Source organism: Eimeria mitis, genomic scaffold (assembly GCF_000499745.2).
Source record: "Eimeria mitis Houghton genomic scaffold, Emh_scaff32, whole genome shotgun sequence".
Taxonomy (NCBI): domain Eukaryota; phylum Apicomplexa; class Conoidasida; order Eucoccidiorida; family Eimeriidae; genus Eimeria; species Eimeria mitis.
Window position 1 is genome coordinate 1 of NW_024015222.1, and position 62425 is coordinate 62425.

Consider the following 62425-nt stretch of genomic DNA (forward strand, 5'->3'; position numbering starts at 1 on the left):
ACTCTTGTTCGCGAGAAGGCAGAATTCGAGGAAAAGCAGCGAAGGGAAGCAGCGGGCGAAGGCCAACAGACGGAGACAGAACGCTTTTTCGACGATGAGGACATTGCAGCGGAGTCTATAGAGCATCTCAATGCCCAAAAAGCAGCTTCTGTATGTGTTCAAATGTGTCGAACGTTCATATTCCAGCGGGAAATTGGTGGGGGAACTACCGGATGTGACGGGACGCCGACCCAGCCGGTAGACTACTCCGTAGATGAATGTTCCCCGTTTGCATGCCTATGGGTTTGCGGATGCGTGTTGAATGCAGCAAGCAGAGGCTGCTAGAGGCAAGAGGAAGGCTCAGACGCAGACCAATAGCGCAGGAACAGACGACGAAGATGAGGGCCGTTGCCGTTCTCTCCCTGTAGTACATCACGACGAGTAGGCCTACGTAACCTCTAGGCTCTTTGCTGCTTGAGTGTATGAGCTATGACGCTTAAAGTCGTTAGAATAATTCGCAGTTGCAGTTCTTCTTCCATTGGGCGCATTTTATTCCTCCTTGCTTCGAAGGCTGCTGCGAACTGTACAGGATTATATATCCCCCATACACAGCGGACATATACAAAGAACACCCAGACGTCACCGCCCTTACCTTGGAGGCCGTTGCGAAGGTTCGCGATTCCTTGCAGCTCCACACTACGGGCAAACAGGCGCCCCGTCCAATTGCATCCTTCATCCACTTGAAGGATTCCGTTCCGAAGGTCAGAAGCGCACACGCTGAGCAGCAGCAGCAGCGGTAGCAATGCAGCCGTACAAGCTACCGTTCCACGAATTTCGTGGGGCATTCACCTGGGGTTCCACGGGAGTCACCGCAGCAAGGCAGGGACTTACCGGGGGCCCTTATTAGCCGTGCGATGCCTCCCCTTCAGTCAAGCCGCTGCCCCCCCTCTACTGGCTGACGCCGAAGGCGGCGCAGCAACCATATTTCCGCTTCTGCCGTGCCTTGTATTGGGGTCCATTTGTGCGTTGGCGCTGGAGGGTCGTGGTATTGCTGCTGCGATGGCTGGCGTGGGGCTTGTCGTCTTGGCGCGTGTGCTGTGCTTTTAGGGTCTGTGGACGGCTCTGCAACGACGCGACTATCGCCTTCCCACTGCTGTGCAGGCGGCGGCCATCCCGGCTCTCTTAAAGGGCAGAGACTGTTTAGCTGTGGCACAGACAGGCAGCGGAAAGACCGCCGCCTACCTCATTCCGGTCTTGACGCGCGTCGTCAGTCTAAAGGAAAAGGACCAATGGACCACTTGCCAAGCATCGTTTAAAGACCCGTCGAAGCAATCCCCAGCGAAGGAGCAACGGGCAGGGCCCTCAGCTATCATAATATGCCCCACCCGGTGCGTTTTTGTGGGGTGTATGTGCTCCAGCATGGCCAGGGCCACTTACCAAAGACTCGATCGTGAGGATTTGCTGGCCGTCTGCCTGCTACCATAAATTTTGCTCCTCTTCACGCAATATGACAAACAGACGGTTGTTTTGTGGGTTTTGGGCCTTTGGCGATCTGGCGTGTGTTCGTTGGGGGATTTGGTTTTTAGGGAGCTGGCGGTACAAGTGGACGGGGAGATCCACAGCTTTTCTCGAGGGGGAGCGGAGTTGGATGTGAGTCGGCTGTTGATGGCCGGAGGCTTCGACAAGACTGAACAGTTTCGAGCGCTAAGACGAGGTCCCGATGTTGTGGTCTGCAACCCAGGACGCATGATCGACGTGTGCAGCCTCAAAGGTCTCGGCGGTATTTTCCACAAAGTTGTCATGGCGGTCGTTGATGAGGCTGATAAGATGGTTCAAATGGGCTTCGAGAGCCAGCTGAGAGATGTCCTCTCTTCCCTCAGGCCGGACAGGGTCACATGCATGTTCAGCGCTACCATGCCCCGCAAGTGCGAGGCCCTTGCCAAGTAAGCAGCAGTAGTAGTAGCAGGAGCAGTAACAGCAGAAGCGACTTACTTGTCCCCTCCGGCCTCTCGCGTTCATGCGGTTGGGGCCGCGCGGCAAGCTCCTCCCGGACTTCTTAGTGGGTAGCTGCGCGTAGCCCTCCAAAACGAACCAACGCTGTGCACGTTAGCTTGTATGAGTCTCCGGTCTGCAGCAAATTTCTTCGTAACCCGATTCGAATTGTCGTCGGTGAGGGAGGACAGGTGCGTCTCCCGGTTGTGGCGGCTGTGTCATTGGGATGTAATCACACCACACTGCCTGCACACGCCATTGCTTAGACCGGGTTGCAACTTGCACGCCCTACCTGAGTGTTGCCGTTGCTGCTCCTCACTGTTCTGTGAGGCGCTGCGTACCTGTGACTTGTTCAGGCGGCGCAAACGGTTCACCAAAGGGTCCAGATACTTGAGGGGGAGCAGGCGAAATTCGACTGGCTCTCTAAGAACTTGCTAGGGCTGCTGGCGTTGTCACAGCAGCCGGAGAAGCAGCAGCAGCAGTGCGGCCCACGGCCGCCGCCTACAACTGTGGCGGAAGCAGCTGCAGCAGGAGGCGTCGTCTTTTGTAACTCGCAGCAGAGAGTGGAAGACTTAGCCTTCCTGCTNCAGCACAGAGCACAGCAACAACAGAGGCCGCCGCAGCGCCAGCCGAGGACGCCGCGTCGCGAGCAGCAGCTGCGCGTCTTCTAGGAGGCGAAAGTTCACAAGACCTTCGAAAGAACGCCAACCAAACGTTCAAGTGTACGTATGCCATGTAGCAAGGAGAGGGGAGTGACTGTTTCTTCTGCCATTTTCTGCCAACCTTGTACTCCAACGCTCTGCTTGCCAAGCTGGGGTCTTTAACCTCACTGGTCACCAGAGGCGCACTTCAGTTGTGCTCGTGTTTCGCTAAGCGGGCGACGCTCGCCTTGTTGGTGCTGTCCGTTCGCTGTCGTTATATCCAGCGTGCTTCTTTATGACGCCTCCTCTTCAGTTGTTCGACTTCGCTGTCGCGCCGCTTCATACGAGAGGGCAGTTGTGGCCCCATGTATGGACTGCGTCTTCTGCCTGTTCACGTTTGTTGGTATATTTTGCTTTTGCGGGGGATTCTGCCACATGCGGACGTGGCGGTTGTACGTGTCATACTTTTTGGATGTATACACTGTTGGAGCCTGTAGAAAAGATGTTCCTGGCTCCAAAGGTTCCCTTTTGGCTTGCCTGGTGTTGCGACACTGCTGCTGTTACCTCTGGTTTTGCTGTCCAGACGTGGCAATACTACACGGCGGGATGCAGCAGGGCGATCGCCTTGCCGTGATGCGCCGCATGCAACACCACTTTTTGGGCGACTCGGATTCCTCTCGGACCCCGTTGGTGCTGGTGGCGACGGACGTCGCTGCTCGAGGACTCGATTTTCCTCCTGCGCTCTCTCTAGTTGTTTGTTACGACGCCCCACATGACCCTGAGGTTTATGTACATCGTGTAGGCCGCGCTGGCAGAGCTGGCCGCTCGGGCCTCGCATGGTCGCTTTTGACAAAACAGGAGAAGCGCCAAGCAGCCTTTGTCGTGGAGAAAATGGAGGTCAGTTGATGCCGTGCTCAGCTGTCCCTCCCGTTGATGCTTCTCTTGTTGCAGTTACTTCTTCTGGGGGATTTGAAAACTCAAGCATGTTTTCTTCTAAAAACGGCGGTGATGTTGTGGATTTGGTTCGTACGTTGTAGTGGTTGACCCCGTCTTCTGCTGTGTGGATGCCTCAGACGTCCGGACAAACTGTCCCACGGTCCTTGTTAGAGTTTGCCATGCAGTTCCGTAAGCACTTTTACAGCCTGTACATGACTCCTTTCAAGTCAGGCCGAGATGATGGGACATTATGGCTCATTGCTTATGGCTCTCCCCCACCCCATCGTTGCTGCTCAGCGTTCCGCATGGGTAATGTTGCATGCGGAGGGTCCCCTGGTGGTCTGGTTGCTCTGCACCCGGGCCTTCTTGAATGGGGCGGACGTTAGGGCGAGGTGTTTTACGACGGGGTGGGTAACCCAATACATTCTCGAGCTTGATGTTGTTCCTGCAGCACCCTTTAGGGAGGCACGGCTCTCTGGCCTGAGGGTAGTCTGGCAGGGAGGCAAGGCTGGCCGCGAGCTGAGGAAACAACAAAATACTTCGTTCGGAGGCTTGGGGTGCGGAAGATGGTATTCTTGATTCCAGTTTCTGTTGCTGGCACCTTGTTGTAGTGTCCCTACAAGTGAACGGGAAGCATGGGTTTGGGGCCTCATATATTTTATTTGCTTCTACCTTGTCATCGCAGATTTGATACGGGCTGCCGGGTTGACGATGCGGAAACTTCACTAGTGTCTAATGCTCCATCCATAGCAAAAGCTGCAGCGGCGGCAGCTGCTGCGGCTGCTGCTGCAGCGGCGGCTGCCACACGGCCGGCCACAGCGGATACCCCGTCTTCNGCGGGTCGACCAACAAGAGAGGCCGGTGGGACAGCAAAGAGCAAAGCAGCAGCAGCAATAACTCGGCAAACGATGAATCAGGAACTGCCTCTGGGGGATCAGAGGGACGGAGGGGTGCATTGAACTTCGCAAAGCGCGAGCAGAGGCGGCAGCAGTGGCTTTCGACGCTTGAAGCCCGAAGGGACCAGCGGCAGCAGCTGGAGCAGCAACAGCGGAACCGACATCGCCGAGATAGGAGTCCCTCCCCCCGTCGCTCCTTCAGAGAACGTCCCCAGCAGACCCCCCCCGTGGGCCAGGAAGAACGGCAACGTGGGACGTAGCTGCCAGCTGAAACGGCGATTTGGCACAGCATCAGTGCCCTCCATAGCCCTTAAGTGTGCAGCAGAAGGGCCCATTTAGTTGCATCGGAAGAGTTTTGCCTCTGTAGATGGGAGGGAGGTTTGTACAAAGTAGAAGCTCCTGCTATTGGTAAAGGGGTTATTCATCCTCAGTCCCACTTGCAAAGAAACCTTGCTTGCATTGTCCGTCTGTGGTAAACGAGACGGGCGTTGGGATTGGCCGATCTTCATCCTTTAATGTTTCCCAGGCGTCTGTTGGCAAGCTGTGAGGAAACTCTTCGCCGAGTGTCTTCACGGGGAGTATGAAAGTTGATTTATATGCAAGAGCAGTAAGTTTCAACATCTATGCAGCGGGAAGTTACGCATCGAAGAGGATGTGGCGTCTGCCGTACTGCTGCCCTGGTTGCTGGCGGCTCACCCACTGTTTCCAACAGTTTGTTTTTGGGGCACTTGGTAGAGCGTAAACAACACCGCTTTTCCGTTGAGCAACACTAACTTAACAGTTTCCCTGGCAGCGGGGCACCTAACGCCTACGTTCCGTAGGCATAGGGGAAGTAAGTCGATCTGCTCACTACGGGGGCACTAACTAAGCGCATTACACCGCTGGGAACCAGTCACCTCGTAGGCGAAGTAATTCCTTTCTACTGAACAGCCCAGAGCTACAAGGGGGGGGAGGTTTAGTTGTGAATGCGCAGATAACTAGCAGTAACTGCAATGTGAGGGGAGGGGCCGGCGGACAGGTGTGGCGGCTCCACAGCCCCCCAGTCACTATCGTGATGTGACAGGCTCTAGGGAATGCAGAAGAAGCGAAAAAAGGACTGTAAAGCGTCCTGGACACGGCAGTGACTATATGCAAAGTCGTAACAGGTCAAGTAACCGGCGACGTGTGGGAGCAGTCTGCTAAACTGTCTCCCACCAATGGGAGGGACACATAGACCGTGTGTTTTATGGCGACGTTTGCAAACTCTGTAGGCAATTACATTTAAACGCTTTTTTACATGTCTTAAGGGTTGGATCGCATTGTCATTCGTCCCCTGGACGCAGATCAAGACCGGCCCGGCGGAGGTTGCCGCCCAGCCCCGCGAACGCGATGTAAATGCGAAATAGAAGAACCCCGACCGGATAATACAGTTTTTCGATATTAAGTTGCGTATATTAAGAGCCACAAGATATCACGCCAACTCACGCTTGTTGTGCCGTTGCTACCATTGAATTATGCAACGGAACCGGTAGGGGCTGTCGCGAGCGTCTCAGCGGCTGGCGACCGGCTGAGATGGCCTGTTTTCCGTTAATAATGGGATTTCGAAGAATTACGCTTAGGAACGCCTCGCTTTGGAGCAGGCTTGTGAATGCTACTCGGGAGCAATCCGATCTCCCCATCGTCGTGCGTCGTTTTTCGGCGTCAGCTGACCATGACAGTACTGGTGTGCTGCTATATGCGGCCGCATCTTCGTTAAATCTTGTTGGAACGGTCAGCTGAATTTTCGGTGGCCTGGTGAGGAACTTCAAGGCCAGACGCGCGGCATAAGGCCGTTGCTGTGGGCGAGACACGACGGACAGATTTTCGGGGCATATATTCGAGCTTCCATTTACGGGACTTCCGGCTCGATGCGAATTCGGTTTAGTTGCGTGGCCTTTGTGCCTCCAGGTTCCCAGTTGGGAGTGTCCGGGAGCCCTGAGTTCCTAGGATGCTGGGACCCCTCTCGGTGTCTTCCCTTGCTACCTTATACCACACCAACTGAAGGCGGAATGGAACCGAGCCTCTGGTTTGCAGATGTAGAAGTAGACGAGCAACGGCTGGGAGCTTGTAGGGCGTCAGCAACAGCGGGAAGTGAATGCAACAGTGCTCAACGGGACAGCCCCAAAAGTCCTCGCGACTCCTTTTCAGATCGACTCATCGCCGCCGTCGCGAGGAAATATTCACCTCTTGCGGGAAGCATGTGCTCAGGAAGTCTTCCTGATATGCGCCGCACAACAAACGATGAAACGTCAAGTGTCACGGCGGCCGCTACCTGCCGCATTGACCACCGGTCACCGGAGATTATTGCCATACTGGATAGCCACCCCCTCAAAAGTGTGCAGTTCGAATTCAAATTTATTTTGTGGACTCCGGAAAGTCCCGTCGCGCCCTACGTTCCGAACACGCCGGGGGAGCCTTTTCAGTGCGTCGCCTACGGCAGCCCGTTCTGTACTTGGCGCACGTGGTTGTTTCCTCCCCCTCCTGCTCAGCGCGCAGTGCCCCCTTCAAAGGCCATGCATGTGGTGTGGGAAGGCAGTGGCCCCAGCAGCAATAGGAAGTTCTGCTTTGACCCGATGGACGTGGTTGTGGATGAGTGCGAAAGCGGGAACCTCGAAGTGCTCTACCTTTGCAAGATCGCACGGTTCGAGGACCCACGAGGTACGTTGGCTGCACTTGCCAAATTCATACGCTTTTGTATCGGGGCTAGCATCAGTTGACGTGGCAAGAGTCGACTCACGCCAGTGAGCGGCGCTCGTAGTGGGGATGGCTGCACCTATGCATTTGTTCTGATGCAAAATGTGGATCCCATCCTTACTCCTCCAGCTGCATGCGGTCGTCTCAGCTGATAGCGCCAACGAGTACGGCCACACGACGCGTTTCTACAATACCGTCAAGGCTGAAGGGCGTATGGACTACTCGCGCATTCTGCCCAACCTATATGTGGGGTCATGCCCCCGTCAGCTCAAACACATCCGCCAGCTCAAGCAGGACTTGAAAGTGACCGCAGTTTTCAACCTCCAAACTACAGAAGATATCAAGTCAGCGAATTATCAGTAGGGGCATCGCATCTGCCTGTGAACCGCAGGGAAAGGGAGGCACAAGGGAGGATAGGTTCTATCCGTTTGCCCACTGGCTTACCTGTGTTCGTGTTATTTCCACCTCTTCATTACAGGTGTGNGGTGTGCCTTGGTTGTTGCTGCTGTGCCTGCTGCTGCTTAGAAACAATTTTCCTGACCCCATTGCGAGCACGCGGACACCAGAAGCAGTGGGCCAGCTATATGAATCCGCTGGCATGCGATACGTTTGGATGCCTACAGAGGATATGAGCGACGCCTGCCGCAAGCTTGCAGTGGCACAGTGTGCACTAGTTTTGGATGCCTTAATCCGGGTAATGCGATTCTGCATCGCCCTGGTCTCCCCATGGCAGGCTGAGACTTCAGGGCTAAAGTGTATGCACTCTCAGCAACCGTCGGTTAGAGTATCTACTCTGCGCCCGTGCGGATGTGTGGGTGGTCCTCTGCAGAACGGCCACACGGTATACGTTCATTGCAACGCAGGAGTGGGGAGAAGTGTTGCTGCAGTCAGCGCGTATCTGTGCTTTTGCGTCGGCATCGACCAGCGGAAGGTAAATTTTTTGGTCAGCACCCGGCGCCCCGTCGCCTACTGGGACGAGAAAGCGATCAAGGCTGGTCTTTTAGACTACCAAGCTAAATTCGGCAAAGCAGGCTAAATTCAGCAAAGCGCGCAGTTGGCGCGTGCGAGGACTGTCCGAAGGGATGGCGACCAGAGCCACCAGAAGGCCTCTGTGCCCTGTTGCCGCCTGCTCAAGACATGCTACTGAGACTCAGTGTTTCCAAGCATCTCTCCACTCCAGAAATGTGCTTTCCCTCCCATTCTACGTTGCGCAGGGCCAGCTACACAGCTTGGCGCGCACCGTGGGAACAGGCCAATTTGCTGTAGTCATTTGCTTTTTCATCGCCTGCAGTGCTGATGGAGCCACGATGGCTACCTACGATCTCAGCTGCCCGCAGACTGCTTGAACTTTTCAAAACAATAGAGTTACTTCAAAATTCATTTGAAAACACTGTGCTATGTGCTACACTAGAGAGCAGCCCGATATTGCCGTGTGACAGACACTGCAGCCAACGGCGTCGCCGAGGATACGCGACCCCAATCGAAAACCGCGTCATCACGCTAACCGTCGCAATCTGCATGAAACTTTTGGACTCTTTCATCCAAGGCGATGCACTCGTTGAGATATATTCGCTCATCTTACGGAGACAATTGCCGGGAAGTATTTCATCTCGTTTGTAGGTGAATCTTCACGAACTTGAGTAAAGCGCCAATGAGATGGGCCATATAACAGGCAGTGAGAAAAAGAGAATGTGTCGACGTCCTGGCATTCCTTGGGTTTGCTGCTTTGCTGGTGAGCAAAGTGTCCCTGCAGCGATATGGGCAAGTAGGCGAGTGGGCCTGCCACACGGTCTGTATGCTGCATTTGTTAATTTTGCTGTCCAAATAATTTCTACTTATGGCGTCAGAAAAAACTTCGTACCGCGGCAGCGCTGATTGCAGCAGCTGCAGACTTCAGTACTTCGCTGGTGGTCTTGCTCCCTTCAGACTGGTAGAGGTGAAGGACTCTACTTCCGGTGTTCTGCTGTCTGAGGCCGCTCCGGATCATTTTTGCGAACGAAACTGCACCATCGGGACTGCGCGTCAAGGTATATCTGCCGTCAAGGTTGAAAGGTTCTTGCCCAAGGTAGTGCTGTGAGCACCGAAGGGAGGAGAGGCACGAAAGCTCGAATCCGTGCGCCGTTAACGAGCTGGGAACATCTGTGCAGAAGCATCGGGATTTTGGCGCGCACAGTCGCGTCTCAGTTACAGACTACCTTGGATGGTGGCGGTCGCTGCGCAATTGTCAGTTCTTGCTGGAACTTCAATTGCAAAGCTCCTGCAGTTGGACGAATACTCCAGTGGCGCAGTCATTGAGCATCCTTCTCTCTCTCGTCCGCTGTACAATAAGCTCAAAAGGATGTTGCGGTGATGTTCATGTAGCTGCCTGCAAGGGTGCTGTCCTCATTGTTGCATCCCGGGGGTACTTGTGTATGTATGCAACCGTACGTATCCACTGCAATCAGTGGTTTGGGACCCTTAGTGAGACGAATGAAGCTTCTCAAAAGAGCCACTGCAGTCCCTACAAGGGAGAAAGAGAATTGTACAGCTTGCGCAGTCTGCAAGGGAGGCTTCGGTGGAGGTTTCGGAGCCTCTGGTGATCTTGGGTCAATGGGCCAACCTAGGGGCCGAAGAGCACTGGTAATTGCCCCCTGTTCGCAAGTTAGTATCGATTCAAGTTTGACTTTTATTTTCGAATTACCTCCACTGCGCTGAGCGATGCTGAGATCTGTCTAAACATGGATGCCGTCGGAGATGTCCTCAGCGCCACTGATATTGCCGTCTCCAACGCATGTTGTTCGCTGCAGTTCAAGTTGTTTGCTGTGCAGTAGTCTACTGCAGCTCTCTGCATTTGAGCAGTGAATTGACGGACAGCCAAGTTGATCGGCTTCCTTGCCTGCGGCGGTAATAGCGAAATATTCTGCATTGTAAATAAAGGGGGCTCCTCCAATGTGGCGTGATTTGCTGGCTGGAAATCTGGGCCACTATATTCCTCCCCAACTATATAACCATCTCTTCTTTGCATATCTTCATCCCCAACTGGAGTTCGAGCCTGCGCGCCGTTGGAAAGTGCCCCGCCCGATGTCCGTTGACTATTTTTCCCTCCAAGACTAGGTACCAGTGGCAGTTGTATTGTGTCTACTAAGAATGACAAAGGTGATGATCTGTTGTCAAGACTGGTGGGCGAAGTCTCGACAGCTTCTGTCACTGGTTTGGACTGCATGTTTGAAGACAACACGCCCAATGCATTAGTGCCCAATATGCCATATGGGAACCTCAAAGACCATGTAGTCTTCCCGCCAACGTCAGCGGATGAGCCTACTGGTCCATTCAACGGCCTCTTTGCCACATCGAATTGTAACGCTTGATGTTGGGCGACACCAGCTGTATTGGTGGGGCGTGCATCCCGCAAGTGCATGCCGTGGACCTCCACTGCCGATCTGTCATCAGAATATTTCAATTCACCTCGACGATCCTCTTGTTTGTTCAACTGCGGCCTCCACAACGGATTACGAAGGTCCCAAGTGTTCGAGGCCTCGCCAGGAAGCCATGTCCAGAGAATAAAGATGTGTTCTGGCTCACGATCCGAGTATATAAGGGTACACTGGATAATTAATTATGATCAAAATCATGTCCTTACGGAGAAGACGGGTGAAGCTCGCCATTCTCCTCATGGATGGGCGAATTGATTCTGATGTGTCCGCTGGCATGGTTCCCTGTACACGCGGTCTATCCTGGCCGAAAACAATGCCGTCAACTAAACTCAGTTTGAATATCTAAAAACTATTACGAAGCAACCAAACAACCGCTCGGTCAGTAGCAGTTTCTGCTCTACTCACGACGGTGTTCTTCTGCCTCCGCCTGTGCTGGTGAGGCGTCTGGACACGACGCGCACACACGCTTCCTGCCATATCTTCATGGGAATTACACTTTGCGGAGTGAAAGACGACTCCTTTTCACGAACTTTCATTACTTTCGGGAAAGTCTATTTGCATGCATGCACGGTGCAAAGGGCGTAGAGCCTGTCGTTTCAACCGTCGATTTCTGCCTAGCCTTGCCATAACTCATCCCCAGTCAACCGCTTAACAAACGCAGTGCTCTTTTATTCGTAGAGCGTTCCTGCTAAATTGCTTTTCCACTTTGGAGACATTTCGTGTCATTCACGTGCTGTTTAGAGCGAGGCTACTCGACAAGGCAACGAGCGCTGTCGACAAGCCGCATACAGCGGTGCAAGATGTCAAGCTCCTACAGAGGACAGCTGAACGATCGGCCCGCAATGACTCACGGGGGGGACCCGATGTTGGCCGCTCATCCACCGCAATGTGTGCAACTCCCGAACGTTCCACCCTGCCCCTTGATGTTAGGAGGGGAGACTTTGCGTTCAATGAGGCCGTGGAAGCAGGAGACCTTTGACAAACGGGAGGAAGGCCGTATCATTGCTGTGAACACCGAGAGGTCATGGGCTGCACTCACAGTCCTTTCAGAATGGCGTCCAGAAATTCCCCGGACCGGGGAGTCAAGGGTATGCAAAATGGAGGGTCTTTCCTGCGGCTGTTTCGTGCGCTGCAGACCTTGTAATGGGCCATACGTAGATCGCAAAGTTGAGGGGTGAAAGAACTACATAAACAGTTGGCACTAGTTAGGGTCACTGCAAATTCAATTAAGCAGACAGCTCTTGGGCACTTGATCCTCTCTGACTTCCTATTTCCTGTCGCGCAAACTGTGTCGCTATGGCGTTCTCTCTAATTAATATTCACTACGGAAGTGGACCCTTTCGAAGCAACACCAAGCCGATTCATCTCAACATCCGAATGCCCGTTCAAGTTGGCAGCATACGTAAATTCTTGCCGTGTTCATGAACAAAATGACAGTTCTTAAATGGGAGAGATAGACTTGGTCTATGCTGTCTCCTCGTCCTCTTGAGGCATTTGGAAATACCTCAACTCGTAAGACGTTTTGTTGTTCGCAACCACACGCAGGAAGTCTCGCAACATCTGCTTCTTCAGGTACTTCTTCACCAGGTACTGCACACAGACACATTACAGACTGGCAAGATACCAGCTAATGTCGCACAGAACAAAACACCACGAATACTCCCCTTAACAAACGACAGACAGCGTTGCCAGCTGGGGGCAATGAGCATAGCAGGAGACCGTGTGTTACGCAATTCCAGCATTTTGGCGCGTTTGAAGAAGCCCCACACGCCAAATGGCTGCGTTGCACGAGCCGACGCCTGCTGCACACGACAGCCTCCACTACCGTCTACTGATAGTCTTACTTTGAGGTAACGCTTTGAGAAGGGCAGCTCTGCGGTGACGCAAACCTTCGCCTTCTCCCGAGAAACCTCCACCTTCTCGCCCAAGTTGTTCAACTTCCCCGCCACCTTGATGCGGCTCTGCAAGAATCTCTCCTGCAGCACAGCACTGCAACCATATACTACCATCAACTTACCATATGCTACAGGACAGTGAGGGCAGCGCGTTCGCCCAGTGGCACTTCACGGCCACAGTTCCTAACAGCTAGGTCAATGAAACTATAGAAGTTGGATACGCAGTGAACTGGTGCTCATATGCATATACAGTCTGCCTGATGGCACTATGCATTCGATCACTTCGGAGCATGGGGCCCCGGTACATGTAACGAGACATGTGGGGTGAAGAACTCATTCGCGCACAGCTCCATGAAAACTTCTGACGAAACAACAGGGTATGAGTGCGTGGATACAAATGAGACGTTGGAAAATAGATGTCGGACACGCCGAAGACGAACACCGTGAAAACCTGCGTTCCCACGGAGTAGTCCGGGCGTAGTGGTCGGTACCGTAGCACTGCACAGCCTAACTTACCAAGCCCTTGGCCTCAAGAATGTTGTCGTCAACAGGCTTCTGGCAATCGATAACGAACTTGATTTTGGTGGTCTTGCCTGTTGGGGAGGCCTTCTTCCCACGCCCCATCTGGCTGCGGGCTTTAGCAGTAGCGGATGCTGACGCCATTGTGGCCACACGAAAATCAGCCAACGAGGCACCCGCACAATTAACTTCAACAGAGAAGTGCTTTTAACTTTGTTGGTCGTAGATACCAAAGACGAACACAGCAGAACAGCATGCACAGAAGAGCTGCCAGTGCGGGGCGCGCCCCTCTGGCGTACAGGCAGCCCCAAAGAGGCATGTAATACTACTTAATGATAGCTACTCGAAGTGAAGGATTAGCGAAAGGGAAGTGGAAAAAACTATCCCATACGGACGAGGTTTCTGGTACGTAGCTGGTCTGAGCAGATACCATATCCAGAGCGGTTTCTCTTCCTCTAACGTTCTCCCGGTAGTCCGAAGTTCTGTTACCCAGGGTTCCGACACGGTTTTGACAACTAGCCATTCTCATAGCAAGTACATCCGCGTGTTTTCTACTTTTACTTAGTATGGCAATCGTGTGGCACACATCCGCCGTACATCGAGTATGCACATCGCTCGGATTGTTGGAATTCCGGGATTCTTAGCTGTCTCAGTCAAGCCACCGCTTCTCCTGCATCGTACGAGTTCCACGTGTGGAAACTGCTTGAGCCCGTCAGTGAAAATGGCATCACAAGATTCATCAGACAGCAAAACTGTTTCTGGAAGGGCAATTTCCCTTGGCTTGGGTGAGTTCAGCTGCACGAATTGAGCACGTGCTGATATATCATCAGAGCGACATAGCCTTGGCGGGTTTCTGAGGGTCGCACATCTTCTGGAAGTGTCTTCCCAAACAATGTGTGCACTTGTTGCAGAGCCATTTTGCTTCAGGCAGTTCGATGACCCCAAGTACCCGGGGACAAGAATTCCGTTGGATAAAGATGCTTTTATGAAGGAGGTGAGCATGCGGCGAGTTTAAAGGTGGACAGATGACATATTGCTCCGTTTTGGGGGCGTATAAGTGCCCAAAGTGTGCGCGTTCCCTGTTGCGTTTCCCACAGCTACACGAGATCCTGCGACAGAAATGCCTCCCCCTGAGAGACGGCTATGCCCCGTTCTGCAAGCATATTTTTATAGAAAACTTTACAGGAGCTAGAGTATCTACGCTCCCCATTACTGAAGAGAACATACCTCACATCCGGTAGGCGGAAAACGACAAAATATAATCAGCGGCCAGAACGGTCGCACAGCCAGCTACCGCGCATGGGTTGCAAACGCAGTTGTAATAGGGACTTCTCATGGTTTCCACCCATGCATTGTGGTAGTTGCTTGGCGATGTAGCACGGGATACTTATCGCGGCGTCCAGAGGAACTTCCGGTTTTGTCACGGTGGTTACCAGCAAGCTGTGTTCAGCGCCAGCTTGTTCCTGCTAAGTATCTGGGTACGGCTAATTGTAGCAATTACCAGTTGCGTCTGTGGCCACTGTTGTTTGCCTGCCTTACGTCGTTGCTTGGTGGGTTCTTGCAAGGTGGGATCGCGACGTTGTAGATGCAACTTGCTACTTTTGGTGGTGCCCTCAGACCTGATTCTGTACTCCCGTGAGCAAGTTGCCAAGGAGAATGCCGCCATGACCAAGAGTGTGGAAATTGTTGGTAAGCGCTACAAATTATATCAGGTGACCAGCTCCCCGGTTTGCATGCATTCCGTGCACCCGATTTCGGGGCAATTTCAAACTGTTTCCCTGTTCGGTTTGATTATTCATTTATTACACAGATACAACTCAACCTGAGTGGTTCATAGTGGCGATTAAGGCGCAAGATGAGCCGTTTGAGCTACCGATGAACCCCATAACGTAAGTGCACTGCTAACGGGAAATACCGGTATATGGAAGCCATGCAAACTTGCCAACGGAGTCTGTCAGGAGATTGTAGAGTTATCAAGAAGCCAGCACAGCGCGCTACCTTAGTGAACGAAAGACCCTTTAAACTTGTTTTCCTTTTAGTTTCTGAGGAATTATCATTAATTGTCAAGAAGAAAATTTTGTACACTCCCGCATGTATGCGGATACGGGGGTTGTTTCAGGATCATGCGAAACGCGCTTCTAGAGGAGGGGGGCAGTGGTGTGCCCCTAAACCGCGAAGCCTATGCCCGCGCGGTAGAATACTGGAGCAAACACGTGGTGGTTCAAGATGACAGTGAATGATGCCAGATTGCGTTTTCCACCAGTTATGCTTTTGTGGGCAAAGGGTTACCACACGGCGAGCGTACTGCTGTCGACCGTGCTCTACATTCAACATCTGTAACTCACAGGAATCGTCCGTGTTGCATTTGTGCTGGGCCTGGTGCGGGGTGAAGCTTTTGAAATGCCCTCTGTTCACTACTTAGTTTGGCGCCAACATTCGTACTGCCGCACTTGCGCATTTGCTTCGTGGAGCAGTTATGGTGAATGCAGCTGCATGAAGCGTGCCAGTGTCAACTGTGGAGAACATCTGATGCAACTGAAAATGTTTACAGTGGACCCTGCGTGCTTTGGCGCTGGGCCGTATACAACCGCTAATCAAGTCTTGCGTCCTCCGCGGATTACTTCGAACAGCATCAGGAATATACGGGTTTAAAATATGTAGCGATAAATATCACCCGCCAAGATATGGGACTTTGTCGGCTGGCTGCAGACACTCAATGCAGCCGAATGCCTCCAGTTCCGAGTCGTGCTCAGGCTTCAGTATGCTCCCCATGACTCCGTAGGCACTTGGGGGCATGTTTGCGATGAGCTGCTTGCTTCCGCCGAAGCGGAGCTGAGACAGCCTTGCTGCTGTGCTCATGCTCTTCCACGCAGTCTTCCCCGATATGTTCCCTTTTCCCACAACCGGTGGCTCTAAGTAGTTCTTTTCAACGGCAGCAATATCGGCTTGGAGGAGCGCTACGTTTGCCCTCGACGACGAATCATCATCAGCCCCTCCTCCTTCCACTATCTCACTGTTGCCTTGAAAGAGCCGCATGCACATCTTTTGAGCAGCGGTGTTCTACTAGCCCTGCAGCAGTAGCCTGGGCTGACGTCACAAGGCACTAGTTCAATCCCCGCCCCACATGTCGCTACTAGGGAAGCGCTGAATGGTTTTCTTTATGACCCCTGTAATGCCGCCTCAAGGTGGCATGTGTTGTTGGACGGCGCTGCCAAACTCACCAGCTGACTGTTGCCAAGCCCGTGTTGGGCCCCCTCTTGTCAGTAACTGCTTAGAAAGAGTGAAGTCGAGTTGTGACCGCATGCGTTGGAGAGCTGACCCTGAGTCGCAAAATGTCATCGAGTGATTAATTGGCGTAATTACATGGAGGGATTTACAGCGGCTTGCTCACTAGACATATAGCTCACCGGTCCAGGTAGTAGAGTTCAAGAATTCCTCGCACCGGGTGATTCCGATCTTTAGGTCAAACGGTCTAGGCGAATTGAAATCATACTCAAGGTAATCTGAATATGACACAGAAACATACATGCCTGCACAAGGCAAAAATACACTGCCAAAGCTTGCCGTGATTTTGTTTTGCTGATGTGCCAGCCAAACTAGATATCCTCCGTAGTATGGCGCATCACCGTCGCTGGTCTCAGGCATCTGCTCTCGACTTCTGTTGACCATCCTCTTAAGAGCCAATTTTCGTGAGACTGCACAGAGACGGCACAAAAACGGCAGAGACAGGGTTTCAAAGGGTAGGTCCATGCTCTTGGAAGGTGGTTTGCAGTGCAAGCCAGCTAGCGCTTTCCATTTCATGAGCTACCGGTACGACCACGGTAGTGGCAACAAATTGGTGGATCCCTACCCTCTCCCTCAGTCTCTTGCGCGCGCATCGTTTGAATGAACATTTGGGCATGACGTTTCCTGTTGAAGTCGCCTAATGCGAGGGCAATGAAAAGCGACTTCTGCGACAACGTAAAGAAACGGCGTAACATGCAAATGAGGAACCGCAAGTGCTGCAAGCTCCCGCGTTCTCCAAGCACGTCTGAGATGAGGTCGTCGAACCTGTACACAAAAAGTGATAGCTGATCCAAAATGCGGTACAGCCCCACAATTGACGCGCAACTACGCCTCACCAAGTGCAGAGGATGCAACGAAGAAATGTAATCTACGATGTCGAAAGCTCCGGCGTCAAGGATTGTGCCAGATATTTCTAATTTATGTCTGACAGTGCATTTACATACCAAGTTGCCGGGTTCCTCGCTCGGTCTTCCAAGCAGCTCATGTAACAAGTCTTAAGTATTCCATTCAGAGATGTGGGGCCCTTGCCAAACAAGAGTAGTTGCAGCATTATATCGTCGTGTTCCCTGCAGCACACATCCGTCACCGCTCCACATCTCCATGCTGCACAGCTCGCAGCCCACAGGTTCATAACGAACAATTTTGCTCGTATCACCAGGTTTATTATTATTGGGGAAGCCTCACTGTGCAGGCCGCAATCCAGATGATCCGTCCACGCGGGCGTACAAGATGTCTTCTCCATGGGAATGCCGACGTTCTGTCCCTGACACTTTCTCCTGGGAGAAGAATAAAAACGGATAAGCTCGTTCCTCTTTGGAAGCCGACTTCACGTTCTGTTTGCAATCGAAGGCCGTAGTCGAACGGGCCGATGACGCATCCGACGTCCCTCTGCACCCCCCGTGCAGGCGAGGATACCGCGTAAAGACCACCCGTGTCCCATTCCGTAAGAGGTGCTGCAACACCGCCATTAGGAAAATTCTGCTCCTTAGTACATCCAACCCGGGAAGAGTCTGCATCTTTCCAGGTGGCGCCGTACGAGATTGGAAGGTGTGCAGATACCTGCTAAGTGAGTAAATATAAGGCCCGGAAAAGGAAGAAAGCTTACCGCGTATCCAGGGCTAGTGCTATCTCCCTTGGAGTCATTTACAACAGAATCTTCTACCTGCTCTTGCTCCATTAGGCCAAAAGAACGGAGACCTTCTGAGCAACCCTGGGCGACGCAGGCTATGTATATGCGATGCGCCAAAAGCTGCGGCAACAATGTATGGGCGCTACACAGTTGTAAACTTTTCTCCAGGCAACACAGCTGAATTACCAATGCCCAGAACAAACGCTACCTTATTCCCAGCGTTTTAATACAGATTCATCTGCGCAACTTACGCGGAGAACGGATATCGGAATGGAGCACAGCTTGAGCTTCAAGATCTGTCTAAGTGTGGAGAAGATTTGTCGTTGACGTTGCTTGCGGTCAAGGCCCGGCGGCTTGTATACTTCGACGAGAACATTGTCTTCCCGAAAGAGAAGGCGCCGGAAAAGGGCAAGAAAGAGCTGTTCAGCATCCTGTAAGCTCACGCAAGGACCCCCAAAATGTATGAGGAATATATGCTACAAGGGTTAGTATGGGGAAAAAGTAAGGACAGTGCATTCTGCATTCCACTGGCCTCTATGTGCACAACCCTGAGTGATCAATGAATCAACGTTGCTTGTCGTACTGCCCTAGCCTGGCTCATGCCTTGGTCGCGAAATAATTCCTCATATATTTCAAAGTCTTCAGCACCCAGGGGTTTCCAGAGCAAGGGCTCCTGAAGTTCAGTAGGCGCACCGGTAATGCCAGCTTCATCCGCTAGCTCAGTCGGCCCACCAATTTTAAGCGGTGGGTTTTGGAGTGACAAGCACCCTAACCGCATCTTCACTTCAGCTGCGGCACAGCTACTCATACACAAAAGAACATGCCAGGGTTTAGCGCAGGCTGCATGGCCAGATCGAGGTACTCTTTCATCGATAACACACGTGAGTTCGTGGATAGTTGTGCGTTCCACCGCTTCCATTTCCGCTGTGAGGCGTGCTCCTTCTAGCGTTTAGTGCAGGCAAAGGGTTCTTTTGGCCAACCTGCAAGGTAGAGGGCTGACATTGTGGCTTCGTGATTCGTTCCGAGCTCAGATTCGAGTCCCGCTAACATGCTTTGAGCCTCCACAGATGCGTTCTCCAAACGACCCATTCTGAGATGAACTCAAGGCCAAGGTCCTCACAAGAGTAGACGCCGTGAACGAGAAGCACGTAAACGACTTCGCCACAAGTCTAGCTTTGGTGCCCCCGTCGTACCTTGCAAAAGCTGCAGCTAGCCAGAACCGGTTCATGTGCGTTACGAGGGATGGAAGCTCGGGATTTGTACTCGCCACTCTGACGGTGTGCTGCAAAATTATGATGGCTTCAGAGCACCGCTGGACTTCCAGCATGGATCGTGCTGCGTCCCACACCAACGCACGCCACTGCCTCCAGAATTTGAGAGGGAAATGACGTGAATAAACTTAGAAACAACTAATGTCCAGCGGCTGGTCAAACTGACAGCTTCTACAGTATTCACGTGTCTCTCGACTGCACATCTTTCAAGTAGCTGCTCACCGATGAGTCGTAGCGCTGCGACAGCAGCCCAGTGAGCTCCCCCAGTATCGAAACACTAAGATCCCGCGCAACACACGCATGAACAGAGGAGACCCTCAGTGAAAAACCGTGATTCTTCTGCAGCTACCGACCACTGGAATAAATATTTTAGTACACATTACTAACAGGAACGCTCAAACCATGCAATGCCTAAAACAACAGGGGGGTTCTTCCGGAAAACTGCTTGCAACCGTCTGACCAACTGCGCCAACTGACCACTGTCGATATTCTATGGACACGGAAGGCGTGCAGAATGGAGGAGTTGAAGCGCTTGTTCTTGAAGGCAAAAGAAGCGAGCAGCAGGTCGGCGAGCAACAGTCGAAGCGACATCTTCCCCTCCATAGCAACTAAAAGTGGTTTCAGATTCCGATAGCACAGCAGGGCGTCTTGGGGCTCGTCTGCAGGAAACCAATCAAACCCATTCTCACTATTTGCACGTTTTCTCACATCGCGAATAAGCATAAAAGAAATATATGGCACGTTGGAGGCGCTCCAGCAGCCCGGCATTCGGATGCTTCTCACTTCCTTTTGTGGTGCACTGCATGTCGATGAGCAACGCTTCTGACTGGAGAGACAGCCCATCTGGGATTTTGGAGTAAATGAAATCCGCAATACTTCCAGCCGCCTTGATCTCATTGTGTTGTAGCATAATGTACGCAGTCTGTTGCAAGATTTTCCCCAGCAAGAAAATATCGCATCCTGGTAACACAACGAACTCAAGTAACACCATTCGATAAGTTCCGCCAAACGTGTCTGGCCTGTCTCAGGCTTTCTGGCATATGCTGAAGCTACATGTGCCAGGGAGAGAAGGTACCGATGGCTGCCTTCGACAGAAGAGCCAAAGTTAAGGCGAGTTTCTTTCTCCTGTATCGAAGGCACTGCTTTAGGGGTGATAGCGGCTTGCTCTCGTCAGCTGCCTTTAGAATGACTTCTTGCAGCGCCTCGTCTTCGTCCACTGCAAGGCAGTATGGATGGCAGGGGTATCCTGTTCCTGAAGAGTAGACACGCAAAGGCGCGAGGTACACAAGCTCAGTTGAGCCCCTACGCCCACACCCCCTTTGGTGTGCGTAGACAGAGGAGAGATATGGGCCACTCCTACAACTGCAGGGTAGACTAATACAAATTAAGCAAAAGCTAGTCGAAACATTTCCAGCGGATTCTTGAAGAAACAAATAACATAGTAGTGACCTGTGTGTCCTGCAGACAGAACTAAAGTTGGCAGGCAAGAGACTTGCCAATAAGAGCGGCTCTCGTTGCTCCACAAGCGCCGTGCATTGCGAAGTTGCCGCTGCCCCATACTTCTTCTTGGTACGTGGGAACTACAACGCCTAATGGAAAAGACGTAATGTCCACAGTTGCCGCTTGGAGTTGACAGCCACGCGGAAGATCGTTCCGTTCTGTATGGAGGAGATAAATTTAAAATAGATGCAAAGACGGAGATGCCTAGCGGTTTCTGGATATCTGAGCGCTCACCAGCCTTCATGTTGTCCAGAAGTACATCTAAAGAAGTGCTGCTCGCCCCAGCTACAGTTGCAGCAGTAGCTGCCTGCATAAGCGCGACAGTTTCTGGGGCAACGACGTGGACTCTTGGATAAAACCCTCGAACTTCCCGCAGCTCCGCAAACTTTTGCAATATCTCTGCTGTTCCGGGAGCCCTTGGCTTGCTTGGCTCGTCTTTATCCGTAGACATATCTGGGAGCATGTATTGTACAGTCATAACAGGGAAAAGGAAAGCTTAACCGTTCCACAACGACAGCCGATGCGCCTACACCGAGGAAGCAAAACCAATTACTGGCAGCCGTCTTAGAAAGTGGGCGTTATTATCTAAAGCATGAAAGCAGTTTGACGAACTCGTTAGTGATGAGCCTAACCGGCGTTTTCGAAGTGTCGCATGCGGCGCATAGTTGACCGTATTTGGGTTCCCCAGTCTTCGCCGTCATTTTCATCGTCGACTAATGGATGGCAACCGCCAACGAGCGCCGCTCTCACCTGTGAAATGTGAGGAAAGAGCAGAGCGTCTCGACGGGTAGAGAACGTTGACAAGTCAGCTACAGTTAATGGCAGTCGCAGTTCGAGAGATGCCTCGCCGGATGGACTTGTTGAACGCGTAGCCACATTGTTATCAAATTGGACGCCTGAAGCATTTAAATGCAGCAAATTGCCAGTTTCGGAGCTGTCAGCCTTCGGGCGTCCTTGTTTCTCTAGCAACGGTCGAACAACCGGTTTCTACCCATGCGTCATGCTCAAAATGCTTCGCCGTTGTAGGGCTGTTCTTGGAAAAACTAAGATAATGAATAGGAACGGCCCGGTAGTACGGTGAAACTGTTTTTCCGCATCAGCAATATTGTCGTGCAACGAGTAGGCGAGCATAGGTGGTCTCCAGCAAGTTGCGTATTTCCGGTCTACCATGCCAGCCATCAGCGTGTGGATATCCTCAGCCGCAATCAGTTCACAGTAGTTTAGAAGACAAACATTCTTCCAAGAGCAGCGACTCAGCAAAGCAAGAGACGTACCCAGGTTGTATTCCATGGCCTTGAAGAGGGAATAAGTGCAAACGCTCTCCGGCGACGCCATCTCAGTTAGATCTACTTTGTACCTGGAGACAAAGAGGCAGATGTACATATTGTCCGGTCACTAAAAATCACGATGATACCTGTGTTTCACGCCTGCCAATATGTCGAAACCAAATTGGGACTCCATTTATCTTGCATGCGACCGGACCTCCCTAGGGCTAGCGGAAGTATTTGGTGACGCCAAAAAATTCTTGATTCCTCGTTGGTAGAGAGAACCAAGTTGAAAAGCTTCACGACCAAACTGAACGAAGGCATTCACAAAAACAAGCCCAGCACCACAGGGCAGGCAAAGGCAACGGCCGTAGCAGTTAACCTAGTAGCCCTTGAGCTCAGGTTGTCTATCCTATTCGTCCAATCCTTCGTACACGAAATGTGCTGCTACTTCACAAATGGTGCACGTTAACAGGGAGAAGTGGCATTGTTTAATTGCTACGTACTACCCCAGTACTCAAGCGCTGACCGTTGAATTTCTTCCATGTGGCTGGAATCAATCATTCCGCCTTCAGCAAGTTTCTCAACTTGCAGCCGGAATAAGTGTTTGGCTGATCTGGCCACCACCTCGCGGATGATAGCATCTTTAAATGGAGAAGCTGGTCCGTGCTTCAACAACTGAGCCATATCTCTGCAACCAGGTAACACCATAAGGCGCGGTTTTAAGAACGCAGACGGTTAACGGAACTCGGTTCAGGCAACAGCGTTTGAAATATCTCACCTGATGTTGATTCCATGACTATGGAGAGCGTGCGCAACGTCATATGAATCTAAAAAATTTTTTTGCAGCGCGTTAATGGTAGGCACAACGTCCTGCTTGATAGCGAGCTCCAATGAGCGCGCAGCCACGGAAAGCGCCTCCAGTGTTCCCCGCAGTGTCGTGCGCTGCTGGACAAACTTCGAGGCACGTACTGAGAAGGAAACCCAAAACAGCTATGTACGGGCATCGGCACATATGGATTGCCGCGAACGTCTAGCATATATCTCAAAAACATTTATGGACTCAAATGGTAAACAGGGTCTTACTCTCTGTAGCCCTGTGCTGCTCTCTGCTGGTACAAGGCAAAGCAACGTCAAAAACACGAGAAAGAAACGTCTGTCGGAACCTCTGCTCCTGTGCACATGAAATTGGGTTCACACAGGAAACGCCCGAGACACAGCAAGAGCATCTCAGCCGCCGATTGGGTTGCTGTTCAACAAGGTCGCCCTTGAATTTCGTGTGCGTGACTGGTTGGGAGCTATGCCGGATAGCAAGAGACGATGACATACCGGGACCACTCGCCCGTTAGCACACTTTGGGGGGAGCGTTTCATGAAGGTTGCGAAATATGCAAAAGTGGTCCACCTGAGACCTCCAGAGCGCCGCTGGAGGCAAACCCACGTCGAAATCTGAAGCGCCGCGAGGAAATGGGTAGTCCTGAGGACTCATGCGCACTAAGGAGGGGAATGCACATCTATCTTCGCCTCCGAGGATACGCCGATTAGCCACCGCTAGGTCCCTCAAGCGTGCCCTAATGCGTCGGGCAGCAGCCGTGCACTGAACTGGCCATCCCACAGCGACAGCAGCAACATCCACACAAGGATGAGTGGCCCACGCTTGAACTGGTGAGACAGAGTCACAGGGGAAAGCGTAGAAGCATACCGCCAGGTTCAGAAAGCCGGCAATGTTCTTAAACTTGTGATAAGTAGCGCGGTCTACTTTGTCTAAGGCATCAAAACAGCCGAGGGGATTACCAATGTTCCCACACTGCTGTACAAAATCGGGTAGGCGCCGGCGGATGTCCGCAACCAGTTCTTCTAAGACGTTGACGGGTGCCGGGCTGCCAAAACAAGAAAGGAGCATAAACAGATGCATACGGTCTTCTGGGTGGTGCATTATGAGACTTAGGGGCCAAAAGCAGCACTTCCCACATCCAATTTAACGTGTACGTGTGTGTTTGCAGTTTCGCAACAGAATGCACCTTTACCTTAGGGGCAAAAGCGGCTCAACTAGGACAGCGAAGCCGGCATAATCAACAAGGCAAGCGATTGGAAGCCCAAGCTTGGCACGCTCAAATTTAGTTGGGTCGTGCAGGTTCCACGCAGTATCTACTTGTTGCCGGTCACGCTCATGGCTGCGTTGAAGCTGAAAGCGACTGCGGAGACGCAAATCTGTCTCTGTCTTCCTCGCAAAAGCGGTCGCATACACAGCATCAGCCACTGCCTGCCGGCCCTTCACATCATTTTGGTAGACTTCCTTTGCGAAATGCGGCTTGATGCTTGCTTGAGTGTCGCCCACAATGACCGTCAGGACCAGGCTGTCAAAGACGTAAAGTTCGTCTGTCGAGGCGCAGGAGTTGAAGGGGTGGCTAAGATTTGATATTTGTAACTTGAAACACTAATCGGCTGTATTCCTAACACCTTGGTGGACGGCCAAGGCCTTGACTGAAATGAGCGGCGGCAGGATTTCTGATGTGTCGTAGGCTTACCGTCTGGAAATTTTGGTTGGTAGACACGCCACAACGTCGGGTACTCTTCCGGTCTGATGCGTATAAAGCACTGGGCTGGTCCTTTTCGCGGTTGTACCTCCTGGTTCTCACACTTAAACTTTTCCCTTTGCTTATATCGTTCTTCCAACGTCAGAGAGTGCACCAATACAACTGCTGCTGCACGGGCAGCTGCCGCAAATGATCCAATCTCGCTGTAGTACAGCACGCCACAAGACTATTTTACATGTGTGGCCTCGTCAAATGTGGAAAAGTTGTAGCCTCCCCACATGGTGTGCTAGAACTTCTCGCATAAGTTGCACTGCAAGGGTATCACACTAGTTCTGACGCACAGCCCTTACGAGAAGGATAGGCTATTTGAACCGACGCCTTACTGATTGAGGGCGAGCTCGCGTTCGAACAGTCGTCTTCTGAGCTGGCTGGCCGACCTCGAGTCCTGAGACTCACGGAGAGTGAGCACTCGCTGAAATGCCCACTGCAGGCGATCGTGCCAATTACTGCTGAAAACAGAGTTCTCATTTGGTCCCTGCGTTAAAGCACATGGCCGCAGGGTCAAAAAAACTGAAACGAATGCCCACCGATTCGGCATATTCCTGGGGATGGGCAACGGCCAGCTAAACATTTGGCCATTTTGCTAATAAATAAGGTCAAGCATTAGGTTCTCTGTGGAATTCTGTAGCATGGCAGCATATTTTTCATCGACAGGTGACCAAAACTCGAACGTGGTGAACCCTACGTAGCCCTGTCCCAAACAGCTGTTATATATCGCCGGGATGCGATGCATACTGGAACAAGCTCATCTTGGATCTCATGGGTGCTTTCGAAAACTTCAGCTGGAGACGTTTCGTATGAAGCGAGCAGAGGCCTCCTCGCCACCTTCGCCATTGAAGCCCTCCACCAGCTCCCTGCCTGCTCGCTGATGCTCTCCTTAAGACGGAATATCAGTTCGCTGACAACGCTTTCCGAATCATCCTGTCCTTGTAAGTGTTGCCCAGGCGGATTCCCGTGGTCCTGAGTGATTTCCGTTGTTGTCTTGCTACCACCTTCATGTGCATCATGCGTGAACCGCGGGCTTCCATACCCACCCAGGTGTCCTGAGGGACTAACTTGCATTTTTACTAAATTATCCGACACGTGTTGCATCATCCGTATCTCCGGCTCATCGTCATTCAAAACAGCAAGACAACCAGCCAAGGCAGGGGAGGGCTCCTTAGCTTGAGAACGACGACCCCCAGCACGTCAAGCAAAGCTAGACACTGTTCATATTAAACTCAAGCATTAATTCTTAGGGGCTGGTAAAGCACTGCTTGTTGTTAATATGAAGTTCCTGCTGTGGCGAGCTCCACGGAGCTCCGTCTGCCACATGACCCCAGTAATGGCCGAGGTGTAGTAGGTTCACATCCCAATAAGACCTCCCATGTCCGTTAAAACACAAAAAAGTCAATGCAAATTCATTAAGAGGACCGGATGTACTCAGGATGAGTTGGACTCGGCGATTTTGCGAGCGTGAAGCCGTTGTATCCGCTGCCGCTCTCCATCAGGTCTGTTCAGTCGGCAGTGGGGTAAGGGCAATCCAAGACAACAATTAAGGTAAGTTTCGTCTCCATTTGTCTCTGTCCGGTACTTTGTGAACCTGCTTTCGAAATTCCATGCACCATGATGAGCCAAAAAACTACACCTGGCGCAAAACAGACACCATACGATGCGAGCAGCTTTTGCAGTGAACAGCCGAACGGCTGTTATTGTATAGGGATCCTATGTATACGTAATGAGATGCACAGTCTGCACGTATACTATAAAATCAGCGTATATCCAGTAATTTTACCTAAATAATCAAATAATAGTCTCTAAAACGGATTGGAGTCCAGTCGTCTTGCACGGGATGTCCCAGACTAGTAAATCTCCCTGTGACTCTGCTGTGAGTCAGTGGCTCAAACACAGCATCAGCGTCATGGCCACCCCCAAGCTTGTATAGTTGCGCTGTAGTGCAGGTTCATACCCAACTCTGGAGGAGAGACGGCTAGTGGAAAACTTCGAGCACGGAGACGAGGGAAGTTCTCAACGCAGCTGTTGCAGCTGTTGCAGCGTAAGTTAGCGCAGACGCTTTCACCTGGTTTTAGCACGTTGCGTGTAAACGCTTGCAAACGTTCGACAAGTACGTTCAGAGGTAAAGCATGCATCAGAGGAAGATTCGGTGAAGCTTCCTTGCGCGCACGCGTGGGGCTGGCTGTACTACCAGCCGCAGCGGGGTGCGTTGCAACCCCACTTCTGGCTGCCTCCTCCCCGCAACACCCAGGCCCTGATCTCAACGCCCAGGATGCCTAGGGACCCAGGAAGGAGGTCAGCTGCTTTTGGGAAACTTTTGCTTAAGTCTTTGCCTACATTGCGGCTCGCCTCTGCCCTGGATAAAGGCCAGAGAACTAGCGTTATAGCAGCGCTATACGCGAAACGCTAATGCTTTGCGAGGAATCCCCACAGCGGAATCAGTGCTCGGAGACGAATGATTCATAATAGGACTGTCTCTGAACGGGGGTGAGTCATTGTCTGTTAGGCCAAGGAGGGGGGCGAAATGGTGGAACTCGCCGAGATGATGGACTCCTTACGCATCAGAAGGGGGAGAAGCATTATTTCCACCGCGGTAGAGGAGAGGGAAAAAAAGGGACTGGCAATGGACCTCGCGTAAGACCTCTAGAGATTGGCACAGTGAACGTCGCCCCCGCGCAGTAGAAGAAGCGTTGCGAGGGCAGACGCGTGTAAGCGAATTCGGCACCGCGAAAGCCGGGGAAAGATTATGAGCAGAGCACCTGCTTCTTCTGTAGCGCGCAAAGCCACGCAACTCGAGACTGCATGTGTAGGAAGCGCGCTAAGGAACTGAATAAGCAGGACTTCGAGCAGCGTTGCCAAGGGAGCAAACAACTCAATCAGAGAAACGCCATGGCCCCCACAAAGCTGCCTTGAAATGGTGGGGCCGAAGGAAGTGACAGCCGCACCTGCAGAACCGTCTTGAGTCAACTTTGTGCGGATGCAGGCCGTACTAAAGCTCAGGGTTTGCTAGCGCTACTTAAGACGGGCTGCAAATGGAACTCATATCTGAGCTTACGAAGAAACGATGCTACATGCCTGTGTTCGTGGATGGCAGGAAACGACGGTCAGTATAACTATATGCTTAAGATGCGAGGTCAATCCACAAATGTGCCATATTACCATGACACGTAACTTCTAGGTTAGACCCGCTCACCACAGCATAACGCTAGGCCTGCCGTGGGCGACTCAGGGAAGGGCGCGGATGCAGCCTCAAGACGACACAACACCATGGATGTAGTGTATACTCACTACGATCATGGTAACATTGCCGAGCTTGTTCCGCAGGAGTGAGAATTGGTTGAACAGTGGAAATGGACATGAGTTCAGATTGCTATTTATTGGGTAAGTATTGAATGAGTATATTTGATACTGTTAACAAAAGTGGTGTATTGTTTTGACTAAACGAGATGCCTGTATGCAAGCGGGTGTTGGAACATGCCATGCCGCCTCCTCTCCGAACCCCTAACGCCGCAGCGCCGGGCCAAGTACGAGTGAGAGTAGAACTATTTTGGAGAAGAAAACAAGAGAAAACCTTCTTTAAGTTTTGTTTGCTCTTGTTTGCTTCTCGAAACGGATGAAATACTTGAGTTTCGCTAGCTGAGTCAGTTTACGCCCGCCGGCCCACCATACTCGGCAGTGGGAATTGACGAGTGTGCCCAGCACAGGACTTTCAGAGGAACAGCCTATTATTCATGCATGCTGGTTGAAATGTTACACTAAAGTGTAATATTGTTTATTAACGTGAACGAAATCCCGCACACCAGGGGAGGGACTGAGAGTTCAGCCCACACACCCACACATATTCAGGTTCCTTCTCCCCCAGTATCTTCATTGTTACTGTTGCAGAACACCCAACCGAGTGAGGAGACTCGGATCCCTACTGGAATTCAGAGTTATGTTTTTGTCTGCGTCTGTGTCGTCGTTGGCGGCACAAGACGCAGAAACGAACAATTGTTTGATGCGCCCACTGATGAGGGTCGAGTCCAGTTCCGATGGCCTTATGTTCCGTAAGGCCCCAAATTCCCTTTAGGTGGCTTGCTATACGGGAGTTTCTCACAATGGAGGTCCACGCGCCCGAAACCAATTATAGAGCGCGGGTCCTTCAGCTCCCAATAGCGTCTGCATCCCGTACAATAAGAAAAGTGGCATCCATGACTCAGACAAAATGTACGAGACTCAAACGCTCAAATGCAGTGCAACGGCGCTTCAGGTAATGCCTGAGAAATCCATTCACTCCCTGATGGTGGTTTTATGAGGACAGGGATTTGAAGGGATTCAATGTAGTCAAAAACCGAAAAGAATCAGAAGCGGGTACAGTTGTAGGAAGAATTCCTAGATCCATTAAATAATAATTAGCTTCGATCAGGCTGACCACCAGCTGGACGCCCACTGCCCCGCGCCGACGACACTCCCGCTCCAAGCTCTGTTCCGAGGGACAGGCGGTCCCTGTAGGATAAAGAGGGAATCAAGAAGCAGGCTGATGAACTGCTAAAAAAAAGGAGATACCCTCAACTAACGCTTTTGGTCACAACTCGATGCTGCCTAAAGAGCAGGATACGAGGGCCCCGACGCGCGTCGGCATCAACTCCTTAAAATATCGGTGAAGCGAAAACCTCCACTGCTCTAGCTACTGCTTACAGGGTTCAGCAGTGCACTTCTCATTTAACTTCGCTTACGCGCCTCTGTATTTGGATGACGTGCATTCACTCCGAACCTGCAGGAGTATTTGCAACGGTGACACAGTGTGCTGCGACTGCTGCCTGTTGCAGCGTTGTTTTTTCGAAGCTAGGATATGTACTCATAGTTGTGCGCAGGCCGGCCACTCAGGGCTAAGTAAGTGCCCGATAATCGTCTTCAGTTGTAGAGCATCCAGCAATATGGCTTGGTTGTGCGTGCATATGGAGTTGCGCTGCAGCAGCAGTTGCAGCAAAATGCGCTGCAATGCATGGGGGCCGCTTCCTCTTCGTCAACCTCAGGCGCTCTTGCCGCCACACCCAGGCCGCCTGGTGACTGCAGGGGAGTTCAGCAGCACTTGTGAAGTTGATAGGTCCTTTGACTCTCTCGCAGCTCGGGACTATCCTCGGTAACACCGAGAACTCTCGTTACAGATCTTCTCATGTGTTACAGCGGACCTTGCCCCAACTCGTGCTGCAAGGCAAGTCCATATGCAGATATAACCAAGCAACATTTTGATACATGCGGTGACGCTGTTTGCAGCTGTTCAAAACTTGCCTGCAGCAATACATTTACCAGTTTCACACACTCCATCCTAAGCTCACGTTGCGACACCTATAACGGTCGCTCTCTGGCCTTAGTCAAGGACAGAAGCCAGCTGAAATGCAGGTAAAGAGTTAAAGTAAGACTTCGCCAACAGCAGCTGACCCCCTTCTTTCCTCAGGCATCCTGGGCGTTGAGCTCAGGCCTGGGTCTTGCGGGGAGGGGATGGCCTGAAGTGCGATTGCAGCGCACCTCGCTGCGGCTGGTAATACAAGCCAGCCTCGAGCGAGAACATAGGGATGCTTCAACGAAGCTTCTGTTATTGCATGCTTTACCTCTGAATACACTTATAGAACGTTTGCGTTTTCATACACGCAGCCTACTAAGGTCAAGGCTCCTGTGCTAACTGTAGGCAGACCATGCAACACCTCGCAACACCCGGGCCTGAGATCAACGCCCAGGACGCCTGTGGACAGGGGAATGAGGTCTGCTGTTGTTGGGAAACTTTTACTTTAAGTCTTTACCTACATTGCAGCTCGCTTCTGTCCTTGAATAAGGCCATAGAACGACTGGTAAAAAGGCGGGTTAGACCCAAAATCCCCTTCGGAGTCACAAATCGTCCAAATTTGTACACCCAATATGGTCAGGCGGGAGAAAATAATGAAATCCCAGAGGATCGGCTAGCCCCCGGCTCTTCAGCAGGGCGACACTCGAAGAATTTCTCTTGCCCTCAAGCGGACAGTGTGAATTATGGCGTGCTTTAACCCACCGGGAATTCTGTTGAACGGTCCTATTGCAATGTTACTGTATCAGACTAATTAAGTTCTTATTCACGCGAATACACATTAACTCATATGGTCTTAGTGCTAGTTAGTCTGACGCCTTCACCTGAAGGTGCTCCTCCTCTTGCTACCGTTGAACTGCACCGCACTAGAAAGACAGCGTGATTCTAGGCAACGGGGCCCCCTCCTGCTAATGCATGCAGAGCAAGTTGTTGCATCAAAGCTTAACTAACTCTTGTCGCTGATCGTAGTTGTTATACTGGAAAATATATATTTATTTTCTCAAATTCCAAAGCGTTTGAGTTTCTCACGCTCGTTGGGGTCTCTGGTGCCTGACGGTCTGCGCGGCCCGACAGACGTCGGCAATCCTTTTCCTCCAGTGGCTTGAAGCATAGCCCTTTTCACTGTTCCCTTGGCACAATTTTCCATAATATCCATATCTGTATGGAGCGGGAGTTTCGTGTATGCTTGACGGCTTCAACTGCGGAGGTTCTACTGAGCCGGAAGCATGCATAGCAAGCGAACATCGCCATATCCTACGGTATATGCCGAAGGAAGCCTGTTTTTGCTAGAACTTCGCTATCGCCTATACATTTCTGGGATCTAGGTGACATCGGGGGCACTTGGATCCCGCTTCCCTGTTGACGCTTGAGAGCATCCCGTCGCGGGGAGTTCTTGGCGGGCGATACTTCGTGAGGTATTACCGAAAGATATTGCCCAGCGGCAACACTATTTGAAGCCTGGCTGGCACGTCGGGGCCTCATATAACCCGTTAGGTACCTGTAGTGGCTTTCGCTGACTTAGAAATGTCGGGGAATTTCTACAAAGGGACTTCTACGGACCAGACTCCGTTCTTTAGGGACAAGGACAGCCAGCTCATTGCGCAGAGAAAAGTGAGCGATATCACTTTTCCCCATGCAGCACTGCTTCTTGTTCTTGACGTCTGACTCGATAGAACGGACATGCTCATGAATGTGAACGCTTGGTATCCAGTCCTTACAGAAGAAATAAAATCAACTGTGTACTTGGCTGTACTTTGTTTCTTTGTAGTGGCCCGCAATATTCGACCAGGAAGTCGACATGAGCAAGGTTAACGTGGAGGTTATGAAGGCCTGGATCAACCATAAGATCACCGAGCTCCTCGGTAGGTCTTACTCTGTATTTTTGCGGATACGAGCATGAAGCAAGCCCAGGGTGCAACATCACGTAACACTGCAACTTTTTCCGAGTTTGCTGGCTCAGGCTTCGAAGATGACATCGTAATTTCTTATTGTCTTTCGCAATTAGTACCGGAGGAAGCTCTCGCTGCAGATGTTGACGAGAGTACGTCGGGTAGCTGGCTCCGCATTAACACGCTTTACACTTAGACGGATATTCTTTTTCGTCATCCTTTGAGAACAGGGAGCTTTTGGGGGCTACTGCACGCAAGGTAAGTCAACGCTCAGCATGAATTCATAAATTTATACGTGGGAGTTCGAAGTGTCTGTGCTTGTGTGCAGGAAAGAATTACCTGTGTCCCAAGAAACTTGCTATATCGCTGACCGGATTTGTTGGTAAACAGGCCACACATTTTGTCCGCGAACTTTGGAAGCTCCTCTTGAGTGCCCAGGTAATTAGTGTGCAATAGTCAAAAACTTCAGTCTCATTAAGCCATTTACAGTTCACCAGAGGTTTATTTCACTTCTCAAAGCGTACGCCTGCAGAGTGCAAGAGGTAACTGGTCAGCACATGCTGCCTTCTACGCAAGTTCACGTTAAATTCCCGTCAAGGCTTCGTGTATTGTTAGTGGTGCAAGCAACGGTTGCCGGTGTTTCGTGGTTGCACGCTTTATGGCGTTCTATGCGCAGAATACTCCGACGGGGATCCCTCCAGAATTTTTGGAAAACAGAAGGCTAGAAATGGAGAGGAAAAGAGAAGAGGTGAGAACTTGACTTTTACATGATCGAGCATAGAGTTTACACTCTGCTGCAGTACGGAGAGAGGCAGTCATTCCATGCCTCGCGTATATTTACATGCAATATGAGTATTGCTGTTTTGACAGGCGGCGCGTATCAACGAAGAGCTGGTGCGTAGACATGAGCAGATGATGGCTACAGAATTCAACAAGCAAATCAAGCAGTTCGCGACAGGAACCGCCCCTCCAAAGCCGCCAACGCTGGTGGCATGTACGTTTCCGTAGAACTTCACGGCTTAGCTGCATAGTAGCCTGTTGGTGAAAACCGTATGATATCGTAACGCTGCTGGATGCAGTAACGTGCTCTAAACGCTGTTTGTGGTATCCTGCTTGTGCAGATGATACAATTCCCGATACGGGTGGCATGAGAGGATGGGATAATGACGATGCACCGCCGGCGCGGGCTCGCGCACGTAAGCCAACAACCAGGCCTAAAGCTCAGTGCACGGGCATTTCCCAGTGGGGAGTTTTACGACAACATTTAGTGCAGGCTTTTCCAGGCTGATACAGTCCTACGCGATCAACACTTCGGGTGCACCACATGAACAATGTGGATCATCTGGCTGGGTTTGGTCTTGATGTTTTTTGGATACGCGTATTTTCAGCCTCCCATGACCGCAGCAGAAGTCGGAGCCGCTCCCGGTCTGGCGGAAGAAGCCGCCGTACTCGAAGCGACAGACATGAGAGACGGAGGGGCCGACGGCGAAGCGAATCCCGCAGCATGTCGCGTTCACCCAGCAGAGGTAACGAATTGTCTGGTTTCTCATCAAGCTTAATGTAGATCCTAGAGTAAAAGTCTGCTGGAATGTCAGTGTGTGTATTCAATAGGGAAAGGCATTGGATGTCGTTGTATGACGCAGGCGGGGATAGGGATCGTGACCGTCGGCGTGGTCGGTCAAGTGATCGTGATTAAATTCCGTTGATAGCAACAGAAGGCCCCTCTCAGTGACCGCATTTCTAGCAGGGATGATGGACACGGTTAGAGCTGGAAACGCCAAGCTGTAAAAACTTATTTGGTTGTTTTTCCTAAGGCGTCGTGGAAGTCTGCCTGCGTTGCATCGCGACGTTTTGCTCTGACAACGCGCGATGCCTATGCCACAGCTGTCTCACAGTCGCTATCGTTGCGTTCGTCGATTAGGTGGCGGCGGGCATGCTGAAAAGCAACGATTACTTATCCAGGCTAGGTGTCTCTCTTGTTCACTTCAATCCTTTGTCAACGCGAAGCTGCTCAATAAGGGCAGCCCACACTGCGTAGCTGGTGCTGGCCAGGGGCGACGACCAAGTGAGGACTCCTGGTGTATTAGGAGGGTGGCGCCCCACTTCGCTCCTTAGAAGTACAGTTGGTATCGTTCGGCGCCGTTTAGCCTCATTACTGGGTAATAAGTGAATGACTTGGCTCCGCATATAGCCGAGAAAGTACATCCAAGCCTGGATATGTGGTGGCTGCTGCGTTGTTACTTCGCTGTGTTGGCTACTGCCGGCAATTTTGACGCTGTGACAATCGTTTACGCAACTGTACGTTGATTGGTCAAACTTTGAGGCAACATTCGACTTCAAGGTCGCTTTCTGCAAACGTCGTACTACGCAATAGGTCATCTTTTCCAGGTTACTTGACTTTGTATTCCCTCGGGGAGAAAGGTGTGAGTGGTAGAGCCAATATGGATTAGAAACATGCATATAGGATTTAAACTTGGAGTTAGAAACAACTAAACGATGCAAGGCACAAAGCTCACAGCATATCTGCAGTCAAGCACCGATGTGGGAAGTTTTAGATGAGTGTTACTAGTGTTTACCTTCCCGAAAAGCATAGTGTTTTGGGAAGGGGGTTGCGTGGCGGCTACTGACGGACTACGGCCGGCTTACGAGCTCTGCTCCACTGCGGGTTGGGACACTCGCGGCGAGTACAGAGACGTAGGGCTGAGGCCAGCCCTTGTAGAGAAGCACAATATTGTGACGCACGCTTCCGTTGCAAAGGCTCGCCTGTCTCTTGCAAAGGTTACTGCGAGCTTAAATTCGAACTTTGTAGCAGTTTTCATATGCGAATGCAGCCCCCAAGGTAGGAGGACTTGTGGAATAAGAGAAGCAACATGTAAGATCACAAGGCAAATTTCCGTGCTTTGTTGAGGTAGCTAGTTGCGGCTGTGCAAGAAGAATTTCCCAGATGTCCTGCCGCATCGTGTTCAGTTGTGAAGGAACTGGTTGCAGAAGATGGCGTGCAGCAGAACCTACCAGCGATGGGTGGATGCATTCACATTTGTGTATATGCTGGAAAGTAGGTAGCTTCGTCACAGTAACAATTGACTAAAGTGTTCGTGCACGCATCAAGAGGGTTTTGGGCACGCTTGCTGGGTGGGTTCCTTTCGCAGCAGAAGATGCAGCTGTAAAGGGAAGTAGTACTCAGGGAAGGCTGCCTTCACATGCCATCAGAATCAGAAGCCTGCACTCTTGTGAGCAGGACGCCTAGAAACAGGAGGTATGGCGAGTTTACCATTATCTCTCCGAAGTTGCTATGCGTATTTTTACTTGCGTGCAGGCTGCTTAGTAAGGGCTAAGCACGTGTTCAGCAACTGCCTGGTGTTAGCGCATGCCCCGACGGGGGCATGGTTGCGCTCACACATGGCATTACAACACAAGTTACCGAGAGGAGCGCGGTGCAACTCATGGCGGGCCGCCTCCTGCCCCCCATCCCAGGACCCTTGGTCCCCTGTGCCCAGGGTGGCGGGGGGACTGGAGACCAGCTCATCTGCTTTATGTAAGCTCTTATATAATGTGCCTTGACTCAATTGCATACCGCAAATCACGACGGCCCTCGAACAAGATCGACGGCTCTCGTCAAAGTGAGCAGGATTTCGAGGACCGATTGGTGTATACTTTTGGGCCCCGTTACAGCTCACAACGGTCCTAAAGCCGCCAGCAGCTCGTTTTTTTTGGACCCCATGCCGTGTAATAAGCAATGCAATCTCTTTTGGTGGGGGGAAGCTTGAGGATGGCCCTCGCTGGATTCCCCCTTCTCCCAGAACCCCCTCTATGAGCTTTAAATTCGCTTTTTGGGGAGGATCTTCGCTTACCAGGACAATGAGGAGGGAAACTCGCCCTACTTCCCCCACATGTGTGCAGCTAGTATTGCCTCTGACTCTGAGCCCCATAAGGAATAGCTATCAAGGGGACCACACCTTTTATGTATAGTACTCCACCGAGCAACAATTAGTATTGTCGCACTTAGAATTTTAACGCGTAGTGCTCACTTTTGCCTGCCGCCCGATGCCATTCACGGGCACCGTTGTAGTGCCCTGCCCAACAGTTGACCGCCTGTAGTGCCTGACATTACAGGAGCACTCATGCTGCCCACTGGCAGCGGCTCAACTTCTTACTAGGTTGGGATCCAAGCTTTCAACAGCGGCCTCCAACCCAACTGTAGGGCATAGGCCGCCGTAGCTGACCAGTGACAGCGTCACTGAGAACGTTCAGACACGATCCATGGGTTGGTAGCGGTGGCAACCCAACAACGGGGCGTGGAGACGCTTTTGAGGCTCGCCACGTCGGGGGAGGGCCTCCGTGTGTTCCATGAAGACTTCTGGAAAGTTTAAGCAGCGGGCGCTGGAATGCATTTAGCGTCAAAGCGCCTGACCAACTGCCTGAGACGGGGGGATAAGAAAGCAGTCTCAGCTATCTCCAACGCCTTGCTCAGCCAGCGTTAGCCTGTAGCTTGCTGCCTTACTTATGTTTGCACACTATTGCACCTATTGCCACAACTAGAAACTGGTCATGCTCAGCGTTGGCGATGAAAATCGGGCCCTCCACCTGAAAGTGAGGGAAAAGGTCCATGGCAGGAATTGAAAGCTGTACTTCAGCTATGAATATCCCACCAACGGATCAAGCGAGCTGCGAGCAAAGATGAAAAGCAACTGATAGTTTGGTGGGGACAGTGTAGTGCCTGGCACTAGAATGTCAGCGTCGGCTAGGCCGGACACATAGTACGTAACTAGCGGTTAGCATAAGCATCCTAGAAGCAAGGGTCAAGCAATCGTTTCATAGGATGGTAGTAGGATGAACAGCGCCAATACGAATGAGGTAGCGAGACCGTGAATGGGTGGAGGCCTGGCCGGTGAGCTGTGCGAGAATCCTGCCACTGCTGGTGTGACAAGCGCCTGCCGCAAGCATGGGGTAAAACCCAAGACAATGCGAATTGAGTGGCGGTGAACCCCTGCCATCAGAAGGTCCGCTGGAGTTATTCAAAGCCAATCTAGCTGATGAAGTTCTTATGGCTGACAGATAACTGACAAAGAACCTTGTCTCAGTTCTTGTACCATTATTCTCCACAGTATCGCCTTATATAGTGCCTCCTCTCTCGTCCTTACGACTTCCTTCAACGCCTTGGCAGCATTTTGCTAGGTCACAGAGACAGCGAAAGGAGGCAAACCGCGGCGAGAAATAATTAGACGATAACAAAGCAACTCCCCTATCACAAGGCGGACCGTGGGATAGTGCTCGTTTTGAATGCCAGGGAAAGGTACCTAACTCGCGACAGTGTCAATTACGCAGTGAGCCATTAAGGCGAGCAGAAGAAATATGTAAGAAGTGTGCAGGCATGGGATACTATGCTAGAGAGTGTCTAATATTGGCTCGGAGAGGGATAAATACAAGAGAAAGTGCTGGTATACAGCCAACAGCCTCCACAGCCGAAGGAACTGAGCGTTTTAAACGGCGAATTAAACGGTATCAGCGGAGACAGACGTACTAGGAGTGCCAGCAGCGGTCAACGGAGCTGAGTGGGTCAGAGTCAGCAAAGGTGTAACGAGAAGAGCCACGGCAAGAACTGGGAAACAACAGCACAAAGCAAACTGAGGTCTCAGAAGAGGGCTATGGGCAAGAGGTGAATGATGCAGTATCGCCATCGTGGCGTGATATCTGGGTAAGTGACGACCCTACTAAGGGGGGCGCACTGCGTAGTGTGGGATCTACAGCAGCGGCATCTACAGCAGCCTCATGAGTAGATGTAGCCTAGCGTCAATCGGAGGCTCTCCTAGATACAGGAGCTTCGAAAAGTTTGATTAATCCTCAGTCAGTAGGTTGTTCACAGCTTAAGGCGCAGCGACTGTCAGAGGAGGGTTACGGGCAAGAAGCAAGTGATGTGGTGGCACAGTGCTGGTGGGAGATCTGTAAAAGAGAATACTTCGGTAAAGAGAGGGCGTCGATAAATGTGGGAATAGCAGCAGTACGTCGAGGGGAAGGAGATGAGAGCGCTTGTAAGGCGCTTTCCGTTTCAGGGGATCAGGGGATTCTGCGGGAGAAACTCCCCTACAGCGGGCCAGATTAGGGAAGTTAGGGGCCTTAGGGATCATGGGGCTCTCGGAACTTGATCCCACTCCCTTCACTGAATGCACCAAACAATGCCCGCGGCTCTGCGTCTTATGCCCCTGACGGCAACACAAATGCATACAAAAATCCAAATGTGAGACGTAGTAGGGATCGAAGTTCCCTCAGATGATGGGCTGTTTACGGTCTTAGAGAATACCAAATGTTAGTGTAATATTTTTTATAAATATGACATATTAGTAGGCTGTTCCTCTGAAAGACGACTGTGGGGCGCATTCTTAGAACCTTACAGCTGAGTCTACCGGGCCGGCAGGCATAAGTTAACTGACATCCCCAAGTAAACTGCTGCAGACACTCAGATATCTCATCTGATGCAGCAAAATAACAAAGATAAAAAAGCTTAGTGGAGGTTCTTCTCTTGTTTGCTCTCAAGATTGTTCTGTTCGGAAACCCCACTAGACCCCGCATTTGGGGCTGGGACAGGAGACGGCCTGGTATGTTGGAACACATTTCGAATCAAGTTTCATGACATCATCTCCCGTAGTCATATCAATACGTCTCTTCGTAAACAATATTTAATGCATTCATCAATTATTTGCTCAGTAAACATCAACAAACACACGCATTTCCACTGTTCAACCAACCCTTACTCTTGCACAACGAGCACGGCTGTGTTGCCGTAATTTTAATGGGTATTCACTACAGTCTCCTTCGGGCTAAGACAGTCGAACGCTACCGTCTAAGTTTGAGACGAAAATGAGCATCGAGAATGCTAAGTGATGAAGGATACCTATTGTTCGAACTAGTGCGGAAACACCAAAAAAGGACATCATTGTAGAGGCGAGCCAGGGGTCCCCTGAGGAGCAGGCATGTGGGGTATCGGCCGGGAAGCTGCAGCCGTGTTGGCAGTCTTTCAGCGAAAGGAGGGGGAGAAAGTGCACATGCACTCGCACGCGCACTACTCTCGCACTCGGTCTCAGGTTGCAGAACGGTGTAACTCACATGCATGAATATAGAAAAGAATCGTGCCATTACAATCCAGAGACAACAAGCGGATCACTCAGAGGGACGGGATAAGAATAAAGAACAGAAGGAAGAGAAAAAGAAAAGAAACGAATGGATAGAGTTATAAAAAAAACGCACAAAACAGAACAAGGGAATAATGATAATAGTAGTAACAAACATAATAATTGTACTATGGCCTGCCTGCAGGTCGCACAGGAGCCTTCACTTTGCCTTGATAGGTTGCGTGTAAGCCAATACGAACACTAGGTAAGTGTACAGAGGTAAAGCATGCATGAAAGGAAGCTACGCTGAGGCTCCCTTGTGTTCACGCATGAGGTTGGCTGCCTTCGTAAAACTCGTGCTTAAGTCTTTACCTACATTGCAGCTTGCTTCCGTCCTTAATTGAGGCCAGAGAGCAAGCGTTACAAGCTGCCTCCTTCCCGCAACACCCAGGCCCTGAGCTCACCTCCCAGGAGGCCTGAGAACAGGCGAAGGAGGTCAGCTAATTTTGTGAAACTCTTACTTTAAGTATTTATCTACATTGTAGCTCGCTTCTATCACTGATTAGGGGCAGAGAGCACGCGTTATAATAATAACTATTCTANATTCTAGTAAACGCTCTAGCATAACTACGCAATGCAGGTGACCCACTACCCTAGGGCCGGGGAATGACCCAATACCATGGGCAGGCGAAAATAGAGGAATAGAGAGATGGGAACAACACAATCTAGGGACGCCTGGTTCAGTCCGCGAAGTGGGGAAGTTGTAGTGCACACGCATTACAATGGAGTTCATGTGGAACATTCAGAGGCCTTGTTAGGTGAAAGAGAACAAATACAGTACTAGTAGAGATAAACTGTTATAGTTTAGATAGAAACTTAAGGTAACTAAGTCAAGAAAGCTCGTCAGCCACACCAGGTTAGGGGCTCGTTGTGATAACTGAAGCTGCGGCTGGGAGACTTACGCCACCGTCTTCAGATTTATGATTCCGCGGTTTTCCTTTTAAGACTATTGGACTCGAATATGTTTTAAGGACGATTCTTTGAATATTTAGGTCATAATAGTAGAGCTATGTTGCATTTAGAGAATAGATGTAGAGTTTTAACCCAGTAGGTTGACATAGGATACGCACGTACAGCACAGCCCGCTGTTCACTACACCGCCTGCATTGTTGCTAAGACATGGCTTCCGCCCAGCCCCAACTGAACGTAGTTAGAGCTGAGTGCTCCCCACGTAAAAGTGGATAATTACTTTTGTATTCCTCTTTTGTATGACAACCCATCACGTCGCGATGTTTCCTTACCTTCTCGTGCGCTCTTGCGCACGACCTACTGCCCTGACTTTTAGGGGTCCGGCAACCCTAATAGGGAAGGGAAGTTCCTTTGCACCTCTGCTCTCTAACGTGAGGAATATTGCCACACATTCTCCACACCTACATCTTCCGTCCCCTCCTCCACGAGAATTCGGACCCGATGGCAGCCCGAAAGTCTACCGACTTACCCAGACCACGTATAACCATAAGTACGACTGGCAGCGTTGGTACTTGGCTCCAGTGGGCGTCTTTCACACAGTTTATAAAGGGCAGTTCGCAAGGGACAGCCCTGCTCACTAGTAAGTCGAAGAATTTTGCCACCGCCGCATTGTCGACTGTAGCGGCATTGCTTTGAAGTTATTGGGCTCCAGTTGCCTCCCTGCGTCACTCTCGAACCGAAAAACTCCTGCGTGATCTTCCAGTTGTGGTGCGGCATATGGTTTTCAGCGCCTGGTTGTTGCAACACAACATGATCGTGGCGTCGGTGCCGTTGCTGCTGTTCTCCCTATCCGTCGCCTTCATGATAACAACATTCTCGCTCATCGGTAGGCCTGGGCAGTCGCCGTCTGTGCAGCAAGACGCTTCCGTGTTGTGTCATTGACATGCTTCGCAGTCAGGGGTTTTCAAGTGCCGGCGTGCGGCGGCATTCTTCATGATGCGACATTGCCTTCCCCTTTCAGGTATCAAGCCTAAGCGCTTCACTACGGAGTGGATGCTTGCAAACAAGGAGAGAGAACGAGCAGAAAACAGCAACCCAATGACACGGTATCTAGACAGAAGGCGCAAGGTGAGTAGCGAGGAACCGATTATCGTCAGCAGTGACGGTGTGCCTGTTTCTGCGTGGTAGGTTTGATAGAGGGTGATTCAGATCTCGTTCTGTGGTTCCATGTGTTGATATGTTCCCAGGAAAGGGGTTCCAACTGGCTCCCCGAGAAGTACTTGATGACACATCCTTTCTTGTCAGTTAAGGCGGACAAGATCTAGCCGGAGGTTGTTGCCCAAGTAACAAGCTCAGACAAAACTGGTCAGGCAGTATACCGCCTGAGGCTGTGGTTGATTGGGAGCCTCTGTTTGCATGGCTTTCACTGTCCGCTTGGACACCACTGTGGAAATGATGGACCTAGTATAACTTGACCCACCTCGTAAGTCTGTTGCCACACAGAAAATGGGGCGTGGGTGAGCTCCAACCCCAGAGAGTGCAGCCATTTCCCTACCCCGCGGTAAACAGTTGAGGCTCGCGCCGACATGCTAGTTTGAAGCTCTGGATGCGCAGTGCCTATGAGGCAGCGGCCCGTTCCTCCTCGCTCTGAAGATCAATGGCGGGAAAGGGCTGTACCTTTGGTGTTGACTGCAATCTGGGTCGATAAGAGAAAGGATCACCCAAAGATTTGCGCCATGAAATATTTTGGCTTCCATGGTAGAAAGTAGTCTGCTGAGCTGCAAGTACAAACTTGCCGCTTGCTACAGTGGATAGCGGAATAGAAGAGCACACTAGATTGCAGATGACAGGAATGCTTCAGTCTACATAGTGCCTGTTTCCCGACTATGGAGCCCTGTTCTTGCACGTTCACATAGGCATTACTGCTTAGGATTGAGCGGCAGAAGAATCCACTATGGAAAAATAGGGTTGTCGAAGTGAAATATCAGATAAGGATGGGTACATGAGAATAAACCTGGTTACCCCGGGGACACACGGGATCGGGGCAACCGCCCCGCCATAATCGACGGACAGCGAAGGCTACGACGCATAAAGGCATCACAGCTTCAAATGTGGCTTAGTTCAAACTCAAACGCGAACAAACTTTGGGAAACATTGGTTTTATCCAGTTCCCAGCACAACTTTGGTCTTATCAAGTTCCCAGCACCACTTTTTTATCCAGTTCCTAGCACCACTCTCGTTCATGCCCTCTAACGCCGAACGCCAAGGGATGTGCTCGAAGTACGCCTCCTGGTTACCTTCGATATCAGCAGTAAATGTCACCCATCGTCATCAGCTGTTGCGTCAGCTGCATGTTCCTTAATGTGTTCAACGTAAACTGCAAACAGGCAAAGCTAGCACCCGTGTATGACATAGACACAGCGTAAACTCTTGGTAGGTTAGTATGCTGCAACATTAAGCTGAAATGGCGCCGTGGCTTACGCTGATACTGTTCTCGGTCTATGCGCATGTGCAGCTCTTTGAGAGACAACCCGTCGCAGGCGAACCTTGAGGTCCAACGCAGAAGAATCACAAAATTCGACAGAAATCATGCGTGACGAGACCATTAAACCTATACGCTTTCAGAACATTCACAAGAAACGTTTGGACACGTGGGACAACCCACTGGCCTCACCTGAACTTCTTGCCGTTGTTCAACTCGATGTGCACTTCCGATGGGGCATCGTACCTGAAGCAAAAAAACACGAAATGGTTATCCTCTGCGTATACCGACAACGCAAAAAGCTGAGGTGTTACCTTAAAAGTTGTGTGGTAGATGGACTCATTTTGTGCCTACCCTCCTGTCGAAACCTAGAAGCCACGCAGGTCATATCGCCCCACCAAACCTACCCTAAGAATTCGACGCGTGATTGAAGCCCTGGATATTTACTTCGTGTCGTGCTGCTGATCAACATAGAGGCAAGCTGTCGGCATCCTTCAGAAGCCACCCGTCCAGGGTGTAGGCGCACGCGAACCTCCTTCACATGAGCCAAAAGAGACAGTGAAGGGAACAACTGCCACTTCGGCATAATAGAGGGAAGTGGCACCGCTCCGTTACACCGCTGTTCTGGTGCCCGCACGTAACAGACGGAGCAGTACGCCTCCCTGCCTACGTGATTCAACTACCGTCCAGAAGTTGTAACAAATTATTCTCAAGTAAGCAGTATGGAACACGCATACTCTTGGTAGTTATATCGAGGCTGGCAGTGCAGTCCCAATGACTGCCTGGGGCTTCTTTGGGGCTGGGGGTTGTTATTCGTGTGCTGGAGGAAAAGTCCTTATGTCCGAGAAAAATGCTGATTGTTAGCTGATATAAAGCCTTCTGAGAGTCCGTACGGTTTGTTTGGCTCGTTTCTTAGAAGGCTGTCTCCCTAAAAACGGGGCGTGAGCCACATACCGGGGCATCGCTTAGCCAATCGTTCGATTTGGTTGCAGGTGCCATTAGCGTTATTTCCTGCAGCCCATTGTACAGTTAGTATTCTGTCTGGGCGTACTGAGCTGTTTGAGTGCCCAGCACAACGGAAAGGGGGTCCGAGAAATGGCTGACAACCGTAGCGTCGCACGGTCGTAGCCTTCGCCGCTTATAAGACTGACTACACGCTGCTCTCCACCGATGCCAAACCAAATACAAAGCTACGTCATCGCAACTTAGCTGAATACAGACAATCCGGACTATCTGGATGTGCGGTGAAGGGCTGTTGGAGCTGCTGGTCGCTGCACTTGAACGGCAGCGCAGGAGACATGATGTCTCGGGATCTCCTATGCATCGCTCGGTCCTTCAATGCAAGGCAACAGCAAGGAGGCTCATATGGACCGTCAGCGGTTATCAGCCCCCTACGTTTGGCTTATCTCCTTCTCGCTCTATGTTCTTGCGTCGTGGCAATCGACGACATGTCGGAGGTCCTGCCCCTGGAGGGCACTTCTGGACTGGCGACGGGGGCAAACGATGCCGGCTTAACCTCAACAAGAGACAGTGGAGTAGACACTAATTACGTTTTTAAGCCTTCACCTGCATTCTGGAAGCCTCTAGGCAGCTTTCCATCGTCGTCTTTCCCCCCCTACGACTTGGGCTACTATCCGCATAGCCCTCACCGAATTATATATGCTTCGTGCAACAGACAGCCAGAGGGCAAGTATATGATAGAATATGTCGACGCTGCCGTAGGCATGACTGGGTACACGACACTGAGGGTGGTAAGGCAGATTATATTTAACACAGGAGATGCTGTGTGGCATGCGTTTCAGGGCTAGATGCGAAACATGATATTGAAGGACGCCGAGTGTGGAAGTACATCAGCCGCCGAAGGCCCCATGCTTTCCTCTGGATGGGCGATAACGTATACGGTAGCACTCTTTGGTTCAACACAGTTGATCCGCCATTTCCACGCACCCTGTTCCTGCAGCCCCCTACGGCGAACTGTAATTATGACGCAGACTATGCATTTGCATTTACTGCGTACCAAGTTTAGGGTGTGCATATGCTTTTGTTCAGCGGACCACATGCAGCTCCCAACTGCAAGTGATTCAAGGAACTTCTTGTGGAAGCTCTCGGAGGGAAAGATGCCGATTCCTCCGCCGGGCCTCATCGCAGCTTACAACAGCCAGCTTGCTAATACAGAGTACACGGTGAGGATAATTGTACATTTCCTCCACAAGGATAAATGTCGTGAAGAGCAGAGGGAGACGGGCTTACACAGCCCGCCTGTCTTCTGTTCATGGTAGACCTGTTGTTACCTTCGACACCAGTACCGGTTCTCCTTTACTTTCAGGAATTCTTGAGAGAAGTTCCCAGTATTGCGGGGACTTGGGACGACCATGACATGGGCGAAGATAATGCCAACAAAATGTACACATTTAAATATGGTATGCAACCGTTGCTTAGTCGGCCACATTTGCTTACGGCTTTTGACTCTTGGGAGTCCAACCCGCACTATGGGGTCTCCGCTGCACTCATGATTGGTTGTGCTACCTAGAGGTACAATGCAGCGTGAGGCTTGTGTCTGTGGTCCTGCGGAAGAGTCGAAGGAGACCATGCTCAATTTTCTGGGTGTGGACGAGACTGCTGCCATTCGGTCGCTGGATTGGAAGGGCGTGTATTCATCTCACGAAATTTATATTGGCGAAGATCTCAACGTCAAAGTGATCTTTCTTGATTTGCGGTGAGTCGGCTGGTTACGAAAAAGATACTGTAAAGGTTGTTGTCTCCTAAGACTTTGCTTCTCTTCATTCCTCATCATAGAAAGAAAGCCGTTCCGCCCATACGAAATATGCTGTGCATGGGGATGTGCAGCTTTGAAAAAGATAGCTGGTGGCTCATGGACATGGGAGACATGCTGGGAGAGCAGCAGTGGGCATGGCTGCAGCAGGAGCTGCAATTGTCCACAGCAGACGTGAATCTAGTGGTCTCTTCACTGCAGACCTTCGCCAACCACAGGCAAGATGCTACGACTTCAGTCCCTACATGAAAATTGCTTATTTGTGGGAATAAGCGTGCCGAATGCGCACTACGTGGCAACATTTACACCCACGGATGCACTCAGTTGTTTTGTCTTCTGGCTCAGCTGTCATTTGGAGTGGTTGCACTGGGCTATTCATGGGTTGCAGAGCTGTTTTTCTGACAGCTCATGCGCCAAGAATCATGCTTTCTCTTTGCTTGCTTGGTATGCACGCTGGGATAAGGCACATCTGTGCGTTGTATGTGTGCATTTGTCAGATTGGTGACGGAGACTTGGAGTCACTTCCCTTGGGCACGAGAGCGCCTGTATGCATTGCTAGCCGGGTCCGGAGCGAAGACACCGATCATATTATCAGGTGACACGCACTTCGCAGAGTTTGCAGGTACGCGTGAAACTACGACAGATGATAGTAGCGATTTGTCCTTTGCTTGCCTCTTTCCTGGTCGTATATGTAGAAATGTTACCCATGATGCTGTACTATGTGCCGAAGACGTGGTGTACGGCTCTTTGGTGGTTTGCCGCAGCCATGCATTGCCAGCGCCTCCCAGAGAACTGGTGCCTGAATGAGCCAGAGGTCCGAAGCTATTTGACCGCTTTTCACAGTCATATAAGCGGAAGCCTGACTCCATTTCAGCGACTCCGGCAGCTAGCAGACCCGGAAGCTGATGAGTTCACGTTACAAGCACAGAGTGGGCAAATGGAAGGAACCAACGTCAGTAATGATTGCGATTCCTCAGCGCAGTGCTGCACCCTACCGCCCACGCAATCCCAGCTCTTTTGGTGGATTCCTCGCCACCTACCATTCTTTCTGTTAGCGCTTTTCCGCGCGGCAGCGAAGCCAAATGTGTTTGCTCCACGGCAAGACTGGAGGCGTCCACGGGCCCCAGCTTATCTCGGGGCCTTCCCACCACCACCATTTTCTGCTGATCAGCCCCAGCAGGGTGGGCTCCTCAAGGAAGATCGGTCGAGTTTGTATCTCTTCGATATGACGAGCAGCGGATTGGGGCACGGGGTACCCGAGTCAATGTGCCGAGCGGCTCCAGCAATGGTCGAGCTTGCAGCTTACTTCTTGACTGAGGGGATTCCATTCGCGTCTTCCCTCAATGCGGACATAACAGGTATTTTATATTCAGCCTTTCTAGACTTGCTGGATAATGGTAGAAGCAGTTTTTCATGTTATTTGCCACGTCCCTTGCCTGGGTTCGAAACGTTTTCGTTTATGATTCAGGCCCTCGTTTGCTGTACACGGAGCGCAATTTTGGGGAGCTTGAGTTCATCGAGAACCCCCTGCAACTAATTTTGTTTCCAACGACGAACGATCATCTCCGTGATGAAGCAGGGCGCCCAGAATATTTGCCGCAACTGTCCGAGGGCGACGCTCCATCGGGAGTTCAACTTCTTCGTGCCAGAGAAAAGAGCGAAGCAATACGCCGTCTGCACCGTCAGATGCAGAAGAAGCGACCCCTCCACTTGCACCGGCAGCTGACTCACAGCGAAGGCTTAAAGTTTCGCACTCGACTACAAGTATACAAGAAGCAGCGCGAGCACCTCGTCAACGAATTGATCGCGAAGCCAGTGCAGCAGCTCGCTAGTTTGGAACGTATTGCCGCGCTATCACACGACTTTGAAGCCTACACGCAAACACTGCTGGGGGGGAACGCAATACTTTTCTCGCGATTACTCCAGCTGCACTCTGCCCTGCTGTTGATACATGCTTGTGAAGACGAAGGTGCAGGGCATTCGGGGACTCGTTCGCCGTCTCGAAGTAACTTGTTATTCACTTCTTGCAGCATGCTAAACTCTTGGGAGCCCATTTCTCGTCCGTCGGCTGCAAGGTCTTTTACTGATGCAGCTTTCCGGTGGTTGTGGGATCGAATATTTGACTTAACTTCACGTCGAGAGGCATTTAAGAGCGCCCTGCCCTTTGGCGACGCAGCAACGCTGCGCCTCAGTGCTGCAGCTGACAAGTTAGCACGCATGGCTGCAACGGCACGTTCTGCGGGTATTGCTAGGTTGGCAGAGTCAAGGCGCCTGCTTCCGAGCAAACTCATTGGCATCCGTCTGCGTAAACCTGCGTTGTCCCACCTGGAAAGGGCGAAGGGCGGTGGAACAGACAGGCGACTGCTTGTACTAGGTGTTTTCTCTGCAGCAAGCGACAAGCTGCTGCGACAGGCATGCTTGCAGATACAGAGCCCTCGACGCGAACAGCAGCGCGAAGAGATGAATCAGCTTTTTCAGCGTGGACTGGCAAACCACCCTGCTGACCCATTCGCTTTCGCAGCCGTAGGCCCAGAACTTCAAGAGGTGTGTTCTTTGGTAAACATTCCCGCAGTGAAGGTCCACACTAGGCTACCAGCAGAACGTTTTGCAGCACAAGACGTTGCGAATGTTGCTGCAAATCGCGTGGCTAATGCGGTGGCCGACAGTTGGGTGCTGGTGGAGTTACTCGAAACAAAAACGTGGATTCTCTCCAGGACATTCGACGCGGTAACAGGCCGTCTTGCTAAGGAGAAGCTCCTGTCGTCGTTTGGGTCTGAACAGCGACAGCACCAGCCTGGTATTGGCCAATGGACATGTCAGGGCTGGAAAGGTCCCTCCGAAAGTCGAATGTACTTATGTCACCTCTGCATCCTCTGTGCATCGCTTCTTTCTCTCGCAGCCATAATTCTAATTATTATTGCTCTCTTTGTATTCGTTGGCAAGGTAGCTTCGCTAATCGTAGCTTGCCTGGGAAAACTGTGTCGTAGCGCCTGCGGCATCTCCAATAAACACATTTGTGGCAGCTCTGAAAGGCAGCATAAGAAGCCTCTTTTAAGACACAAGGTTTTGTCCCTGAAGGTGGCGGCCCTTGCTGGTGTAACCATGACGATGGAGGCGAGCGCTCTTGCGTGAGCAGAGACTAGGAATGTCTCCTCATTTGTAAGAATCATGAATTTTATTCCAGCTTGGAACCATTCTCGCCTACTTCAATTCCACTTGTAAACCTCGCCTTCGTATAATTTGTCCGGCCGCCGACGGCGGATTCATATTCTGGCATTGCCTGGCCACTTATCCATCATTTCCACGGCTTCAGATTGAAGTTTAACAACACTCCTTGGAAAGCAGTGTAAGACGCATATACGAGTTCGCGATCGATATCCACATAGGTACTGCGTGCACTCCTGGTGCTGCAACCTCACTACAGTCGCATCGTACTTCACTATTGTGTTGGCCAAAGTCACAGGCTCGAACCGCAGCAGAATCGGGGGGGGCAATAAGATGATGGTTCTTCATCCAATTCAACGATGCATTTCATCGTTGAACCATCAATTTCGCTGCCACTCAGCTTGCATGCCAGACCTGCATTTGGCGTAGGCTGCCCTACACAGAAGCAGTTGGCTCTGTGATGTAAGCGACACTGCGTGCTTCAACACGAAAATATTTAAAACGCCTTATGTTGAGAACTATTCAGTTTATAAGAACTCCACACAGGAGAAGCAATGGAACGGCACTGGAGCCCCGGCGCCAAAGCTGTTTCCTTGAAGGGCGAAAAGAGCAGCACAAACTGCTGTTTTTGCTAGTTCTTTGGCACATGCCGGACCTGCTGCTCAGAATCCACACAATTCCTGCGTCGCCTCATTTGATGTCCATATGGACCGTCTCCCCGCAGAACGGGGGAAACTCTAGGAGGCGAGAGGGCAGCACTCAGTATAAGTAAGAACACAGTTCGTAAGCTCCTACGGTCCTGAGTAACTACTGTCTGTATATGGTGAGCGTCGGTTACTTACGCGGACTCTGAGATTGACTGTAGTTACACCAATGAACGTGTACACCTAATAAAGCCTTGTACCTGGACTTCCTGGTCCACACGAATTAATGGTTTCCAGAGCCCTCTCCAGATCCTGCAATGCTTCAAACACTTTCGGAGTTCCCGCGAAGGACAAAACGCGGCGTTCAATCGGATTGAGCCCTTTCAAACCATCAGAAGCAGTCCCACTGGCTAGCCGCCGCATGCAAGCTCCAAATGCCTCGGCGTGGCTTTGTATGCGGTTAAGCTCATCTAAGGCTTGAGAGGCGAATACGGTTTGTCCCTGGTCCTGTAGAGCACTCGTGGCATTATTTTGAGTGGCGCTTGACGCATTAAGCACTTCCCTGGCATTCGGCTCTTCCATACTAGCCAAAAAAGCGGACGATTGCAGCGACAATGGCAGTCCCTGAACGCACAATACAACGAGGCACCGGGCGCACCAACCACCCATCGAGCTCGCTTGCTGATGGCCCTAACTTTGAACGTGCTTTCAGGGACAGATCTAAGTTTACTTTTTCTAGGAAAGTAAAACAAACCTTTGCGTTATCCGTTGGCGGTACAGTAGAGCCTCGAATGGCAGGTACAGCTTGCTCGATGCGCTGTTCAAGTCCCGAAAGTTGAAACCGAAGCTGAAGTCAGATCGAATGCAACAAAATTACCGGTTTGGAGAGGTGGGCAACTGCAAATGAAGGGTCTTTCCGGGCAAAAAAACGTGTGAACTCATTCCTTACTTCTGATATGGACTGTGCAAGCAGATGCCAATTCCGTTCATGAAGAAGAACCATCCGGTCTACCGCCCAAAGCTTTCGCTTCTGTTCTGCCAACTGCTTTGCATCAGCTCCTCCTTCGTCCTTCACCTGCTTCACCCTCACGCTCAGGGCTTCCACGGGGCCCGACAACGCAGATTCAATGTCTGAGGCGACGTCACTCTGCAGGGAAAGCACAACATAACTTATGCTAAAGCCGTCAGCTCTGTCGTAACACTACAGTCACACAGAAAAACCGTGAGTGCAAGCTCAATAATTAAGGATATCCACCAGTCACCACTGGCAGGAGTTCGTCAAAAAGAAGGGCGCTGTAACAGCTGACCCTCAGTATCTGCTGCCAAGACCAGCGGCCTTCCATTTATACTGTAAAATTGCCTTGTGTACCTTCAGCTCTGTAAACCTCTCACGAAGTTCCTGAATATAAAGTTTGTTGTTCTTCTGCATATCCGACGTTGCTGTCGCAACCATTTGGAGGTTGCGCCCGATGCTTTCGACAGAACGCTCTAGTGCACTTAAACGCCGTTCAACAGAGTCTCTCCACCAGTCGTGTCGTCCTGCCGCAAAGTGCCTGTCGTATGCGTGCACTCCGGGCTCTTCTTCGTGTCCATCAACGGGAAGATGCGGTACAAGCAAGGGTTCTCCATCGTCGGATCTACTAAAGGGATTCAGAAGCAGAAAAATCAGTCTGGCACGACGGTTTCAACGATTTACAGCAGGCTCTGTGCCTAGATAGAATGGGCAGTGAGTGAAGATAATGACGGTGGGCTGTAGATTTTCTTCTACGCTGGTAACCGCTAACCGCTAACTGTCTTTAAATGCAACTATATATGCCAGTGCTCACTGGTCCCCTGTCAGTTTGTCGTCCGATCTCGCCCCCCGGTAAAATCGGTTGGCTCCGCCGCCAATGCCTTTGTGCTCTCCTAAAACTGCCTCCTGGATAGCACCGTTATCTCCATTTCCCGTATCTCTCTGCTTTCTCGAACGGCCCCCACTATACTCTTCACTTTCTGAGGTGCATAAGCCCTCTCTCTGCTGTCCATTGCTTCTCTTCCCACCTCTGTCATCAGGATGCTGCTCCCTGTCAAAAGGGCCTACATAATTGTCTCGGAATTGAGCATTGTTGTAATCACCTCTGCGGCCGGCCATCGTGTGGATCGTAGGTCTTCTGCCTGCCTGAACGCCTGGTGGAATTTCATCATGTGAACAGCTGGCAATATCCGTCGACAGTGGAGCTGTCTGCCTGCCAGTTCGCTTCGCCACAGCCACATCTCCTTGATCTCCAGTCAGCACTATATGCCGTTCTATCTCTTGCTTAGCAACGAATCCATCTGCTTGCTGTTCAGTGCCATGCCGCGTTGGCGTGCCTTCGTCGCGTATGAACCCCTTTATGTTCCTTCTAGAAGAAATATCACGACAGAACCACATTTTCCCCACAGAACGATAAGCAAATACGTTTGGATACAAGGGAAACACTTCCGCCTGAATACATATGGAGTAACAATGACCCAGATAGGTCTCCGCACCCTTACCTATAAATCTCCGATTCCTCATTTTCCGCTTCACCTCCAACCAAATTTCCAGTATCAAGTCCAATTCCCCTCCGGGTCCCATATTCCCGAGTTTCGACTGCATGGTGTCCTGCAGGCTCTTCCTGGTCGTCCTAGCGAGCGAGAAGCAAAATGCATCAGCAAAGAAAGCATGAACCAATTCACATGCCTCGACCTCCACTGCCGTCTCCACAAATCAATACTGCTAGGCTCATCATTTGAATAGCCGTACTAACCAAGTTACATGCTTGACTCACTGGTAGACGCCATTCTGTGTCTGCCAATTCAAACTGTACATGGGTACCTTCACGAGCTGCCTTAATCAATGAGCCAAGTTCTACACCCGGAGTTTCTTCACTCAGTCCCGCAACGTGCCTCGTAACGTAATCCTAAGGTAACAGATAGGCGGAGTGAGATAGGAAACTAAATAAGGGCCATTGGACTCTTGAAGATACTCGGAAAAGATGATTCTATGCTTGAAGTACCAAAAAACCCAACTTAGCTCTCTCTGCATAGGTGGGGAAGGAAGTTGTACCTGCGCTGGTTCGATTAGCCCCTGAGGTGTAAAAGCTGTGACGGGTTTTAACACAGGCTTGAAGTACCAGAAGCCGGCATGATGGGCGAGCAGGCATAGCATCATACCACATTCCTCTCCAAGGCTGCTCCTCGGTTTCAACGGAAGCATTCCGAGGCATACCCATTCATAGAATTCGGAGGAGCCTGGGGGAAGCTGACCGCAGGGAAGATGAGGAAAATCTGCATTCTCTTCTAGCCCTAAGCGAGGTACAAGAGCGCTAAGCTGCAGCACACATAAACTAGCAAGCATGATGGGGACATGAACAGCAGATCGCATTGCCATCCGATGGAAGGTTTCTGGGTGTATCCAGTTCCATCCGAGACAAAAGGTCCGACCGGAAACCCATTCAGAACTACCTGCACTGCTTTTGTGCAGATAAAGCCCCTTGCTATAGTATGTTTTTCCATTTGCCTACGAATTCAGCGCTATATTTAACCGCGCGTACCTGGACGGAGCCATCCCCTAGTTGAGCAACCGTGCCACCGGAGTAGATTGCCAAAGTACAGACGATGAAGCTGCACCTCTGAGGGATGTAACGTAAGTCTACAAGGAGCTCCTTATCTTGTTGAAGAAGTCGGACGCTTTTGCCGGCAAGGGTCGGGTTCTTATAAAACACACAGTCTACGTATGTGCCATCGGACTCAAAGAGGAAAGCGTGGACGTCTGAAACACAGCGCCCGCAACGAACCGCAGATTCGATCAACAAGGACGGCAGCAGGGATACACAGCTGCATTGTATACACCGACTTCTTCGCAACAATTTAATGAGCGTGCGTTTTTGTGCTAACACTCGGCCCCAGGACAAGGTAGCGTAGGAGACCGACCAACGTCTAAATTCTTGCTTGAATCGGAGAGCTGTAGTTGCACGCTAACAAACCGCAAGGGCGTTTCTTCGCTGTGATCCACTTGATCCGCTGGCTGGAGGGAGCTGATACCCAGTCCATACACGAACTCGGCGGTTGCGCCGCCCTTCCGCACCATCACCGTCGAGTTGTCTACGCACTGCGGGTTCTAGGCTGATCTTGGAATTCAGGCACTCGCAGAGTGAATCGGTCCCCTTTATTGACATGCGGTGGCGCCAAGGGATCTAGCGCAAGACATCAGGCGTAACAGAAGAAGACAGGTCCTTAGGGGAACACGTAGATTTCTAGGGCACGTATCCACTTCTCTATGCCTTCCTGCAGTCATAAAAACATTTATCATATTTGGAAGTGCTAGTTTTGCTACTTTTGGTGAAAAACAAGGCATCACAGACTGACCGCCAGTATATGGCAGCTGAGGGTGAAGAGGGCGAGGACCCGTGCAGCTTAGGTGACAGCCTCTTGCCACAGCCTGGCTAGTCAATATTATATTTGGAGACCTTTCTGTAAGATCATACAAGCAGTCGTCGATTCACGCTTCTAGGATGCGCCGCGGAAGCGTTCAAGGCTCAAGGCCGCTTGGTGCTGAAAGGCGTCGGTGAGCCACTGAACCACTAGTAGAATGGTTGAAAGTCACATATGACAGTGTTTATCCTATATTTAACAATATTAATCGATATTAATGCATTTTTAATTGTCCCTGCTCTCTCTCCCGATGCCGCTCCAATGGTCAACCGGGCCATACCGAGGCCTGCTGCATACTGCGATCGCCGCTGTCGCCGGCTCGACCAAACTCCCTTCTACACTCACCATAATAGAGTGCCCCCACCTCTTTGAATCGTAATAGCCTCCTACAATATTAATCAGGGATTAGGCAACACCTCCTGTAGGCGTCGCCCACTGTTTTGGAGGATTTCCAGAGAGGAATGCCATCCTGGTGGAGTCGCGCGCAGGAGCAATATAGGAACTACACAACCTTAGCAAATTTCCATCCCTGTTGAAGGTATAGGGCGGATATCATAAAGGGACAAGTGGGCTTATCTTGTCTGTCTGTCCAAATTGTTCCGCAGCAGAGCGACGCCCCTGAAGGAAGCGCCCGCCAAATGCGGAAAAGTCTGCTTGACAAACGCTTGGCAGAGAGAAGTAGGACTTATGTCGGCCCAAATTCACTTTCGTAGGCAGCCAAGGAAACTTGAATTTGTAATTGTATGCACCTTGCAGAGTTTCGGTCACCTTACATGTGCTGGCCGAGCAGCCTTTGGAACCGGCATGGTGGCGTTGTGCCGAACTATCACTGTTTTCAGTGTCTGTTTCTGTGCAGCACAAGAGCACACAAAGTGGCTGAATGTGTAGGGATGGCTCCACTTCTTGTCTCAGCTGAGCAGTGAAGACTGGGCTACCTTCGCCGACTGAATCACATCTTCCCTCACCTTAGCTTGTGATGCAACGGGTGATGGTGGGCACTTTTGTACTGCGGAACCCAGATGACCTGGGGATGAATGCAGTACGTATCAAGGATCCCATTAAACACGCACAAACCCACGAATTTCGCTTCCGAGTAACACTCGTTTGTGCGTTAACGAGTAGCAAGCGTCCATCCAAAAAGACGCAGCCGCTGTGCGGGGAGCTTGCAAGCGCGCTTCTCTACACCCCTTGAGCGACGGCTTTGCTCTTTCTGGAGCCCCGAGAGAAACAGTTGCTTTCTCTTAAAGTCTTCAAGGCACTCAGAGACCCTTTAAAATCACCATTTTTGATTAGGAAAAGCCCTCCTTTCTCACTGATCAAGCGGGACTGTAACTGCTGGTAGCAACTACACTATCTCTTCAGCGTTTTGCTTGCACGAGAAGGGAGAGCTTCGGAACATTGTCGCCCAACGTCCCAATATTGAACAAATGCATTTTTGTAAAATTATGGAACATACTATAAAGTGATACGTCGCTGAACAAGCAGCGATTCTGTTACAGTTCTTTATATTTTCGACAATGGACTTTATTTCTCCACGTGCTCTTTGTGGTGTCTACAGGACATCATCTACCACAGCAGGCATATTACTTTTTGGAGGTCCAGACACGCCATATTTTTACTAGCATACTCCCTGGCAAATCATTAATCTCTCCACTATTTTAAGTAATGCTCCCGTGCATCATATCTGGAAGATTGACAGGCAATTGATAGAATCTATGGCACTGCTGCCAACCTTGTCCGGGGCTGCAGTACACAAAAAGTCTTCACAGGTAATACCAAAGCAAAACAATCCTTCCTTTGGGTCCTTCGGTGCATCATCTCACCTAGTAAAACTCAGGCTCAAAACTGAATGCTTTTGAGGGCAAGATTATTGACCATGACGAGGGCGTGGAGTGTGGTGGACTGTATTCTCTCTGGAAATGCGAGCAGCGACATAGTGGCGGCAGTGAATAAACTGCATCTACCGCAAAAGCAAGGTTGCCTTGCCTAATGAACAACAGCAATACTGGTTGAGTGTTACTACTGATCGAGACCCGCCGAGAAACAGTCTCCCGCTCCTTATGTTTGTCTGCCTGTCCTTCGCCTCCGACTTTATATAAGAATCCATACGTTTACAGATGAATACAGCAACTTGGAGCGGTTCACACATTGCTAGTTCCCACTTTCCCATGAAAAGACCTTCAACGCGGCCGCAATTTATCAACCCAGTATTTGCCGCTTGACGGCTCAACGTTGTCTGCAAGCAGCTCTTACAAAACTGTCTGCAACTCCGCAGCCGTCCCCGCCGTGCTCAGATTCAAGAATACCGATGAGATCTGACGAGACAGGCACTTCTCATAGGCGCCATTTACCAGTCGGAGAGCGTTTGTTTGGGCAACTGTAGTGCGGGCGCACCACAATGGGGAATTTCATTTACAATAGGGAAGTTCTATTACATCGGATAGTACTTTCGTTCCTCTTCTTAGATTGTAATTCGTGCCTCCCAATTAGAAGAATGCATATGCCTCGTCTTAGCTTGTCAATAGGATTACTCACCTGGTTACTCAAGCAGTCGTATGTAGGCTAGAGGCGTACCAACGTCGGCTGCAACACAAGCCAGAACATTGTTCTCGGTCTTTCATTTGAAAACACCTTCTGCGAGTAAGAATATTTTCGCGTGTCTTTTCGCTTGTGAATACGTTCCGGTCCGCTATCACTACTCTTTGGTGGTGTGCTCCATCCACGCTTCGCACTTCACCATCAGATGTTCTCTGAGGAGTTCTATCTCAATTGCCTACGCCTCCTGCCCTTATTTACCTAAATGTTATGTTTTACATACGTTCTCCGTGAAAGATTTAGTTATCGCTTAAAGTAGGCGTTTATCGCACCCTTCAGCAGCCCTGCAGAACCCCACGGCATTACGGCAACGGTTCACAAGGTAATTAACGGCGAGATGCGTATGTCAGAAGGTCACTAGCCTAGTTTGTCACTTTCCATTATGTCAAGGCCGAATTTACTGAAATTAGATCGCGCCCAATTCACCTGAGCGGGAAGGGAGAGTTCACACGCAGTCCGGACTGCCTGAGCACGGCTCCAGCTGGCAGCCGCCGTTTCCAACGTAGGTCACCTTCGCGAGGATTTGGTTAAGGTGTCATGTGAATGCGTTGTCTTTGGAAAAAGAAACGCATTCACATAACACCTTAACCAAATTTTAGAGCATTTTGATGCTTACTTATACACCTTACACTGAAATGTTTCCTAAACGCGGTGAGTGTGAGCGGAAGGAAGCAACTATCGCCACGTACCATGACCACTATGCTAGTTATGCAAGAGCACGCATTTCCGCTCACGTTTGGCAGACTTTTGGGACGTTTTAGCAGCATGTTTGCAGCGCAGACACTCAGGATTCCATTTTAGACAACCAGGAGACGCTAGGCGCTCGAGGCGACGGATAGGCAAGGTGCACTGTCGCTCCGGCGTCGGCAATAGGCGATGGTCGCACTACACAACGTCCCCACCAGTTGAGCGGCAATTGGCTATGGTTGGTCACCAGTTGCACGTGTAAGAGTATCTCACATGTTATGCCACTGAGGCAAAACACAGGTAACTTTGGTCCATTTATAATGGCGGTGTTAACTCGCTTTGCTGCGCTCCTTGCAGCCAGCATCAGTCTTTCTCAGGCATCCGAGACGTGGGGCCAAAATGCAAACGGAACAAAAGCAGCAGAGCTTTCCAATGTTTATCCACAGCTTGGATATCTCGGTGAAGTCGATCCGAACTTAATTCTGCAGCTGCTCAGCGGGCGCATGGCTATCAATGTTGAGGGTGAGCAGATTCCCTTCAGCTCCACAGTGCCATCAACCCCAGCACCCGAAAAGCCTGAAAAGCCAGAAAAGCCTGAAAAGCCAGAAAAGCCTGAAAAGCCAGAAAAGCCTGAAAAGCCAGAAAAGCCTGAAAAGCCAGAAAAACCTGAAGAGCCGGAAAAACCTGAAGAGCCAGAAAAACCTGAAGAGCCAGAAAAGCCAGAAAAGCCCGAGGAGCCTGAGAAGCCTGAGAAGCCAGAAAAACCTGAGAAGCCAGAAAAACCTGAGAAGCCAGAAAAACCTGAGAAACCCGAGAGGCCTTGCAAACCCGAAAAGCCCGAGAAACCCGACAAGCCATGCAAGCCAGAGAAGCCAGAGAAACCCGAGAAACCCTGCAGACCCGAAAAGCCCGAGAAACCCGACAAGCCATGCAAGCCAGAGAAGCCAGAGAAACCCGAGAAGCCTTGCAGACCCGAGAAGCCTGAGAAACCCGAGAAGCCTTGCAAACCCGAGAAGCCTGAGAAGCCTTGCAAACCCGAGAAGCCTGAGAAGCCTTGCAAACCCGAGAAGCCTGAAGAGCCTTGCAAACCCGAGAAGCCTGAGAAACCCGAGGAGCCTTGCAAGCCCGAGAAGCCCGAGAGGCCGCCTCACTCCCCATGCCCACCAAAAAATGATCATCATCACTACCATCACCATCACCATTACATTCACGGCCTTTTCCCCCCTCCGCACCACACCACCACAACTACCTGCAAGCCTTCCACTGCTCCCCCCCCTTGCCACACCACCACAACTACCTGCAAGCCTTCCACTGCTCCAACGTTTGAGTCGGACTCTTACTTCTTAGCTCCAGTCGCTTAAACGGTGACTTGGTCACAGGAAAACAACTGCCATGGAACTAAATGGACAGCCAACATTTCACAGGTTTTTGCAACGGGGCGTTCGGTCCTGAGAAAGGTACCCCCCCCTGCATTGGCTGTGCTTGTCCAACACACGAGCCATTTTCCCCGTCAAGTTTGTATATTGTACAGCGGTACGAACGTTACTCAATTCGGTCCTTCGGGACTTGAAAGGTGTTACACAGGTCCAGGGCTGGTTCGTTAGTGCGTTTCCACTCCAAAGTAATACCCGGAAGTTCAAATATTGCCTAAAGCGCTGGAAACTGTATGCTAACATTCTAAATATTTATCGACTTTATAGTTGGTGCCTCGTGTAGCTTCTGTAGTAGTGAAAGAGCTGCCCGTTCTTTAGTTTGACGAAGCAACAGTGGGTTCTTGGGTACTTCATTCAGACAAGCAAGTGCCGCTCCATTCAGTAAAGGACCCCACCCAGTCCTTAATTTAATATCATCCACAGGGTGTGAGTTGCGCCATCCTGAAGAACTGCCTGCACAATTCTCTACAAGATGGCAGTCAAGAAAATGGGCCCTCCCTGATGCCCAGTGGACAGCCGCAGTGGCCTGGATTGTTGCCTTATAGCCGCAACTCTTCACCTAAATGTTCCACTCAGCTGTTTTCCCTCTGACCTTGGCACATTTGGCTTCCACTCTCTGCCGTGACATTTCCCCGCCTTTCCTTTATATGCAAAACATGCTGTATTAAAGAAATTAGAGGGTGTTAAAGCGGAGATAGCCGAGATTGCCAAGTACAGGAGCAATCTCGCTGCTAGTAGTTTTACAGAGGTGACTTATAGGATTCGGAGCGAGCTGTTTCTCCTTAATGCTTGCGCGTCTACTACAGGGGACTTCTCACTGCAGCAGTTCGTAGTTTGGGCTGTGTCTAGCCAGACACACGTATGTATGTGGACAAGTACTAGTAGAGTAGGAATTCTATTCGAATGTTTGCCACGCTGCAGGCGAACCACCTAGAAAAATGTAAAGATTTTAAGCCTCATTATGTTTACATGAATCACCCTAGTCTTGTGGAATATATGGAGACTTAGATTATTGAGACCCGCTCAAACAGTAACGGCGCCGCTTCAAATATTCATGAACTGAACCCTTTTCAGTGGCTAAATATTCTAGGGCCATAATGAGAACTGCAGTTTGTAAGCGTGTGTTGCTTTTTGCAACCCATGTATATCATGCTCCACAATACCTTTAAATTAATGGGTTCTGCACATCTCTTGCGTGCCTATTAAGCCTATACGTAACGGCCACACGGATGCATCTGACCCTGATGAACAGAAGCGACTCGAGCTTTGTTTCCGACCGTTGTTAATGGAACAGAGTGTGACAGCTGCTTTGTTTCACATCATGTCATGGTGATCCCTTAAATGCTTCGGAAATAATTGCAACGTGTTCGTAGACAACCAGTTTTGGGTTAGGAACTTGGTTGACGGCCGAGTTCATCCCTGCTTCGGCGCTTGCCGAAGCCTTAGATGTCGACCGTGAAGATTAAAGGAGGCTGGCTGTTTAGGTGCTGCCCAGTGCCTTGGTATCCCTAGGGGTAAACAGCCCTCCGGCATATCTGTCAACATGTGTACCCACGCGAAGATACCATCCTGCAAACAACGAATAATCGAAACTGCGCTTAAGGGCACCAGGGGACCCATGTGAGGCTTATCCCTACACACTGTGCACGCAATAACCTAAGACAATGGCAGTGAACGTGCGACGCCAATCCCACGATTATGACATGATTATGAGATGACGCCGAGTGCTTGATTGTCTGAGCCGAAACAGAGCGTTGCTTACGCTCAACAATTTACTACCGAAAATGGTGAAGGCGCCAGCGGATACACTCTTGTTTCGCCAGTAAAAGAGCGATTTAGCCTCCATATTTTGAAGGGATATCCGAAAGTTCGCTTTGATAATCATTGCCTGGTGTGCGCAGCAGAATTGTGAAAGTGTTTCTTTTAGTTTCTCCTCAAGCCCTGGACGGACACCTTATCGGCACCGTCTCTGGAATTTCACTAAGTAGTACTGCTCGTTCAACTGAAAAGACCTCCAAGAAGAATCCACATCATGTATTGTATTTTACGAAATGCGAAGGTCGGGCGCTACTCCTATTCTTCACGTTCACTGCTGTTAATTGCCTATCCCCCCCAATGACACTGCAAACAAAATTATAATGCGTTGCACCTTTTTGATATAGGCGTACCGCTTCTGTTTCGAGCACAGAATATGTAAGGCAGCGCAGTTCGTGGAGTTGAAACTGCACTCCTGCACAATAAATATCGCAGGAGGGAAGTCTGAAGGCCAATTGACGGCAAAATCCAGTCACACATATTCAGCACAATTGATACCTAAAGCTATGCTGTTGATCTCCTCGTATTTGTTACAATTACGGGCGCAATGACACAANACAAGCTGCGACCGCAGCCGTTGCCGTAACCAGGTGCTGGCGGGGGCGCCGCATGTGCAAAAATGCAACTCACGTTCGTACTCTATTTTCAGGGAACTTCCGTTTAATTCCATATTTCAGGTTTACAGAAGATAGGCAAGGCTTCAAACCCACACGCGGCGCGCAGTTTCGCCGTGCGCGGTGCACGCCGCCGTCGTGTCGCCGTCTCCCGTTTCTCCCGCCACGCCAGCGCAAACGATAGGTATTCTGAGCCGTTAGCCATTCGGGCAGTATTTTTGCGTTGCAACACTTTATTTTAAGCATACTGCAAGTACTCGTTGATATTGGCAGGACTACAGCGGGTCTTCCGTTCCTCTGAGTGCATCTTCCCGTCCTCTGGATTCGCGAACGGACTTCATCGACAGTCAGCCAGTTAGTCATCTCCGTCGCAGTGCATCTTCACAACTTAAGCCTGCCTGAAGCTTATTTTGTGTGTGATACATGCTGCTGTTACGTCTACGCTCATACCAGCCAGCCCGTCACCGCGAACTCATCCGTCGTGTGGTACGGCCGACGAAGCATACCCGGTGCCTATATCATAGTCCCGCAACATCTGTTCATTCCCCACCACCGTTGTCTCAGCAGAATGCAGTTAAGAATAGTCCCCTGGAGCCTTGCGAGTCAACAGGAATGGAAAATATGTAGAAGTAGCCCGGCTGAAAGCAGGTAATTTTCGAGCTTGAAGGTCAGCGGCTGCATTGATCTGAATGTCTTCGATTGCGAGCTGAAGCCCATTCGCAACATAGGATGGGATGACAACTGGTCCCCCCCCACTCCGAAGGAGGCTTCATCTCCTGATTTCGCTCAGCAGGAAACCCTGTAATTTCCCTATTAGTCTCAGGAGCAGCGTCACTTTCATGCATCGTCTTAGCCATATCTATTACACTCTCCCATGCATGCTTTGTAACGTAAACAGTTCATGCCTCTTTAGCCTCCTGCGCGCGCAGCAGGCCTCCACCGGTTTGGTTCGAATGTTTTTGAGGCGTTATTCGGAGCTCAGCCGATGGTGGTCAGCCAGGCTACCGATGGGACATCCAAGTAGCCTAGTAGCTTTAGAGGGCAGTTGCGTGCTTGTCTGCAACTTAGGAATATCTCTTGGAGATAAATACGCCCAACCGACCGGGGGTAACTTCACCTAGCATGTAGGGGCAACTGTGTGCACAATGCTCCGTTACAGGTGGGCGCAGCTTTCAATCTCATGACCAGCAAGCCAGACTACAACTCGTTAAACCCTGGCGTTCGTTCTGGGAAAATATATTCCACAACACATGTTGGTTGCGTCGTCCTTTTCGCAAGGAACGCACCAGTAGCTGGCCACATTGCAGTTAGCCCACAGCAACAATGGCTTAGCCAGAAACGGATTATCTGCAAAGTTACTCGGCACCTTCCTGCATACATCCATGACCAATGCTGGCTGGAAAACAATGCGCCAAGAACCATGTTCTATCTTTTTCACCTGTCGTTGCATCCACTTTGAATTGTGCCTGCATGCCTTTGCAGTTCCCCAGTGCCGGCTGTCAACGTTGACTCCGACAAATTTGCGGATTACTAGCATGCACTCCACGGGTATTGCTAGTTCAACTGATGCGTCACGCAGTTGGACCCATCGGCGTTTTGCTTCATAGCTGCGAACCAGTATACGGCTGATCTAATGACGCGCACATCTGCTGTGTAGCGCCGTCTATCCTCATCCGACAACGATACAAGAAGGGTTCAGCACCGCAGCACAACAGGCATGGCGCCACCATCTAAGCACTTCTTGCTGTCCCCGTGGGGTCAGTGGACAAATCGTACGTGCGCGTTTGTTTGACAACAGCGGTGGCAGCGAGGTGCAGACGACTCCGTCCAGCAGGACGACGCCCTCAATCGCCCGGCGCATTTGCTATCATTCCTACACTGCTCTGCATCTACGCTACTGACCGCTAGTGCAACCGCCGCGCTGTGACCAGTCAGGCAGCTGCCAACAACGCACCGAAGCCTTGCTGGCACTGTG

The 62425-nt window shown here is 50.9% G+C and overlaps 12 protein-coding genes across 12 annotated transcripts; 8 read left to right on the plus strand and 4 right to left on the minus strand.

The window, feature by feature from the left end:
- Positions 1 to 130: 130 nt before the first annotated feature.
- On the plus strand, positions 131 to 2642 carry EMH_0033350 (uncharacterized protein; the record flags this gene model as incomplete). The annotated part of the gene is given in 8 exon segments (XM_038022544.1): positions 131 to 196; positions 308 to 420; positions 569 to 740; positions 1087 to 1367; positions 1566 to 1922; positions 2114 to 2162; positions 2328 to 2555; positions 2559 to 2642. Coding segments are annotated over 8 exon segments (1350 nt in total).
- Positions 2643 to 3047: 405 nt separating this feature from the next.
- EMH_0033460 (ATP-dependent RNA helicase, putative) lies at positions 3048 to 8192 on the plus strand (the record flags this gene model as incomplete). The annotated part of the gene is given in 8 exon segments (XM_038022545.1): positions 3048 to 3509; positions 3686 to 3774; positions 4341 to 4381; positions 4385 to 4693; positions 6371 to 7120; positions 7305 to 7500; positions 7682 to 7850; positions 7986 to 8192. Coding segments are annotated over 8 exon segments (2223 nt in total).
- Positions 8193 to 12033: 3841 nt separating this feature from the next.
- Positions 12034 to 13127, minus strand: EMH_0033570 (60S ribosomal protein L22, putative; the record flags this gene model as incomplete). Its single annotated transcript, XM_038022546.1, has 3 exons — positions 12034 to 12159; positions 12414 to 12545; positions 12981 to 13127. The coding sequence occupies 3 exons, from the start codon at positions 13125 to 13127 to the stop codon at positions 12034 to 12036; spliced, it is 405 nt and encodes a 134-aa protein (XP_037878400.1).
- Positions 13128 to 13704: 577 nt separating this feature from the next.
- Positions 13705 to 15223, plus strand: EMH_0033680 (uncharacterized protein; the record flags this gene model as incomplete). The annotated part of the gene is made up of 6 exons (XM_038022547.1): positions 13705 to 13768; positions 13895 to 13977; positions 14157 to 14220; positions 14601 to 14672; positions 14794 to 14872; positions 15103 to 15223. 6 exons carry the CDS (start codon positions 13705 to 13707, stop codon positions 15221 to 15223), a joined length of 483 nt encoding a protein of 160 aa, XP_037878401.1.
- A 430-nt stretch (positions 15224 to 15653) lies between these two features.
- EMH_0033790 (uncharacterized protein) lies at positions 15654 to 25592 on the minus strand (the record flags this gene model as incomplete). Its single annotated transcript, XM_038022548.1, has 28 exons — positions 15654 to 16003; positions 16205 to 16303; positions 16391 to 16513; positions 16834 to 17033; positions 17213 to 17335; positions 17454 to 17722; positions 17875 to 18018; positions 18150 to 18329; positions 18482 to 18687; positions 18879 to 18988; positions 19092 to 19233; positions 19392 to 19446; positions 19647 to 19828; positions 19953 to 20129; positions 20245 to 20421; positions 20904 to 21122; positions 21302 to 21565; positions 21944 to 22026; positions 22152 to 22244; positions 22464 to 22625; positions 22716 to 22905; positions 23021 to 23108; positions 23264 to 23410; positions 23636 to 23813; positions 23961 to 24312; positions 24462 to 24673; positions 24854 to 25005; positions 25266 to 25592. 28 exons carry the CDS (start codon positions 25590 to 25592, stop codon positions 15654 to 15656), a joined length of 5004 nt encoding a protein of 1667 aa, XP_037878402.1.
- Positions 25593 to 31368: 5776 nt separating this feature from the next.
- Positions 31369 to 33439, plus strand: EMH_0033900 (PWI domain-containing protein, putative; the record flags this gene model as incomplete). Its single annotated transcript, XM_038022549.1, has 9 exons — positions 31369 to 31455; positions 31613 to 31706; positions 31805 to 31885; positions 32062 to 32171; positions 32410 to 32481; positions 32604 to 32727; positions 32855 to 32929; positions 33138 to 33259; positions 33377 to 33439. 9 exons carry the CDS (start codon positions 31369 to 31371, stop codon positions 33437 to 33439), a joined length of 828 nt encoding a protein of 275 aa, XP_037878403.1.
- Positions 33440 to 40585: 7146 nt separating this feature from the next.
- Positions 40586 to 41133, plus strand: EMH_0034010 (Chromosome II, complete genome, related; the record flags this gene model as incomplete). Its single annotated transcript, XM_038022550.1, has 3 exons — positions 40586 to 40694; positions 40830 to 40936; positions 41056 to 41133. The coding sequence occupies 3 exons, from the start codon at positions 40586 to 40588 to the stop codon at positions 41131 to 41133; spliced, it is 294 nt and encodes a 97-aa protein (XP_037878404.1).
- Positions 41134 to 41968: 835 nt separating this feature from the next.
- Positions 41969 to 42781, minus strand: EMH_0034140 (uncharacterized protein; the record flags this gene model as incomplete). Its single annotated transcript, XM_038022551.1, has 4 exons — positions 41969 to 42105; positions 42290 to 42354; positions 42483 to 42536; positions 42738 to 42781. The coding sequence occupies 4 exons, from the start codon at positions 42779 to 42781 to the stop codon at positions 41969 to 41971; spliced, it is 300 nt and encodes a 99-aa protein (XP_037878405.1).
- Positions 42782 to 43628: 847 nt separating this feature from the next.
- EMH_0034250 (uncharacterized protein) lies at positions 43629 to 45312 on the plus strand (the record flags this gene model as incomplete). Its single annotated transcript, XM_038022552.1, has 6 exons — positions 43629 to 43662; positions 44093 to 44191; positions 44340 to 44473; positions 44617 to 44693; positions 44821 to 45006; positions 45138 to 45312. 6 exons carry the CDS (start codon positions 43629 to 43631, stop codon positions 45310 to 45312), a joined length of 705 nt encoding a protein of 234 aa, XP_037878406.1.
- A 1015-nt stretch (positions 45313 to 46327) lies between these two features.
- On the plus strand, positions 46328 to 48195 carry EMH_0034360 (uncharacterized protein; the record flags this gene model as incomplete). The annotated part of the gene is made up of 2 exons (XM_038022553.1): positions 46328 to 46421; positions 46532 to 48195. The coding sequence occupies 2 exons, from the start codon at positions 46328 to 46330 to the stop codon at positions 48193 to 48195; spliced, it is 1758 nt and encodes a 585-aa protein (XP_037878407.1).
- A 723-nt stretch (positions 48196 to 48918) lies between these two features.
- Positions 48919 to 52962, minus strand: EMH_0034470 (uncharacterized protein; the record flags this gene model as incomplete). The annotated part of the gene is made up of 11 exons (XM_038022554.1): positions 48919 to 48965; positions 49133 to 49496; positions 49627 to 49719; positions 49822 to 50019; positions 50242 to 50509; positions 50699 to 51253; positions 51387 to 51517; positions 51662 to 51793; positions 52102 to 52203; positions 52427 to 52644; positions 52806 to 52962. 11 exons carry the CDS (start codon positions 52960 to 52962, stop codon positions 48919 to 48921), a joined length of 2265 nt encoding a protein of 754 aa, XP_037878408.1.
- Positions 52963 to 56509: 3547 nt separating this feature from the next.
- EMH_0034580 (uncharacterized protein) lies at positions 56510 to 57949 on the plus strand (the record flags this gene model as incomplete). The annotated part of the gene is made up of 2 exons (XM_038022555.1): positions 56510 to 56552; positions 56946 to 57949. 2 exons carry the CDS (start codon positions 56510 to 56512, stop codon positions 57947 to 57949), a joined length of 1047 nt encoding a protein of 348 aa, XP_037878409.1.
- Between the last annotated feature and the right edge of the window lie 4476 nt (positions 57950 to 62425).